Below are 72,089 nucleotides of genomic sequence, written 5' to 3' on the forward strand. Positions count from 1 at the left end.
TCGCATAATCACTACAATTATTGTATAGAACATCTTTTACCAATAAAAAATTAAAACTGACGATTTCGTTGCTTAGTATTCCATCATTAGTTTTAGATTCTGTACAATACTGAACTGAATTCTTTTGAAATACTCAAGATTTGAGCCGAGATTACTATGGTAATAATTATGAATTTCAGTTTTCCTCAGTGAACCTTTGACCTTTGTTACACCCTTTGCTATCAATTTAGTTCTGGCTTTGTTGTAGAAGTAGACAGTAATATATTTCCACGAGTACTATGTTTGGTGTAATATAACACCGAAAACATTATAAACTCCAACGCAATACATGTAGAATAATATTGTTGAATAGTGTTCTAAGAGTGCACCCGTTTCAGCCCGAGTGTACGCCAACTTCAACACAGTACGTTCTAAAAGAGCTTTTAGGTGAATCAATCATTTTTACAATTTTTCTTATTAAATATTAGAACATCTGTTAAGTCCTGATTAGCCTACTTGTATACGAAATAGTTTTAAGGGAATTTCTATCTTTAACTAAACTTCTGATATTCTACATTTAAGTTCCCATACTTTAAGTATATTTTTTTACCTACCTTTGTGAAAATTTCATTAGTACAGCCTACTGGAGGTGGCCTTTGGTAAGCTGTCCAATCCTCATCTTCCACTAAATTTGATGAGTTTTCATTTTCTTTTACAATTATAGTTGCTCATTCACTTATATTAAATATTCGTTACAAAACTTATGCCGCCGCTCGCTAGAAATTAAAGAAGCAAATAGTTTATTGTATGTTTTTCAATTGCCTTAGATACAATTCCACTGCAAATCTTTTTGAAGTCTTTGGCCTGTCATTGCAAACCAAAGCAAAAATACTAAACCATTCTTCATCATTCTTGTATTTCTTCGAAACAAAAGATAGTTCCTCAATACAGTCACATACTTCAGAGCTGATGACACACTTTCATAAAATATCCAACTACCTTGCTAGTCCAAGTAGACTACATGTGTTTCCGGACATTCACTTATAAACCCTTTTCCTAATAAAGTAATTTTACTGCACTCCAGTCGACACTTGCTACTTTAGGTAGCAAAATTTGACCGACATCGATACTGACACTAACAACAATAACAACAACAACAGCAACTCATCTAAGCGGATTTACACTGCTGAGACCTTTAGTTTCCTTCTTGTCTCGCCCCTAATGCAACCACACACGTTGCAGTTGTGTCGTTAGATGACTTCGAGAATGAGTTTCAGTTTTGTGAATATGCAACATTACGTCACCAGAGCGTCGTCATCAATTGATGTGAGGGAGTCGAAGAAATGAAGGAGGAAGGAATAAAAATCCTACGGGCATTACGAAGAGGCGTCAAAATACACAACAAAACCGAAGTGAGAAACAAGAATTCCAAAATCGAATATTCTTAAAAGGATATTAGGGACCACCAAATGCGACGATCACTTAGACAGAATGCATGTACGTCAGTCTGTGCCCGCCGCTGACACATTCACGTCGATTATTTCACAGTTTGCAACACTTTCACACAATTTTTTCCTAAAAGGGGGGCTTAACCGAATTTTGCATGCTTGTTTGCGTAAATATGAAACCGAATCACTTAAAGACACCCAAAGCAGGAAAAACTTAAATATCTTTAAATGCTGAAATACGAAACCTGGGTTAGCACCTCGCATTTGCAGAATGCGAGTCGAACTGAATGTGTGTGGAAGTTGAGAAGGAAACTGTTGTGTTTAGCTACTTTACTGCATTTCAGATAAAAGATTCGGAACAATAAACTTGGAATTAAATGTGAAGAAAGCAGCACTCATTAAATTACTTAGACTAATTAAAACCCCGAAAGGGTATGGAGTGCAATTGAGAAAACATGTATCGCATAGTATGGAGATCGGGACGTAATTTCGCTTATTCAATTTCTTGATCTAAAAAGCTGGACTCAATGATATTGTATCTAAAATTAGATTGTCTTCTATTTGCAAAAAAACATAGAATTTCTAATTAAGATCATACAGTATTACATAGACAAAAGCGTGCATAGTAAAATTGGTCTCAAAAACTGTTTCTAAAAAAATTAATAAAAAAAACAGTTTTCGTTGTTTTTGGTATATAAACTGACTCTCTATAATTTACATACATAGTGTAAATATACAAATATGATGTAAAGATACCTCCATTGACTTAAAGATTTGGTCGCAAAAATTACATATAAATTACTATTTGGATTGATAAAATATTCTCTATATAAATAAGGAGATATAGACTATATATATAAACTGCATAAATACCTGTTTATCTGAACGTCGATAAACTAGTGTCCCAGAATTTAAACAAAGTATATGAAATTTTGCATAGATAAATTATCTGAACCAAGAGAGATTTAATCAATAAATGGATCGATATGCTCCACTACTATACGGACAGACAGGTTGTCTGCCTGCCTGAAATAGTTAAATACGTAGAGCGTTTTTCAAGCCGTTGCATATATAATGAAAGATTTTAAAGTCAGAGAAATTCCTTTCTTCCATGTGATTTAATGAAAAGTACTTCCTATTTTATAGATAATTACTATATTTAATGTTATACGAAGACGTTATGATTAAAAAGACGAACTCATATTTATATAGAATATTCTCTTTAAAAAACTGTATCAAATATGATCACTCTAATAAAAATTATACATGTTAACAAATGACGTAGCGACCATTCAAAAGTATTATGCGTTATGTAGCAAATAATACTCGAAAGAAATGTCACTTCAATATAACCACGCATAGAAATTCAAGTAGCCCTGGATGAAAAAATTATTTAAGAATAAAAAAATAAGAGAAGAAACCATATTCTCCAGAATCACACTTTCACATACTGCGATTGTTGCTTCAGAAACATTAACCGAAAGAAGATTCCTCTCAACTAAAATTTCCATACTCTTCGTTTTTATATGCCTTAAGTAACTTCAAAAAATTAAACAGAAATAGGCATCAGAATAAATTATGCAAAAATTGAGTAAAGTTAAAAATTCTCCAACTTCTTTCCTTTTATTTCAAGCAATCCAACTTAATATATAACCCAGTAATGATGGCTAAGGTCTAATGGGGCTAATTCTCCACAATCTTGATAAATTATATTAAAATATGTCAATTTGTTAATTGGCATTTAACTGATATATATAGTATTCTAACAACAAGAATAATAAAAAGTGCTGTTATATAACAATATTGTGCTTGTAGAAATGCTAAAAGCGCAAGCACCACTTTTAGTAGAACAAAGCAAAGCAAATTTCAACATAGAAGTAAACGTTGAATAAATGGATTTTATCAAAAAATCCGTAGTGCTCAAAATGTTGAGCAGATATAGTAGCAACGTGCTTTATTTTAGAAGAGTTCAAACAGTAATGAAGCAGCAACAACAAAAATTTTATTAATTTATTAAAATTCGGCTCATCATGTAACTCTGTTTGAAGTGTTGCCAAGTACTCATCATCAGTGACCTTAAGAACTTAATTAATTATTTAATTTATTAATTTTAATTATTTAATTAATTAATTAATTTAATTAGTTTAAAGTCTGTACATAACTTGTTGGACTGAATTTTTTTTTTATATTTCCAAATAAAATATAAAGTTTGAAATATTCCGCAAACGTGAATTTTAGTAATTTTTTCCTAAAAAATTCTTGAGTGAGAAGTTCCTGAAGATTTCGAAATGGTGACTTGTTAACCTCGCGGCATACATATCTGAAAAAACTTCATTGAACGAATTTCACACGACTTTTGCTAGACATATAGAAATACTAAAAAAAATAATAAAAATAATTAAAAGGAATTGTTTAGTCCGGAAAAGTGAGTTAAGTACACAAATGTAATCACTCTTGCAATCCTAAACATGATTGATGCCACGTACATGGATTGCATGGGTAACTCATAAAAACCAATATGAAGCAGAGAATGTGGCCATTAAAATCACATCAACATACCTAAACGTAGCAATATCCTTTTTCATATTTTATTAGAATATGAAGGATATGAATTTTTAATATTTTGTTGGCACAACACTACTCGTACGACCACGACCAAGGAAAAAAGAGAACGAGATGCATTTGTGGCTATGAAATTTAAATTGCGTGCCATTGTTGGTAGGGAATGAATGATCTATTGCCTTTTAGTAGCGCTTGTTAGCAGGGAGGTCCTTCTTGCTTCACACAAACACAGAAACACACAGGATCACAGTCGCATAAGTGTAAGAAGAGCTGATCTGCATTTTGGCAGATGCTGCGTCATCTTTCCCAAGACAATGAATAGCAAGAAATTTGAATTCAATTTAGAGCATTCTGTGCGACACATTTTGACTCCGAAATGGTTCAAGTTGAGTGGAGATTGTCAAATATAGGAAATTTATGACAAGGATATGTGTAATTGTGTGCATCCTTTATTATAGCTTTGCTATTGTATTAATTAACAAAAGTATTCAATTTATTTAGGTTTTGCTAAGAAAAACAAAAATTAACCGATTGTCAAAGGAAAAGAGATGAACGACAGACCAAGAAGTCAATTCAATGAGTGCCGTGCGGTTTCACGAGTGCAAATTTGAATTTTTAATGAATCTATATTTGTGCAGGACTTTTTTATATATTCGAAAAAGAATCAGTTACCATATGAAAATCAAAGAAATATGAAATTACTTCATGGAAAGGTTCTTATACTTGGAGAAAAACTATTGATTTCAGAACGTCTATAACGACTATATACCGGTGGTCAGTCCCATTGAGGGTTTCGATATTCACAAAGATGATGGTGCAAGAAAAGTAATGGTTCTAATACTTAAAACTATTGATTCCATGAGTGGCAAGAACTAAATCACGTTTTAACGTCTATAATGCCTATGTACCGTTTGCCACTTCCATTGAGGGTTTTGATATTCAAAGAGATGATGGTACGCAACTGATTTGTTATAGCAGAGCAAGTTTATAACAAATAATAACAAAAATATAAAAAATAAGTAAAACATTGGCTAATTGTATTCGCATGCGAGTCCATGTTCTGAATTAGGCAGGGCTTGGTACATGACACTACACTTTAGAAGTTATGTACGAAGAACTAAACTCATAAATGCTTATAAAGATCACCGATGATGGATATTTGTGGGCTATATAATTAGCTAATAAATTTTACATTCATTTTTGGATTTGAAATCTGCTCAATATCCGTCTTTCTCATAAAAAACAGATTTTTGGGCGCAGAATGTATAATTTTTTTGAAAAGATATTTGTGTAGAATAATTGACCAGTGTTTTGATCTCGCAATATGATTGTTAAAAGTATATAGCACAAAGAATATTTCCTTGAATGAACCAGTGAACATAAAATTTTTTTAAATACTGAGAAAGCGAGGACTTCAACTTTTAGTACTGTTATTATAGTTCATAAATATTATTATTACAAATTTTTAAATTTCTTCTTTTGAAATAAAAATTTCTCTTTTTTCCAATTTCATTTTTTAATCGCTTTTGCATTGCCAATTAAAACATTCAGTTTGATTGTCCGACAATTTGTTTTGTAAAACATCGCTCATAGTCCTTTTCGCAGCAGTCTGTAATTAGTGCGCACCCACAAACACTTTATCCACACCCACAAAATCCGAACGCAATTACCCATCGACACAAATAGGTTTAGGATATCTTCCCTGCAATTTTGGTGGCTCAGTTGAAAAGTGAAATTTCGTACCTGATCGTCTGCTCTGGTATGGACTCACTAGAATGAATGCAATTGTACTGGCACGCTGTTCAGGTGCGCACAGTCCTTAAAATCAACAACAAATTGATTTGTCCGAGGCTACCTCCCTGCGAGGGCTCCGACCGACTAAGACCAAATATTTAACATTTTCCTTTTTGGTGAACTGCTTCAGGTGTCAAAGGCTGGCATCTTTTGCTAGCGCCCAACCTCATTCGCAGTTGGTGGCACTTTTGATGAGTTTTTAACTTTTGCTATCTTTCTTCAAATACTGAAACCATAATTAGAGAGCGCTATACATAAGTCTGGGTCAGTAAGAGCGCTACACGTGCGCAGCAGGCAGGCAACATGGAAATTACATTTCCGCCACATTTTTTGCAAAGCAAAATTAATTAATTTCCCTTAAAAAAAATGATTAAAAAAACGTCTGCCCCTCTCGCCCTTACTTCACTTGTTTTTTAAGATCCTGAATTACATGTGAGTAGAGTTACAATTTGAAAAGTAAATGTGCCGAAATTGACACCTTCAGTTGAGGATAAACCGCACTTTTGAATGATGTCAAAAAAGGGAAACTCTATGGAAAGACTAATCAATTTTCGGCAGGATCAAAGTTTGCCTTTAGATTGCGGGTCAAGTTGAAGAGGGGCACGTGTATAAAAAGTTAGTAGAAGAGAATCATATAAACCCCTAAACACTTTAGTTGTCCAAGAAGTGGTTTATGTTACATGCGCTAGTGTATACATTTTTTCTTATGGGCATACACTGTCCATTATTACAAATTATTTAATTATTATAGTTTTGTAATATATGTACTTATAGTGCAGTTATATGTTTATATATATTGATAATTCTTGTTGGCGCCATCGTAGAATCGATGCCATCGCGAGGCGACTGACGGAAGATACCGAGCTGTGTTGTTTCTGATATACGGATACAACGGTCAATTAGTTAGTAACTTTGAGATTCCAACAAGAGTAATAATATACATAAAGTTATAATACGTCACTAACTCTGTTAGAATTGAAAAGAACTTCCACGAGCCAGTCAATAGCAAATGAGGTTCATACAGGTAGACTCCTTTTCATATGTCAATGATATTAATATTGTTGGTATGAGCATCCGCGATAATATCAAGCCTTTTGCGATCTAAAAACAAGTTGAAACTAATTGGTCTAGTGGCGAGCGACGGCAAAGCAGAAATTACCTTTCTGTCAATGAAAAAACTCCTAAAGATAAATTCAAAGAATCATGTTAGTCTAGAGAATCAATGAAGAATCCATCATGCCAATAAAGGTTTTTTTAAAAGCAATATTGAAATAAAGCTCTCTACCCATCGGTAGAAGTTATCGAAGTTTTCCCAAACGATACATTTTTTGATTATCTTTGGTTCCGTATGCATTGATAATAAATATCTAATTAAATGGACCGATGGGATGCTTGCGCTCTATCATGACATTGATATTAGCACTTTCAAATTCAGCGGCTTGGTCATACGGTGCGAATAGATGAAAATAATTCGATTGGAAGAATTTTTGATTCGGTACCTATTGGAAAAAAAACGGCAGCAAACTGTTGATTGTATTAGCTGGCAGAGATTAACTGTAAGCGGTTAATGACTATACAGTGATGTTATCTTCAAGTTTTTATGGAACTCCGAAACGTTTTGGAAAATCATAATACTTACTTAATAAGAGACCTGTGACGTTAACAAGAATTATGTTTTGCATAGCAATAAACTTTCGAGTCTCGCAATTAAATTTTGTGTCATAATTTAGGTAATTCCCCCGGTTTTGTATTCCAAGTACTTTTATGAAATCAAAACTACAAGGTATCAAATTAGAAGTTTAAAAGCATTCAATTTTCACAGCGATTACAGTGTCTGGAGATTTTGGAAACTGTGGAAGGTGTATCTTTCAATCACGTAACAGTAGGATGATATTTGGCCATTTGTTTCTTTTGCAAAGTACATAATTTTATTTATTTATAATTTAAACATTTATTATGAATTATTTCATATTTCTGTATTCAACTACAATTCAAAACCTACAAGAAAGGTTAGAAACAAAACTTACCTAACAAAATTACTGTTCGCTGTGCACCGGATCGGAAAGGGTACTATTACACCCAACAATCCTAGAACCTTAATTAGTGCGAAAACTCTCACCTGTAACTTCTGTTAAGGACTGGACTTTAAGTTTCACTTTTGGTGTTGTGTTAAATTAAGTAGTTTCCAAGGTTTGATTAAACCGCAATAAGTACTTATATTCATATTAATTTGCAATTTGAGGGGAAGAGACAACTCTATATAACTTTTCATATAAATAAATGTATTTCAGTTGATATCTGAAGATAACTGAAGCTCAAAATACTTAGTCTATATCTTTCAGTTATGGATAACTGTGGTTGCTCCAATATTATTACCAGTTCCATACATTTTTATCTTCATAGAATTTTTTTTTTAGAATCTTGGAATTGATGTACAGCGAAACATCGCCACTTTCATTTTAGTTAGAAGCGATCAATTAAAGGCTTCAATACTAATTCTTCAGAGACAACTTCCGATAACATTTTGTTTAATTTCAATTTAAGTTGATATATCTTTTCTAAATCCATGAAAGTTATCAGTACCCTTTGAGTTAATTCCAACTCTACTTCAAGTACATACATTAAGCGCGGCACTACAATTGTTTTTGCAATAATAGCTACATGTTTTTCTGGTACTTTACGAATTATGACTACTTATAAATATTTCTGTTACAATCAGAACTCATTATACTGTTTTTATGTTAATATTACCACATTTGATTGCTATCTTGAAATTTGCTTCGCTTTGTTCTACCAAAAGTGGTCCTTGCGCTTTTAGCATTTTTACAAGCACAACTCTGCTGTACAACAGCACTTTTTATTATTCTTGTTGTTAGAATACTATATATATCATTTAAATGCCAATTAAGAAATTAAGATATTTTAATGTAATTTATAGGGATTGTGGAGAATTAGTCCCATTAGACCTTAGCCATCTTTACTGGGTTATTTACTGAGTTATTTTGTGTAAAGTAAATAAAAAGGAATTTTAGAGTTAATATACTGAATTTCTTTATATATTATATCAACAATGTTTTATTTTTTTTTAGATAAAATAACTATTACACAAAACTAATTTGCTTGTTAAATTATTATCTATAAAAATGTTATAGAGACTTTAATGGAGACAGATCGTCCTAACATTTTGATCAGTTTTTACGGTTAATATTTTTTAAGCTGCAATCGTAATATAAGAAGATATAACTTTTGGCTACTTTATCCCGTCTGAGTTTCTGAGTGTTTTTCATCCAGAGCTTATAGGTTCTTTATTCAAACGTAAATATCTCCAAGTGACAAGTTACATTTTTTACTTTTTTTTGTGTATATTCTTTTACATAACGCTTAAGTTCAAGTGTTAATTTAAAACTGAAGCCAATAATTTTCCATCATTTGATCGTCTGCGTTTTATGGCAACCTAACCTTCGTGAAGTCATACTTTCAGAAATATGTTTTCAGTTTGCAGATACATTTTTTTTATAAACCTTAACGAATTGTATGGACTTTTTTTGGAATCATTATAAATGTTTAGACAAAACAAAACTTCTTCAAAAGCTACGGTATATCGCACTTGATACATTCCATTGAAAATTCCTCTTCAGTAGATTTATTGCCGATTCATAATGCGCAACTTTCTCTTCAATCTACAAAACTCTTCCGAGTCCACTTAATTTTTATTATATCCGTTTTTGTTAAAAACCATATTTAATTTATCTTTTATTATTTTTATTTGAAAGACAATTCCGTTTTCATTATTCAAAGGGGAGTATTGAGGCTAAAGCTATTTGATATCCACCTATGAACTACATTGAGATAACGCTCTATTGAAAATAGAAATTTTTAAGGGAAATTACCTTCGAAGGCGAAGCCAAGACAATTCATGGATTTATCACTTGTTTCCGGTACACGCTGCACCCGCGGAAAACTCCTAAGAGGCACAAAATTGGAAGCTGAAACGCTTAGGAAAACAATTTATCAAATCCATCAGAGAAGCAGTGAAGTACTTGTTTCAATTGAAATGTGATGTGTTTGATGTGCAGCGGAAGGAGGCACGTGTGCTCGGAACTGTTAGCAAAAAAACACTTGGAGTATCAAGTGATTTAAAGAAAAGTATCTTTTACATTAAAATCATTAAGTAATTCTCTTATCTTGGTATTACAGAGGAATATTACAGAACGAAATAACTGAACTCAATTAAATATCTTGGTCGACACTGGTGCGAACATTGTATCTGTGTATCTGTGTATCTGAGTATCTGAGTATCTGAGTACCCCACAGCGCGTTACAAATGTAAACTCTGCTTTGACAACGGGAAAGAATAATTCGAAAAAATTTATTAACCAAACAAATACGGCGAAAACATGAAGCAGAGTGACTTCGAGGAGCAACTGCATCCTTTGCAATGGCATTTATGTTGGCTCATCGCTGTGCCTCCTGCCTGCAAATGTGTTCTATGCTACTTTGTCTTGCATTGTTGGACGCCTTTTTGTCTCTGACATTGTCCTTTTGACAGCTCGGTTTGTATTTTGTATTTTCCATTTATTTGACAGTTGCCTCACCAAAAATTAATTTTGGTTTGGCAAATATTTTCAAAATATTTTCATTCTTCCTTGTTTGCACTTTTTTTTCATAAATTTTTCAATTCAACTTTTTATTTGTTTTTTTTTTTTTTGGTTTTTGATTATTTAGAAATTTTTGTGTCATATGAACGCCTTCGTATTTACACAAACAAAACAAACAAACAGACAGACTTTGTGACAAGCCCGCAGAACACATCAGAAGAGAGGAGCGTACGGAATTGTAATTTTTAATTTTATAGTAAATACATTGTTAGCTCAGTTTGGATCTGCAATCTGTGCTTAGATCTGCTGAAATACTAAAGAGGACCCTACTGATTATAAATCCGTTTTCGCAATTAAAGAAAACCATCAATCTCAACTCAATATTAAACTGAAGCACCACTTTATTCTTGTGGACCTTGCAGTTAGTAAAATCAAAACTAAAAAAGTCGTTAAAATATCCTTAATAACCGTAACAAAAGTGCATAATTCTAACGTCTAAAGAGACAACAAAGCTAGTCCGTCGCCCTTACTCTGTCAGAACGCAGCACATTCTATCTGAATCAGACAGAACTGAACAACCTTACAATATTAATAGCTTTAGTGAATGATGTGAGCTTCTTCAGAGAAAATTCTCAAGCTTCGTTTAAAGTTAGAAATAGTTTCCTAGACGATAGTCATAAAAATTGTTTAGAACCCCAGCTTGAAAGTAATTCCCAGATCCCGTAAGGTCTATAGTTAGTTTCCGATTTACCATCCTTAGTGGCTCATAAGCTCCAATTATGAAAGTTCTTAGCTTTAGTAATAGCTTGAAATGGTTTACAAACCTACGGTAGATGTGGTTCTCGTATCATTAATTGTTTCACAGATTTACTTCAGCTTTTCTGAATAAGTTCTTAAGCCTCGTACAAAGTCTGAAATGGATTTCAAACTCACAACAAACATGAAAACAATTTAGGACCTCAAGTCCTCAGCAGCTTTAGTGAAGTAAATGCGCTGCTTCTGTTAAAATATTTAAGCAATTAGATAAATATTAATACATTAGATATATTAAGAGCATGCTATTCAAAATCTCCTATTCTTAATACCTTTCGAGTTCCTTTTAATTATATTCTTAAGCTTCGTTAGAAGTTAACAATCGGGTACTGACGTACAATAGTTATTCCAACAATTTAAGATCTCAGATCATTAATAGCGTTTGTGAACTGTTGAGCGACAACTCTAGTTAAAACTCTAATTCGATTCAGAGACTTCTTATGTGAGGCTAAAACCGGATACCGATTGTAGTGCTGATCTTTAGCTCTGCGAGGAGTTGACGGAACCAAGAAGATGAAGAGGAAGAAGCTGGTAATACTCTTGAACAGCTTTGATATATTAAATATGTCTCACGCATTATCATGTGAAGATTTTAGTGCCGATGATGATTATTAACTGCTCAAACTGCCTCTGAGGAAATAATGTATCTTCATCAAGATTTTAAAACAGTTTACAAACTTATCTTAAGTAAACGATGAGTGTAGAATTCAACATCCTTTTTAGCTTCGAGGCGTCCGCTCTGGGCAAGTTTCGTTATTTGAGAATTTTTCCCAGCCGATGACAGATTTAAATAGTTTAGATTTTAATATTAGTAATGGATTTAGTAAATTATATAAAATCCCTTTGTCCAATATTTAAGGTTCGTTAATAACTTGAAATGGTTTCTCAATTCACGGATGTTAAAGGATTTCGTATGCCTCATAACATTCTCGAATTACATTAATTTTGTTGGAGGAAGTTGTTGAGTTTCTTCAAAAGTTCGTAATTGTAGACAATCCTTCTGTAGTTCTTGTCATAAGCCTTAGAGCAGATGTGATTAACCGTCCTAATCCTATCTAATATATATTTTGTAATATAATAAAAATTAAAACGCTTTAAATTGTCAACTCTTTTTAATATAGAAAAGACTCTTCTTTTAAGTGTTCTGTGCATCAGAACTGAAACAAGAGAAATTTAGATGAACTCTTCATAACGCCTTTATCTTAACACCTCTTAGCTCTTCAGCTGACAATTTTCCAACTCTAATCGATTCATTTTATTGCGCATCTTTCATGATCTCATAACACTCATTATTAGAATATTTTGGAAAATATATAAACATTTCGCTGCCTCGAATTTCAAGAGCCTTCCCGTTTCTTGACTCTCAGTTCGGTAATTTGACTCATAAACAATCTTCTAGCGCCTCAACATTATTAGGCGTTCTATGTGTAAAGCGTGGTTTTGTTGTGTAAGCATAAATCACGGCTTAAACGATGCGTTAATTGAAAAAGGGAAAACCACACGCGAATCCGAGCAGGCCATAAATTTCAACTGACACAACATTCTCGAGTTGTCACACAATGGGAAACCCTCGAAGCAGCAGCCACGCCGATTCGTATTCAAACCGAATCACGCCTCTTCGAGTGCATCGCTTACGTAACTGAAACCATGTATCTGCAATTTATCAAAAACCAAACCAAAAAAAAAAGAAACACATAACAACAGCTATTTCAAGTCCTGCAAATGGATGTGTACTTTTGTAATCGCTGGAAATTAGTCGAAAATTGAGTTCGGATTCGATATTTGACATTTTAATTGCTGAGCCTGCCCCGCAAGCGCGTAGTTGGCCGCTTAATTTCCACTTAAAACCGCCACAGAGCCAAAGATTCGGTGCGTTTATCCGTAGCTACTCCGTAACTCTATAATCTGCATTAAGACGTCTCCACCCTTTTTATGCACCTTAACACTAAATTTACATTTCCAGCTGCTCCATGCTTGGCTCATAATTTGAGAGCCCAGCTCACGTTTGCTACTGTTCCAGTCGCTATGGAGATATTTTTTTCATATTTTTTTTGTTGGCTCCGCCACTGCAAGCTGAACTTACAAGCGCCAAAAGGCCGCGCTGGATTGTTTTGCATTTTAGAAGCGCATCCGAAGCGTTCAATTAGCCGGTAATTGTGTTAATAGTCACGCCGTAATTTCCTTTGTTAATTTATGGTTTGTTATGCAGAAATGAAAGGGTTTCGATGTCGATGTTGGCTTCGGTTTTGGATTGCAGCTTCCACAGTAGTATTAGATGACGTTTTAAAACACATATATCTAAAGCCGCTCTTCTAACAAATACACGAAAGGCTAACTGCAGAAGCAGATACAGATATCCAACATGATTGGGACATATGATAACAAAGGACTTCTGGTAAATAATGTGGATAATTCAAAGCCTTAGCTGATGAAGGCTCATCCACAATCCTAAAAAACCTCTTAAATACTTTAACAAGCAACATTGTCTTTATGTTGATAATAATGGTGGTCATTTTTTGATTTTCTAATGAAGAAAAATGAAACGTATATGGGATACACTCCTTCCATTCTACTATACTGTATACAATAGAACTTTGTACTTTGACAATTAAAAAGTGCATATCATTGTTGAGAATTTAAGTGCACAAATTTGGATCTGTGCCACCCAATTCAATGTCAACATAAGCCAACGGCTTCAATTCTCCGAACTATTGTCAATGGTACCTTCGTAATATTGATATTCACAAATACTTAAACATCTCAACAGTTGCTAGAATGACGGAAGGTCATTCTAATTTTCAACAGAGGTATGTAAACGATGAATCCAGCAGGCTTCTCAATGCCACAGGCCTACTCCGATGACTTCATCAATAAAAAGAGAAACAAAATCCATGTAATCTAAAGAAAATCTTTGGAAATCGTTATCCCTCTGGCTTTCATATTTTTTTTCTGATATGGTAAAAAATCTCCTAGTTAAAATATATGATGATATGAAAGGCATACTCTATGCCAAAGACAAATATTCTCCAAGACTACTGCTGATAGATATTTGGCAATACCTGTAGCAGTTTTATGGTCAGGCGTAAAATTCTATCGATTAGGTATTAAATTTGTGAAATCAAACTTTTCTGACTGTCACCCCCTATGCTATAAGAAATTAATTTCTTGTCATACGATCTTAATAGAGATTGAATTAGCAAAGGATGTAATGTAGCGATTATAAATTCAGCTACGAGGCACCATACTTATTTTGATGGACTGCCCTGCCGAAAAACATATATTAATATAATAACAATTTTATATAGCATGATAGATCTTCTTGTCGCACTGCGACATTGGTTCGAGTACTTTGCTTCAGCATAAAAGGTATTTGAAGTGACAGTCAAAGAACAAAGATATGGAACAATTAACGAAACTAAAAAAATATATGAGAATAGGAAGCCCGTGAAGACGCGATTTAAATAAGGCCGAAATCTGGTAACGAATTAATGGATCTATTTAAGTTGATCATCGTCATTTAAGTTAGAAAAAATATTTTATATATAAAGAAACGGAATACCAAGGAATATATACAGATATCTTAATATTGCCGATATTTCAAAGCGCTTTTATTATCAAATTTTTCTCCGAAGAAAATAGAATGGAAAATTTTGGGATATAATTTTAGTCCGAAAAAATAAAAAGTTTGGGCTGTCCAAGTTCAAGTAGACGGGAGAAACAACAACTACTTAAACGCTGGAGAGCCCAAACAGGCATGCGACAGTCAAAAAGATTCATTGATCCTGTTCACATCAAAGTTGATGCTATCCTTGATCTTAGCAGAAACGATATCAAAATCTTCTTACAGGACACTGAAGACTTAATTACCACATGAAGATTATAGATGTGGTAGAAAGTGACTCCTGTCGACTCTGTCATGAGGAGAAGGAAACATCAGAACATGTTCTATGCAACTGCCCAGCGGTGACAAGACGTCCCAAATCAAAAAAGTTAAATTAAACCCACAACAATTACAAAATTTATAAATAGTCTAAAATTGTCCTAGTTGGGCCTTTAGGCGCACAATAGATCTTTTAGGCCGGGGTGCTTCAATAGCCTATTACTTAAATAAAAATAGTCCGAAACTAATTTCAGTTCAGTGTGTAATAAGTATGTTATTTTTCATTAAGAATTATTAGACCTTTTCAGAAAAATTAATTTTTCTATTGATTTCAACGTCCAAAGCAATTAATTTCCCTCTTAAAAAAAATTGACGAACTTGAGAGACGAATTTTGATTAACAGCATCAACATGATGATGTTCATCTAATTGCTTAAGAAGGATAGGGTCTTCAAACCTATTTCATTTACTTAAAATGTCTGCTCCCAATTAATTTTTAACTTTTTAATAATACTAAAAATTCATAAACAATTTCTTATACAAAATCCCGAAACTCGGTTTTTTCTCAGTAATTCTCAAACCATTAGAATAAAAATATTCCATTGACCTTTTTTAGGCCAAATTAAAACCATTGACATTCGTTGATGCTGTTTCTCAAGACATTGAATAGTCAAATTTCTGCACAATTGCCTTTCAATTGCGATAAGCAAATTCAGAGGATACGGGCAATTCAAATTACAACCTTTGTCACTTGCAATTAACCTGAAAAAAGGAAACAAAACCCATGTAATCCAAAGAAAATACCAGAAAATCATTTGACTTTCTGGCTTTCATAATTTTTTTTGACAGTTCGTCAAATTCATTAAAAATTAGCAGAATCCATCAAAGAAACTTTGATTTTTTTTAACAAGGGCAAGCTTACAACAATCGCCGCCCTAAAGTATGCCAATTTGTGAAATGCCGTAGTCTTCTGTACCCACCCCATAAGCAGCCTCTTCATTGAGGGTTCACATACGTGTGATTTCTGTAATTTGACACTTTTCGCAATGCCAGAGCCTCGACGCAGTGACATTTCAAGTGTACAGCTTAAGTCGCTGTTGGGCCTATAAGAGAAAGGATCTCGTCTTCTATGCAGCAAGTCAACACTGCCATCCGCACTCTGCTTTCAAGTATGTGTCCCACTGTGACTTCGTAAACAACACTGTCAATGTCACTGCGACACTTCAACGTGTGTGTTCGGGAGTTGCTCTGCTGCAACGCTCCTGTCCATGTTTGACAGTAGTTGGCGCGTATGTCACCGTATGTCAGCAATAAACAAGCTCTGGTTTGCGAAGTGAATCCGCTTGGCTTCCTAGTGTTAATTTAATTTATTATTGTTTTTCCAGCTCTCTGATTTATACATTTGCTAGTCAAGTGGTTCCCAACTGTTCGAGGGAAACATTCAACATTCAACATTTATCGTTCAGTATTCAGCGCTTAACTTCCAATTGGGACTGCTAAGCGGAACTCTATTGTTTATGGATGCGCACAATAAGAAGATTTTGAAAGAAGAAAAAAACAAATAAACACTTTCTTCCACTAATTGGAGGATGTCAATAGTTAATTGCACACTTGAGATACTTGCACATCTGACAGTTCATAGTTTGCCGCAATTCAGCACTTGATTTGTGTTATTGAAGTCATTAGAGACGATTCTCTTAACAATGTGCCATCATCGCTGCAATTCTCGTCTTCGTCCTATCCTTATTATCGTAAATCACATAAATAAATAATGAAAAATGTTTAAATCACTTTAAAGTAATTCAATATCTGCGAAGTACTTAAAGCCGAGAAGAATGGAGGAAGTATAGGATGACTTCTAGCGAACTTCATTTATTGGCTTATAAGTAACAAAAAAATCAAGTAATTAAAGGTTGCATAGGAAGCAGCACTTCTAAAGAAAGAAATACACAGAATATCAGAGTAAAGTATATTATCCTTCACATTATGGGTTAATATATTTTAAAGATAATTTTTATTTATTTTTAATTTTATAACGTTTTATTGAATAAAATTTACTTAATGTCAATATTCATCGTGTCTTTAACACCTCAACTGTTACTAAGAAAATTGAAGGAGAAGCGGACGTTGATTATACGCGGCTTTAGAGGCATGTAAATGTAGAAACTAGTATTCTTCTCAATGCCACAGGCCTACTCCGACGACTTCATCGATAAAAAGGAAACAAAATCCATATAATTCAATAATCCATGGCTTTCATTATTCTTTACACATAATCTAATTCTCTTTAAACTCAAGGCAAGAATTTTAAAAATCTCTTAGTTTAAATTTATAATGGCATCACAGACAAACTATTCGTTAGTTCCCTTGTGGCTAGTTTTAGTATTAAGTTAATACTATTAACGAACAACATTCGTTAATGTTGATCTTTTTTTAAACACAAAAAAAAAAAATTGCGAGATTTAAATTAGTTTGGTTTCCTTTATTAAGGAAAGTATCTCTCTATCATGTATTAGGCTTGATAAGTATTGAGTATTGCTTGTGAATATACCAATATTTTGTAGGTAGGTAGGTCAGTATTCCACAATTCCTCTTAAAAAGCATGGAAAGACTATTACTTAAATTATTGGTAAACGACTTGAATTGAAGATAATGTGAAATAGGGGAATAGTACGAGCATACAAACAGTTAAATAAGAAGTTCCTCAACTCAATATAGTAATAAAATCATTGTATTAAGATAACTTGGAGTTTGCAACAAATCCTGTCGTCCACCTATCCATAAAATATGTATTACCATATCCCAAAGGTCGTTAAAGAGTGTAAGTGTGTATTGGAGGTAAATATAATACTGCTGCGAAGCTTGACTTCAAGTAGGAGGAATGTGTGAGAGTGGTGACTTGAGTTTTAGAAGTGTGAATTCAGTCTAGTTAAATATATATATATTCAGTCTAGTTTTCAGAATAATTGTAATAACTAAAGTATAGTGTAAATATATTGAAGAAGCATACAATACTATGTAACAGGCTGTTTCCACTATATGACGGGGACTAAGACATGCGGAGAAGTATTTCTTTAATCAGTTGAAGTAATTTTATCATTATAAGACCATATATCTATATATATTCACACAAATATATATCCAGACCACATATATAAATTATTATATAACGATAGTACGCTATAATCTATGGGATATAATAAGCTAATCTTCGAGAAAAAAAACATTAATTAAAGAAAAATAAGTTACACATTTAGTAAATAATAATAAAAAATTATGAAATATATAAAAAACGTGAAATTCTTAAAAAGAAGCCAAAAAAGACTCTCCAAGAGTGTTGAAATATAGAACATGTATATATGTATGTATAAATGGAAAAAGAACAGTTTTTTTTAACTTGATCTGTGGATTAAAGAAAATAAAACAATAAGAATAATAAAAATCCAATATTATATATATTTCGGTTTTCTGCAATAGGCCTACAAGTGGTCAATGTGGGTCTGTCGCATATTTGCTCTTCAATATAAAATTTAATAAAGAGGTTTTGCGAACGGCAGTGAACTACAAAAACTAAAATTCATTGTATATTATTGCCAAGTACCTATCATCAGTGGTCTTGAAAATAATTCTTGTATTTAATTATTCGTGATTAATTTTTTGAGACTGCAAGTACCAGAAATCGAACTCGTGTCCTGCCAAATTTGAAACTCAGAGTCAGCGCACCTTAACCAAATGACCCAAAGCCGTACTTGACTTTTATGTTCGCACATTTTTTCTGGAGTTTTGTTACTTAGCTGTAAAATTTAATTATATATTTTTTCTGCAACAGTCCCACGGGCGGCACACGTGGGTCTGTCTCAGATTTGCTCCTCGTCTTTAAACTAATTATTCTTTTTTTTCTGCAAAGATTTATAAGTGGTTTACGTGGGTTTAACTCAGACTAGATCTTCAATTTAAATCTAATCGTTATTTCTTATTTTTTCATTTATATTTTAGAAAAATTTTATTTTTAATTACATACGAAAATTTCGCAATACTAACAAGATACTATGAGCTATACAATAATTTATGAATATAAATAAGATTAATTATATTAAGTTAAAAAAAGAATCAATCACATCAAAAAATTTCGCTAACTGTTGTTTATTCGTTTATTAATGTAAAATTATATCCACTGTTAACAACATTTAAAAAAAAAACAAAAACATTAAACAAAAAGCAATTGAGAAACATAGTTATGGGCTTTCGGAAGGATATTGACAATATTGACTTGGCTGTGTACTTTAACAAGAAAGCGAGGACATTTGATTTGCCACTGAAATATTAACACCAAATTACTAAAGTCAAGTTAACACTACTCAACAACAAAAACGACAACAACAACGATGATGACAACGGCCATAAAACAACAACAACAACGATGACGACGGCGAAAAGTACTTAGCAAAGTTAAAAAGAAGAAGCATATTTAACAAACATTTCAACATTACATGCGAAAAGCAGAAAAGAAAAAAACAACAAAAATTCATGTCCAGAAGGACAAAAAAGTAATGCGCCTAACACACCACAAACGAACAATAACGAACAACTCAAATGCAGTTCACTCTACACACTAATATAGGAACGTGTTGGGAACTTAGAGAAACACTCAAATTGTGAAAAAAATTGATTACCAGAAAAATGTAAAACATAAAATTTCAAACTCACTGTGAACAAAAAAGAAAAAACAACAACAAGAAACATGAAAAAACCGCAGTCAAAACGTTTGCACTTCATAAACGAGCATATATACAAAATTTTCTACAAATGAAAAAATTCCCAGAAAAAAAACAACTTCAATTGCACATTTACACTATACGCCACACACAAAAATGAGACATAAAATGTTTGCACGAATGAGAGAGAATAGTGCCGACATTTTTAATTGTAAATGAATTATGACAACTCAGTGAAGAAAAAAATTCCTCACCAAAAAAAAAACTACAAACAATACAAATTCAAAGTGAATGAAGCCAATTCACAGTCTAGAAATCAACAGCAAGTGCTGAGTGAAAACGCTCAACATATAACTCAACCCACTTTTCATAAAACATACTAAACCGTACAACGCCGCATATTGTTGTCTCATTCTAATGAGCACACGAAGAAATAAATCATTTTTGTTTTTTTTGTTGGTTGCCTTATTTAAGCAGTTCTTATCAGAAAAAGCACACAAATTCATATAGGAATTTTTGAGCAATTGAGTTTGCTAATACAACAATGAATGCAACACTCTCAACTGACAAACAGTGCTGTTTGAAACAATTGTTGTTAAGTTTGTTGTTGTTGTTTTTGTTGTTTTTGTTCGCACAATTGTATTGTTAACAGTAAGCAGAGCAACGCACTTTTTCACCCCATGAATTGCCATAAGTTAGCACTGCTCACGCCTATGCCCATATCTAAAGAGTCTCTACTTCTCCTACTCACGCAAACGCCCTTTTTCAATATTTTTTATCTTTTCGCTCTGCTGGTATAGCTCGCATTTGCTAGCTGGCTGGCTGTCTTTACACTCAATGTATTTGCTTGCAAATAAATGTGTTGTGTGCGCGTGTGTGTGCATGTATTTTTCGCCTGTGTTTGCTCAATTACAACAAACAAAAACGTGACAGAACAACAAGTTATACGGCCGATAACAAATGAGACTGGTTTTTCTTGTAGCTGCTGCTGTTGCTGCTGCTTCTGCTTCTGCTACTTACACTACTGCTTCATGCATGCTTCACGCTGTGTGTGCACTGTTTTGCTTTTGTTTTTGTTTTTGTTTTTGTTTTTGCTTGTATTATTGCTGCCGTGTGTTTCATGTGTTTCGTGTGTTTTGTGTTTGCAGTGTTGACTTCTAAGCTCTACAACTTTCTTGACAGAATTCAGTTCGTCGTCGTTTGCCTTTCGTTGCGCACACAATTGACTCGCAGTTGTGTTCATACTTTTTGGTTAGCAAAGAACTAAGCCACAATATTTTCACATATAAAATACATTCAGAAAACAACGAAAAAAAAACAGAAACGAAACAAATCTGAAGGAAAATAGTTTTAAGTACGTTTTGAGTGATTTTCGTTGATGTTTGTTAAGAAGCGTGGAAAAAACAAAAAATAGCATAAATGATATTTTCATTTCGAACCAATACGAGTATTAAAGATAACGTGTATCCGCTGGATAAGCAGACGCAAACTTAACGTCGGCAAAATACATTCAACAACGCAAACAAAATTAATTCAATTCCACAAACAAATAAATGAAATAAATGAATAAATCATAAACAAGTTAATTTAATTAAGAAAAGTACAAAGTGAATTTTTAATAATAATTAAAAACAAATTTATTTTTAATTAAAAACAAAAACAAACCTTATGCTGACATTTGCAAAATTATTAAAACAAAAAACATATCAAACAATAACGACGAAATGTGCAAATTTTAATAGAAAATCAAAATTCAATTAAAAACGATTTTTCCCAATCAACATTAACAACAACAACAAAGCCACGAATTTGTGTTTATCAAAGTTGAGCGAAGAGCAAAAAGCGTAGAGCGAAGACTTGAAGGAAGTAACATTTTTGTGAATCGAAAAGTTTTAATTAAAAATTATCAAAATTAGTTTTCCTCGCCCCTCTAACGTACGCAATCCATACGATAGCAGAATGTTGGTTGGCTCGCATCCGTACATTTGCAATGGCGGCGTTTTACCGCCAGTGCCCGCCGCCACAAATCCAACAACAACAACGGCAAGCAGCAAAACTGCCGCCGGCTCAGCTACAGATTTTTCCATAGCGGCGATAATGGCACGTGAAGATGCCTCAAGTCGAGAATCGTCGGTCCGCAGTGCAAGTGAGTTTTTTCTTTTGCTATTTGCTACCAAAAAAATACACCTAATTTTTATGTTGTTTTTTCTTTGTACAAAAACAAAAAGAAATTGAAAAAAAACGTATGAAAAATCCAAAAAAAAGCTTAAAATTCCAAATAAAAAAAGCAGTTGCACTTTTGTCCGTTTTCTATATGAAATTTCCCAATCAAAAGCTGAAAATTGGCAATGCCAAAAGGAGAAATGAGAAAGAAATTTAAAAAGAAAAAAAATTATGTATGGACAGTCTTTGTAGAGGGGAAGAAACTGTTAGGCAAGGCAATTCTAATTGAAGTGCAGTTCTAATTGAGACATAAATGCAGCCGCAGCCGCAGCTTCAGACGCAGCAGCAGCAGCCGCAACAGTCGTAAGCCAAACATTTCGAAAAGTTCTGTAAAAGTCAAGTCTCAGCTTCGAGCAGAGCACCGCGACGCAGACGTTCATTGAAAATCCCTAGAAGAATGTAAGTCTGCACTTAAACCTAAAATTTTCTAAGCTTAAGCTTATGTGAACGGCCACTGCCGCACATCTCATAAGAAACTCTATTTTATTAGAAGATTTCATAAGAGAACAATCCACATTGGGATCTCTCGATAGCTCTGATAGATGGCTATATCGATTGATTGAGTTATTAAAGAAGCTCTTTGCTTTGCTTAAGACTGATTATTAAATTTTTAACTGAAATAAGTTGAAATCTTCAAATTGTGGGCTTAATAAAGCCTGTGATAACAATATCTTTAATTTACGAGTGATAATTTGAAGTCTTCAGATTGTATTCTTCTTAAGAGGATCCATTTCGCTTAATAAAGCCCGTGTTAACATAATCTTTTACTTTTATATACTAATACCCTAACATTATATTATTTTTCAGTCTTTAAAGAATTACAAAACGCTTCATTGATACCTATAAGCCGTTAATATGTCTTCAGAGTTCATTTCATAGTGTTTGAAACTTACAATATTCTCGCTTCCCAAAAACTTTAAAGCGATTATAGAGTATTCTATTAACTAAATTCAAGATATTCAACAAATTTTTTGGGCACTTAAGAAATCCATCATTAGTACAAGATGTTTTGATAGTTTTGAAGTCCTTCACTTCATAAAGATGTAGAAGTAACTCTTAACTATAAAAATCTAATCATGTATTCTTCCTATATTCTATTCTCTTCTTTTTTATTTTTTTGAAAATATTAAACATATAACTTGTGAATTCTTGTGAATATCTTACTTTTTATAGATTTTGAAGCTACCCTTAAAGTCCTACATTTATCTGTCTATATTTTCTTCATATATCCTAATGTTTCTTTTTTTAACTGTTACAGGGTATGATTTGCTAATTTTTTCTTATTCTTACACTTCTTAAAGACAACAAAGCTACATTAACAATTTAGATCTTCCCAAGTTTTCTTTTTCTTTTTTTACAGTCTTTGAAACGATTATAGAGTATTCAATAGACTCAATTCAAGATTTTTGTGAACTTTGCTTTTTAAAGATATTAAAATCCACCTTAACTTTTTATATCATTATAAAGCTTTGCATTTCTTTCCTAAGAGCATATAATCTATCTTTCAGATATTTTTATACATAATTTTTTTTGATATATTTTAAAATATATATAATATATAAAAATTATAATTTTTGGTTGTTGAATATTTAAACTTAATATATTCTCTCTTCAAACTTCGAAAACTAAATTAGAGCTAAATTATTATATTTTCTCCCTTCAAGATCTTAAACAACCCAAAGCGGAGTACTGTTTAAAATTCCTTAGACCTTTATTATTTTTAAAGAAAATGGTTTATATGGTTTGATTTTAATAATCTTCCAATCTTTTTTTTATGCTGTCATTGAATATCTAATTAATGTCATTTAAAGCAATTGAACCTTCTAATCCTCTAAGCAACTGAAATCCATGCTATTCTTTACATAAGTAAAACCATTTTGAATCCTTGAAGACCGACCGTTAATTCTTCGTCTGATGTTCTAATCACATCAATGATGTTATTAGAAAACTATCAATCATTCATATCTTATTATAACTTTTAAATATTATTTAACTTATTAAACTTTATTTTATTTAATTTTGTTTTAGTTTTTTATATATTATTTTATTATATTGAACATACCATACCATTCGCAAAAGACATATCCATCATTCTTAACTCAATTTATAATTTTCTTTATTTTATTTAATTTTATTTTTAAAAGATACTAAATATAATATAAATTAAGATTATTTATATTCTTTTTATTTTATTTTATTTTATTTTATTTTATTTTATTTTATTTTATTTTATTTAAAAAATGTATTTTATTTAATTTTCCCGAATTTAATTTAACTCAGATTATATATCTTATGAATTGTATTTCTACTTCTAAAACCTAAGGATCTGAAAATCACACAAATTATATTAACTCATCTTAAATGAATTGAACTTAATTAAATTAAATTAATCTGAGTTAAGTTTCACATTGATTCTCTGTTTCCATAAATCCGTATACCATCTAAGAATCCAAGAATCTAAGTCTTTGGGGATGTTATCTTCATATGTCCGCGCTTATGATTTAGTATTTTATACGGGTTTCTGTGATACATGAAATACTGATTCAGAAACTACACACATTACTATAACCAAGTTAAAACCAAGTGGGTTCTAGGAAATTCCTTAAGAAATTTAATCTAATTCTTTATTAAGACTGATCATCTGCAGTATAAATGAGAGCATGAAAGTTCTTTTTCCATTTTTTTTCCTTAGTTAGAAATCAAGTATCTTTATGTCGCTGCCTATTATTTAATTAGATTTAAAATAATGTTTGTGAATAGACTCCTGATTTAAAGAGATATGTACGATACATCAAGTATATAAAACTATTCTAACCATTTCTGACTCATTTAAGGAATGATTTTTTATGGGATAAAATAGGGTTCTTTGAGTGAACCTTTTTTTGGCACTCTGTATCTTGACATATATTAAAACTGTGTCCATCTTCGCATACTATTTTTTTCATATCTTACATTAAATAATCACTTTTCGAAGTTAATGCTAAAGGACTTCGAAATTTGATTTTATTTCTAACCGCATCCTACTTCGGAATGGCTATTCTTCTGCGGTATCTCTGAGCTGCATGATTTTTTTTAATATATACGCAATTTTATTTACTACTTTATATAAACATTTAAACAAATATAAAGAACATATTAAATTTTAATTATATTAAAACATATAAAATATTCTCATATCTTAACATTTATTATTTAATACCAATGTATTGTATATATATAATGATATGATATGATCATGATCTTATTAATTATATGATTAACCCATGCCAGATACAAGACATAAAATGTTCTCTCAAAAGTAAAAACGCGCTTTATTCGAAGAAAACTAATTTTCATTACAAAGAAAGGTTAATCGGTTAATCGAACTATCTTAATCTGTTATCATATATTATATTTATAATCACACAAAGGGGTATATTATTAGTTTTAACCCCAATTATAAAACAATCAGCGTTCATATCACTTTTAATCAGTTTAATTGATTTTTTTTATATATTGATATGATTTATTTCATTCTAGCACATCTACGACTTAAATATTTGCAAATTTATTTCAATCAATTTGTCATCAGTAGATCTACTATTAAGCTTTAACTAAATTAACAGTTTTTTCCAATTATATCTGCCCTTCTCGATTTATTACTAATCAGTTAGCACCACTGCATCGATTAAGTTGTAACTTCTTTAATGGCTTTTTTTGGATATATCGGGCTCTCACGATTTGTCATCAATCATCAGTTGAAATTTTTGCTCCGATTAATTTTTAACTAAAGTCATCTGCAGATTCGCCCTTAAACCTAACCTGAGCTCTACCTACTTTTATAGTTCTAGAGATTTCTAGAGAATTTCTAGAGATAATCACTTGTGATTTATCAATTAGGAAGCCTCTTAAATTCTGACATATTTTCCATAAGCTTATAACATCAATTAATTCTTCTTATTATCCTTTCTAAGAATTTATTTGTAGAACGTAAGTTCATCATAATCTCTTCACTGATTAACTGTTACAATTATTTATCCAGGCTTCTTATCTATCTTAACTGTTGATATCTGCTATATATTTCTACTCGGTTTTCCATTATTAAGCATTAATTACTGCTTCTACTACTACCACTAATATAGTCCTCTTCTCCTTGTGGAGCATAGAGGCTCTAAGCATCGATATGCTAACAGTATTTAACATAATATTAATCAATTTCATGTCTCTGAGTTCTAAATTTCTTATGCTCTAGTTATTTCTATTAAAACATATGACATATTATTTCTCCAAACATTGAAACATTAAATTTTCTTCAGTTACTTTTAAGATAGCTTTACATGTTATCAATAGTACACATTTTTCGAAGTCTGCTTATGAGACCAATGAACATCATTCGTCGCGATATACAATTGTATCCTTTTAGAGTAGTAGTGAATATCATTGAAAGCATCAAAAATTCATTATCTTCTCCTCCTTTTCTTTATTGAGTTTTGGTTTTCCACTAACACTACTCTTTTGTCTTACAAAATTAAAAAAAGAATAGCCATTCGGTTTGTTCTATTATTTTCGTTCATATCTATTTTAAAGAAACGATCACCTAATTAACGAACCGTGGAGTTTCTTGTATTAGCACAATAGTATTATGTATATATTTATCAATCTATTACCTATTTATGTATGTGCACATCTATCTACTCATTAATCTACCTCTATCGTAAGATGGATTCCTATTTATAGACGAAGTCTACCTGTACACCTAACATTATAAATGAATAAGTTTTTATCTCATATTTATCTCATAATTATCTTAATATTATACCTTTACACATTTTTCTAATTAATAAAATATAAATGAATACATGCATGTCTATAACTTGAGGAGTTTCTCTAGTAACACATTGTATTCTAACGTATTCTTCTGATTGAACTTTTTCATGAATCAGTCCTCTTTGCCATCTAATCCTTGGTATTTTCATCTTGGAAAGTTTATTAGAGTCAACGAAAAACTCTTTAAATACTTAATCTGTAATTTCGCAGAGATTTTACAAGCGATCCAATATATCTTCCCAAAGTCAGACATCACCGATGAAAAAGGCATGTCACTAATTCCGTCGGTTTTTCACCTTTCACAAGGACGTTGTAGATCAGCGCTTTGAATTTTTTTTAAATCGAGTCATATGTGAGATATGTAACTTGATTTGGTCTTAAAATAATACATGAATCCGTTTTTTAAAAAGCTGTCATATTTTAATCATTTTTAATTCATAGCTCGTAAGTGATTGTTATTGAATGTCACCGTTTAAGTATTAATTAAAGAGGCGAGACGTGCTTGATATGTTGATTACAATAAATTAAATGTAACATATAATGTACGGACAGACAGACTATTGGACCACTTAATGCCATACTAAACAATTGAATTTATTAGTATTGATCAATATATGTATCTTATTCAAGCGAACACTATTTAAAATTGTGGGCAAAATGTTGGGTAATACGTTGGGATCCCAACGGAGTGAGTAAATAACCTTTCCCATTATTTGGAATTTTTAGATGACTTAAAACATATCTTACAAAAAATAACGGTTCTGCGTTTCTATAAGAACCAAACGAATTAATGAAGCTGAATAGATAGTCCTACTCAGTTTCTAATTTTACTCTAACGCATAATATTGAATCTTCACTGCACTGTAATATATAATATATAATTAACTATAAGTACTTTCTACAATAGTTTTACATTTCATTGCAGCCCGAACTGAGAGTTATGTTGGCTTAAACATAACTTAGATCAGTATTAAAACTTAACTTAAGTTACTACTAAAAAATCTGCCATACAAGTAGTAAGGTTACCATGTCATACTTATAAGTGTTATTCATCAATTTAAGACGGTATTGAGACTTAACATAAGTTACGACTATGAAATCAGCTCTTAAAATTGTAAGATTGTCGCATTGCTAACTTACATACTTTCTTAGATGCCCATAACAAACCGATACCAGGTTTCGGGGTAGCGCAAAGCAACGTGTCTGATTACATATAACTTGGAAAATGATAGCATAATCCTTGTGGTGCTCAATCCAAGTTGTCACATAGCCTTTACGTGGCATGCCTGGATAATTACTTGGCAACGAATTCTATTCTCAGAACTTTAAATTTGGATAGTGCACAGTCAGCCGCCAGTGAAAGACGCATTGCTAAGGCTAACAAAAAAACTGTTAACTCTATCTAGCGGCCACTTTTATATTAAATGATCTTATTGATCAAGCCAACGTAAATCTGATCATCTGACGGGTATAGTTTTCATTGCCATTTTGTAACTTTAAAAGTTGATATCTCGAGAATGATGCTATATTGGAATATAGAGTTGTTTGAAAAAATTGAAAAAATATTGAAATTCAACAAATTTTTTCATCACAACTCGGATTCCGATTCCAAATAAATCGGAATCGTGCCCGGATCAGTGCCATTTCGAATACAATCACTTCTAAGCATTTACCAAATGCCATGAGCAGCTGAACAGTGCTGCGGGCACTATTCGTTTTTATTGATACTAACTTTTATAGAATATTAATAACCGTTTAATTTTAATATTTTTAATATTTTCAAGCACAGCTTTTAACACCTTTTTCATATGCTAATTTCAGTCTCAATTTATTCTCTTGTCTTTCTCCTCGAAGTTTTTTCTAAGACTTAACTGCTTCGATCGAAGCTTGATCGAAGCTTGATCGAGTTTGCGATTCAAGTAAAAATTTATTAATATAATTAAATAGTGAAAAAAAATACATATTAAAATAATATTAAGAAAAGAAAAGAAAAAAACTCAAATGCTTTTATGTGAACTTGATCGTCTGGTGCAACTGCGAACAATTAAAATCCATAAAAAAAATCCATTAAAAATCTTTAAAAAAGCATTGAGCCAAGCTACTACCGCAAATTACGTCCGTCCACTGCACTCCGCAGCCGCTGTAGACGTAGTTTTTTAGTGGTCCCGTCTGGGTCTGCGCATGCCTAAGCAAATATTGCACAAATTATCAGCTGCTAAAGCAAACAAACGTTGGCGCAGTGCAATTTAACGGCGCTCGACAGCTAAGAACCACCAATGGAAATGAAGTCATCTCTCAGGTCGGGAGACCTGTGCAATTGCCATTAAGTCCAATGGATGCATGACTGCATAGATGCATGGATGCATTAAGTAGTCTGTAAGTGCAGCTCTTTTGCACTTTTAAGCGCAATCTCTCGCTAATGAAATGCCTGCTTCCGCCGCTGAATGATGCCAATTTGCAAACAGCCTTTTAAGCTATTAACATTTTTGTGAAATTGATTATTTACTTAGCGTTTTCCATGCGATTTTTCTCACCTTTTTCCGTGCTCCAATTTCTGTTTTCTGTTTTATTAGCGCGTGAGTATCTGCAATACATATTTGCATATCAGAGCAAAAAAGTCCACGCCGTCGATTGTCAGTCGGTAGCACTTTGTTCACCGGACGACAACAACAACAACACCAACAACACCAACAGCAACAACAGCGACAACAGATTTTTTAATTGCAATTATTGCCACTGCATTAGCCGCAATTATCGTCGGTTTTGAAATATTTCATTTATGGGCACACAACAAAGTATCTAATTGCGAATCGAAACAAAAAACCACAAAACGAGCGTGTAATTTGCATATAAAAAATGGTGTGTTCAGATACTTACACGGCCGATAAAGTCTGACATTAGAATACGTTGACATTGTCAAGCAAAGTCAATGCAATGATATTGCAGACTCTAAAGCGAGAGATGGAGTGAAAGCAGAATTCTCTTATACCTGTCGAGGGGAGTAACTTCATAGCCAATTTAAAAACAAGAAACATTATATCAAATAGTCTTTAAGTGTTGTGTGTATCTACTGTAACCTACTGCTCTATCTCTAGACCGAACTGTGTTCCTCTCATTTAGAACGACTAGCAACTATATATTGTATATTAAAAAGACGCTCTACGAAAGACCCCCTATGTCATGACTTTAAACCAAACTATGCCACAGTTGAGCGCATATCTTGAATCGGTTGGGTTTATACGGGGGGAAATACACATGGGCTAATCCTTTAGTTTAGTTTAATCATTCCTTTGAACTAAATTGTATGACAGCCATTCTACTAGTTCGACCCCATCAATACATTGGTATGTCATCATCTTAATGTCATTACTTTATATCAATTTATACTATAGTTTAGTGCTTTCTTTACTGCTATGGACTCTATGTATCGGAAAGACCCAGTGTTACTCCTTTGGGTGTAGGAGTAACTTTGGGTGTAGATCAATGCACCAGTTAACAGCTGTGTTCATTACATCGAGTAGTAAATAAAATATCCTTGCTCCTTAAAATTTTTTCCAGGTCTTAATCTTTAATAGACTATTAATGATAATATATAGTAAATATGCTATAAAAAAGTGTATGCTTCATTTACAAGTGCAACTGTTTTTGAACTTTAATTTTTAAATAAAATACCTGCGTGTTGAGAAAAACATTTTAAATTTTTTCCCTAGGAGATATGACCACATAGGGTTTGGAGAATTTGAATTTTAGAACAATTTTTAAACGGCCATTTCTCAGGCTCTGTAAATGATAACACATAAAATTACTTATACTATTTTTGTATTATATAAATGGTTCTATATAATTTATTAATAATCAATTATAATTAAAAAAAAATAATTAATATACACAGTAATAACTTTATTACTTTTTGTAAGAATAATAAACATATCATATACATATATAATATTGTGTTTATAATTTCAAAATTCATAAATCTTAAGATTTATATCTTATAATATATATTAGACATAATATATCTAATAACATATTCTTAATATATCTAATAACATATAATCTTAATAACATATTTTGTTTGATATCCAAATATCAAATCATGTGAATCTATGGATTAAAATATTTGATTTTCATTACAGGTCCCATTTCCATTGAAGATGAAGTCGATGTTGATGTTGTGGACTGCAGTGACTCCGAAGAGCCACCCACAAAAGCTCGACGCCTCAATAACAACGTCACTAATAATCACCAATACAACAACAATAACAACAATAATAGCAGTAACAACAACAACGCATCCTTACAGCTTAACAGCAGCACCACAAGCAGTCAAGGTCGTTCAACACCACCACAATCGCCAGGTACCGATAATGAGGAGCGTCTCACTCCCGAACCTGTACAAAAAACCCCAAAAATTGTGGGTTCTTGCAATTGTGATGACCTAAAGCCTGTGCAATGCCATCTCGAGACCAAAGAGCTATGGGATCGCTTTCACGAATTGGGAACAGAAATGATAATCACAAAAACCGGCAGGTAAGCATAAACAAAAACAAAAAATAATAGTTAAAAATATATACATCGATACATGTAAACTAAAATAGGAGCATAATAAAAAAAAAAAAATTTGTGGCGCGCAAAAACAAGTAAGAAAGATAGTACAAAGGAGATAAGCCTTAAATGTAGAACGAAGGAAGGGGTTTTGAGAAATGTAAAAATAAAAAATTAATAAAAAGAAATGTTGCTAAACATGCAAATGTTGCATTAGCCAAAGGGTCGAACACATGCAGCGTATCCACAATAAACACTTAACTAGTCAGGTTGACTTGTATCTGTATCTGTATCTGTCTCTGTCCTTGTCCCTGTCCCTGTCCTTGCCCCTGTATCCGTATCCGTAATTTTTATCTGCGCTAATAAAGTGAATTTGGCTATAATTTTCAATGTACTTTTATTGTAAATTAGCTTGTAATGTGAGTAGATTAACGAAGGCATTTGCATGTGACAACATGTTTTAATCCTTACCATTTGCCCGCATGCAAACCGACCAGTACCATGGGTCGGTCACTCGGACAGGATATGCCGCTGTGAATTAAATGGTGCGATAAAAATGCATATATATTTTGTGTTATTCTGTGTTAACCCCTAAAGCTTGTATTTAAAAAGCGAGTATGAATAAAATTTATTGTTTTATTCATAACAAATAAGAAAGTTTAAACTAATTTAAGGGAACACTAGTTTTTTATGAACTAGAAATAGTTTTTTTTTTTGTTCTGGGAAATTCGATTTTGCGTGTGGTCCTACGCACAGCAGCATCCTCATTAAACGCCGCAGAAGTTGTCAAAATATGGCAACTCTTTGTCTACGACAGACAACTGCTGCGTTTCATACACGCAGGCAGGCTCCTGCATGTCTAAAAATCAAGTCCAAAGATTTGCAGTCACAGAATCCTTTCTCTGCAGAGATCCTTTATTGACATGTAGGTAAGCGTAAATAAACACCACACACACATACACACGTAAACGTCAGCAAAACAAAAAAAGGAAAAAAGGTGGGCGTAGTACTTGTCAACAATTAAAATATCTGGTTACTCTTTTCGGGTTACTCTGGTTAGTCTTCGCTTTAAGTGTCAAAGGTGTCAACTCCACTAAAAATTCAAATTTCCACAAAAAATAGAACCATTTTTGAATATTATATTCTTTCTTCTTACTTAAAGATTTTTCTTCAGTGTCAATGCAAGACACAGCAGTGCAGAAATTGTGTAATGTGTATTTTTCATTGACCACACACACACCTCAAAATCAAAACCTGCTGAAGGAAGCCAGCAACAAACACACAACACACACAATAAAAATGTATTACCAAAATAAGAACAACAAACCAACCCCCTAATGCCAGGCCAACCTATTTGTAAGGGTATTCGTGTATCAAATTTGCTTATGTGTATGAGTGCGTGTGTGTTTTGTGTGTTTTTATATAAGAATGCTTCCTGCGTTTATGTGTAATGACACTGTAAAAATCACACCTAACAATCAGGGCGGTCGCCGTAACAAATTCTCGTGTTGTTATTATGTCATCTGCATTTTGTATTTATTATTTTTGGTTTGTTTGTTGTTGCTTTTGCTGTTGTTGTTTTGATTATTATTGTAAATTCAATTACTGGCTTCACTGTCGTTGCTTCACTGCTTCGCTGCTCTTATTGTGCAGTGCTTGCTTGTCTTGTTGACTTTTAGCTCACTGCTGTGCTAAGTACGTGGTATACATAATACAAAAACAACATAACAACATAACAACATGACAACAACAAAAGCAGAATATAAAGAAGGAAGAGTATAAAAGGCAAGAAGCAGCATAAATAACAGGTTTAAACACATTAAAACCACAGGACACATCAACCATTGAGAGCCCAAAATGTAGGTTTAATTTTTGTTTATTATATTTTTTTTTATTTTCTTTTTTTTTATATACGAAATGAAAGTCAGTCATACAAAAACCCTACACAAAACATTACACAAAAAACTATAAAAGCAAAGCAGCTAATACACAAAAGAGGGGCAATAAAAGCAAAGATTTGGGAAAATTTTTATACTTTTTATACTTTATTTTTTTTTATACTTTTATTAATTTAATAGTTAAATGTGTAAAACCACCCAAGTTAAAAATATTTTGAAATAAAAAAAAGGAAAAAATAACATTTTATTAAAGGATAGTGGTAACTTTTTTTTTTAAACACAAAATCTTCTCACTTAGATTAGTGAAAACTGCAAGAAATGCTACACACATCGTTAAATGTCTTAGTTCAGACAAGTAGTCAAGGAGGGTCTTGAGGAGCTGTATCTTTCTTCACCCAAAATGAATCGGAAGGCCACATTTATACATTTATATACATAAAAATAATACTAAATGATTATTTTACTGAAAATATCTAAAAGCTCTGTCTGAAGTATATATCTGGCTATGGACTTGTGTTAGCTAATACTTGTGACGTGACACTAGTTATTAGACTCTAGAATTTTAGTTAACACTAGAATTTCATTTATTATTAATGTATAATGACTATTTTTTATTAAGTTTCCAATATTATCTAAAAGTCTCTCCTTTCTGAAGGAAATTTCTGGCTACAGACCTGTACTAGGCAATACTTCTGACTCCACCTAATGATATTTTAAAAAAAAAATGTTTGAAAACCTCTTAACTTCATTATTTAATATTATATTGTATTTAAAAATTGCTTCAATTGATCGCAAGACTTTTCCATGGGATTCATTCAGTTGAACATGGAGTGGAAGAAAAGCTTATATGCACAGAAATGATTGATGCGCTATGAACGTTAGCCCAAATAAAAGGCTTAGACCCACTTCAGTTTAGGGCTGGCGGTTGTGCTTGATGTGGCTTGTATATTGAGCAGTGGTTTACTGTTCACTATCAAAATTTTATGTCATAAATTTATGTCCTGGTACATCAAATAAAATCACTACGTTTAATACATTATGTCCAACCACTAAACAATATTCGTCTGGCAGGCCTACTTTGGATGCTAAAGGCAAATATATTTTAGTTGCATTGACAATTCAAAGTTTTCCTCAAAACTTTGAATACAATATACAATATTTAAAATTAGTTTGTAAAGAATTTTTTTTTATAAGAAAATGCCTATCTCAAAAAATATAATCTAATAATAATAATAATATAATAAAAAAATATGATTTAAACTGCACTTTAAAATACACTTTAAAACTAATTCTAATAATATTAAAAATCTGTAGTACTTTCTAATTAATTTTCTATTATATTTTTTCTCTTTGCAGACGCATGTTTCCTACCGTACGCGTTAGTTTCTCTGGTCCATTGCGTCAAATACAGCCTGCTGACCGGTATGCAGTATTACTCGATATTGTACCCATGGACTCGAAGCGTTATCGGTATGCATACCATAGATCAGCCTGGTTGGTTGCCGGCAAAGCAGATCCTGCACCACCGGCACGATTATATGCACACCCCGACAGTCCATTTAGCTGTGAAGCATTACGAAAACAGGTTATTTCCTTCGAGAAAGTAAAGCTAACCAATAATGAAATGGATAAAAATGGACAGGTGAGTTCACGACTTCTATTAACATTATACTTTATAGATCAGAAATATCAGGAAGAATCTTATCTCTTATCTGTTTCGATAAATATTTTAGAATGTAAGATAGACAGAGAATAATATGTAGTATCACTGATATCAGTTTTAGCAATAGACTTTATTTTAACTTCAATCACAGCTTCAGATTTTTTCAACTTTTCACATTTACTAGACAGCAGCACGTCATTTAATCATTTCGGAAATTTATGTCTTAGTTTAAGGCTGTTTCTTCCCAGACACAATAATCCTTAGTGCCTTTAATTTCACACAACGTCTTAAACTAACAACAACAACAACAACGACGACGACAACACCGCCGCAAAGTGGCGCACTAAAAAATCTAATAAAGTGGCTTGGCTGCAATGCCCGCAGACAGTTCGTCTCAGCGTTTGCCACCGCTGCACAGTGTAGCCCGTAAGCGCCGCATTCGCTGCTACTTGCCAATGTGTTTATTTTATGTTCCTTTCGAGCGCTTGAAGTACTTTTTCCGCCGAGGCTCCACTTCTTCTCCTTCCGCGCTACTTGACAAGCTGAACGAGTGGCATTTCGAGTTGCACTGCATTTGACAGACATTTGTGCAGACATGTGGACAAACAGACGGACGGACAAACTTTCATTCATGAACACAACACGCACACAGTAAATGTTGCGTGTTTTGGCTGTGCATGAATTTTCTCCATGTTTTTGTTGTTGTTTTTCTTTGGTTTTTGGCATTTCCATATCTATAACATATTATTCTTTGGTTTATTGCATATTTTTTTTTAATTTTTGGTACATACTCTATGCGCATGCTGCCGGCGAAAAGAGAGTACTTTGTGTATCTGTTTAAGTGGTTTCTCTCAGCAGCAAACCCCCTTCCCCAATATCCAAAGGCACATGATAAACAAAAACAGTAAAACCGCAAATTTATTTTTTCTTTTATTTTTGTTGTTTCAGATTGTTTTGAACTCCATGCATCGCTATCAGCCACGCATACATTTGGTACGACTCAGCCATGGTCAGAGCATACCAACTACACCCAAAGAACTGCAAGAATTGGACCACAAAACCTACGTTTTTCCTGAAACCGTTTTCACTGCTGTCACAGCCTATCAAAATCAGCTGATAACGAAGCTGAAAATCGACTCAAATCCATTTGCCAAAGGATTTCGCGATTCATCGCGACTCACTGACTTCGATCGTGATCCAATGGAAGCGCTATTACTCGAACAGCAGCTACGTTCACCATTGCGCTTGTTTCCAGATCCACTAATGCAGCAGTTCGCAGCACAACAAGCCGCCGATCCAGCTTCGATGGCAATTTTCGAGAAGGCTCGTCAGCATTTGCAAATGTTCGGTGGTAATTCCCCATATGCTCAGCTAATGATGCCACAAATGTATGCACAACAAGCGCCTCCACCTCCCGGCTTAGGAGCATTTCACATGTTCCAGCAGCAGTGGCCGCAACTAACTGCCGGTTTCCTCGCCAGCGCCAATCAACAGGCAGCACAAGTCGCTGCCCAGGCACAAGCACAAGCAGCTGCCGCCGCTGCTGCCGCGGCTTCAGCAGCTGCTGCCTCGGCCAATCGCACACCACCACCACCCGCTGCGTCCACACCCTCTTCTACTTCATCCGGTTCACCGTCACCCGATATGCGACCGCGGCAATATCATCGCTTTAGCCCATATCAAATGAATCAACATCCGCCAGCCTCGCGCAGCCCAAACAACTAACGTTGCTGGGAATAGCAGTGAAAGGGGTTGGAAAGGGCCTGGAATGACATGTATTTGTTTTTATTTTTATAAATTCCTTTTTTACGAAAGTTAATTATTTTATTTAATTTGTTGTGCGTGAAGTAGGCCTTGCCAAAAATTAACATATTTACTATAACTAAAACAAATACAAAAACAAAAACAGTATTAAATTGAAAAGAAAGAGCTAAATTAAATTAAAAAAATTATAAAAACAACAATAAAAAAAAAAATTTGTTATCCTATTTTAAAGCAAATTTGTTAAAAGAATTTAAGGAATTTTGCATTATGTATTTAGTAATGTTGTACAAAGATATTTATTATTTATTGATTTTATATATATCACATTTGTTTATTTTAATTTTTTTTTTATTTCATATTTGCTTAATATGTACAGTTTTGCATCCTAACCTCAAATTATTGTAAATTATTTATATTTTAAAATTTAGTGAATTTTTTTTAGTTTTAATTTTAAGTTTTATCAATTCTATCGAATGTGTATTATTATATTAAAATTAATATGAAATTTATTAATTTTAAAACAACATTAATAAATTTTATTTGCAAGCTTAGAATTTAAAATTAAAATGCTTAACTACTTAAATAATATTTAAAATAAATTTATAAATTAATTCTAAAATAATTAAAAGAAAAATAAATAAAAAATATGTTGTATCTGTTCGGAAAAAGCGTATCTCAGTGTGAATTTAGATAAATACGAGGAAGCAAAAAACAAAACTAAATAAAATTAAAAAAAAAACAAAATATATGTGCTCGTCTATAAAAAAAAAAATTATAAAAAAATATTAAATAAAATATTTAAAAAAAAAACATATACGGATTTTTAGCCTTTTAAAGTTTGTGTGCTGAGTTACATGCAAACGCGAACCTCTTCGGACTCGCCTAGTGGGTTCCTCTCCAGTAGTTGCTTAACCAAATTTGTCTAGGATTAATTAAAAATAAGTGTGCGATACAAATAAAAATAAAATAAATAAAATCAAATATAAAAAAATTAATAAAACAAATTCATGTGAATAAAAATATTCAATAAAAAATATAAAATATCAATTAAATGTTTTCTTTTAAACGATGACAAATTTCTACTAACAGGAACTAAGCCAAATAATAATAGGTCTCTACTTATTGAAGTATTTGCAAATTAAATTACAAGAAAATAATTATTTCATAGTTCCTAAAAGTTCACGAAATTATGTTGAAGAATAATGTTATATCCAAACAAATAATAAGGTAATCTATGTACTTCCTTCTCCAATAAGCGATAGAGAGAATAAGAGAAATATTTTTTATATATGTTTTGTTGTAAGTCCAAATTTGATATACAATTAGATTATCTATCAAAGTTATTCCACCCAAATTTTTTTTATTATATTTCTACTGCCTTCCTTAACTTTTGTCAAAGTACAGGGCCTCCTCAAATGACTGAGACTGAGATTGAACTTTTTCTAGTGAATTTTTCCACCTATTTGGCATCAGTCAATTCTCAATCTTTAGTTCTATGCAATGTTTATGCTGATCTGCGACTTTCCTATAATTTCTAATCTAATGCATATTTACAACTCTTTGCATATTCTTATTTCGACAACTATTTGCGACAGATTTGTTTAACTTTACTCTCTGATAGGATGAATATATTGTGGTGACAAAAGGAGAAAACAATAAAGTATGAATTGTCTGGAGAAAATTTACAAATGTAAAAGCGAATATTCCACCCATTATAATTACTACAAAGTAGACAAAAGGGATTAAAAGAAAGGAAGCAAACTCTGAAATTCAAGAAGAAATTTTTCCTCAATGATATCTTGTGTATTTACAAGATCCTTAAAGAAACATTTGATTTTCTAACTCATTAAGTAAACTAGAAGGTAATACCACAAGGTCGGATATAATTAGATAGAGATAAGCCAATTTTAAAGATGTTCAAAACGATTTCATAATTTGATCATAAATGTTTTTTAAAAACACTTTATAACACAAAAGAGCTTTCTCTCACATATATTAATCAACTGAGCATTCGATTTTACTGCTTTTGAGAACGAAATCTGAAATAAGAGAACATTCTCTTTCACAAAAGCTATATATAATTATATCCTCCGGAAAAGTAAAGTTTGTCAGTTTTTATCAAAAACAAAAAACGAACGCGAAAACGAAAGCACTTTACATTGACTTGGACATTTACAGAATTTAGTTGTCCTTAACTCAACTACAACAACAAAAACAATGAACAGTGGTGAATCTTCTAATACACCATTATTTACTGTAAAATAAAAAATAACTAATCCGCTTGAGCGTTTGCAGGTCTAGTAAGAGGGGTGTTATTAATACATTATTTGAATTCCAAAAAATGTTGAATACTAGTTAATCGAATTAGTTCATTATTAACTTATTGTCATTGTCATAGTCAATATTTCATAGACTGGAACACATTAAAGTAATCGGGTTATTTATTGAGGTATCTCATTTCCATATTTAAATCGATTATATATTTTCATACAATATAATTTAAAAATCTGTTGTGGTGAAAAACATACTTAAGGCTCAGTTAGACGGTTGGTAACGTAAGAAATTAATTCAAAGCGAAATTCACAACCAACCATACCTGTGTATTTGATTTGAACGAAATAAACAAAAATGGTGAACTTTGTTCTGAGCCTTAACTGAGTCTTTAGATCTCTTAAGGAAAACTTCACCACTTTTACTTTTTGTTTCCAATCGAATACCCATAAACATTTTTCGAAATATTAAATTAATATTCATTTTCAAAATATAAAATTCATGCTAACAAATCAAATTTTCCAATTAGACGTTTTAACGTAGAAATTAACTAATTTAAAAATAAATTAATTAATTTATAATGTGCCAAACTATAAAAATAATTAAACGAATTTCATTTATGTTTGCTTCTTAAATGCAACAACAAAAACTGAACACACCAAAGACGATGTTTCAAGTATTCGTGTATGGCACACAGGGAAGATGTGCGCACACAAACACACGCACACCCACACGCAGAATGCTGCGTACACTGCTTCGCTTCATGCATAGTCGCTTGCATGTAAAAACGAGTACAACTCAATTGTTTGCTCTGTCGTTAGCTCATTGCTGCTCATAGCTATGCTCTCTCGAGAAAGATTTATTAAATTGCTTCTGATATTTGAAAGCGGAACAAATAAGCAGCATGCTTGGTTGATTGGCTGATATTCTACGCCAATAGTGCGAGCGAGGGTCGATTGAAAAGTTAAGTCCACTGAAATTAAAGCGATTACGACGAATTATAATTAAGACGAATTTTACAAGCCGCAAAGGAAAATAAACGGTTAAGTAAATTGAATGTAGTAATTTATTTTAATTTATTTTAATTTATTTTAATTAAGTTTAATTAAGTTTATGAGCATGTAAGTACATGTAAATTGTAATAAGTATATTACTTTATTATTATGTTAACAAATGAAGGAAATGAGAACTAGCAACCGAATTTAATTACACGTAAATTAATTAAAAATAAATTTCGCATTCGATACACTTTTAGCAGCTACACTTGCTGTGGTTAATATCGCTTAAGTACAATTTTGACACTTCCCCTGTTCATTTCAAAATTCAAAAATATATAAACAGACTTTTTTTCTTGTCATTTTTTTTGTTTTTGTTTTTTTGTTTACTTTATTTTTTTTTTGCTACTTGCCTGGCGCAACATTTTGGGTTCTTTCTGCAACATCATCAGTGCGTGGCACTAAGGCACTTGTTAAAATGAGTTTGTTCGCCTGGCTTTATGTTTGCCTCGGTCTCTGGTCTCTCCACATGTCCACATGTCCGTCTGTCGGTTTGTATGTTTACCAGTCTGTGTTACTGCTCCGCTCTGCACTTCGCCGTACCGTGCCTGTACTCTTTGCTATGGAATTTCAATTGGCTTATTTGCATGCATTTATGCCCCTCAACATATACTTGAGGGGCATAAATTGTGTAACGAATTCATTTCATGGCTACACATTTGCTTGCTTTGGTCGTCATTGAGACAGTCAGACACTCAGACAATCGGTAACTGAATTTTCTATAAAGATTGAAAAATCATTTCGGGAGTCTGTCAGGAGCGCACATTGAGCAAAATTCTATTCTAAAATTCTATTCTGGATTTATTTATTTTATTTCATAAAACTGCTTTCGTGATTATTACTCTGTAAATAAAACAAAAATTAATTTATTACTTTGAAATAATTATTCATATATTTAGAAACCTTATACACTACATATACAGAAATTTTCAATTCGAGGATTATATATTACCGCAAATTTAAGATCCATTGTGCTCCGTTAAAGGACATAGACAGACTCTCTCAGACTCTCTATTTCCTTAATAACCACTTGGTTTTGTCTTATTTTCCTGAGTTTCAATTCATCATCAAGTGTTTTGTATTAACCCAAGTATTTCTTTTAAATACCAATGCAGTTAGATCTCCTTTTTTCGATTTATTTGGATTTCAATTATTTAGGGGCATCCAAAAGTTCTTAAATTGTAGGTCCCCATCAACAATTTGGAATGGAATAAGCCCGTTCCACTGTAATGCTCCATTATATTCCTCTTTCCTTTTTCTATATTTGTCTAATAAGTAGAAAAATATTCTAGACCCCAATGTTAGAGTGAGGACATAAACTACAATTATTTAGAGTTTCCATCATAATTATTAAGCTGTTGTTCGTTTCGTTTGAACAGTCTTTAGAATACTGAATACAGGTCCCCACAAGAAACGAGATAGATTGTTTTATCATAGTCTTGTCTACTTTTCTTCACATGTCCTAATAAAAAAGAAGTATTGTGGAACCAAAATTCAGTTCCTATGAACATATGCAAGTGCGGACGCAAATTAAAGTCAATTAGAATTCATTACAATCTATTTATGAGATTGGGAGAAATCCTAATTAATCTATATAACACTAATATTAATAAATATTAGTATTTAATCACTATTCGAGTCAAGCAGTATATGTGTTACTATGTGTTATTATGTAATATATACATATATTCTACATAATCTAAATAATGGACTATACAAATTAGGCCAGTAAAGATCGAAAAGTCGGTTATTAGATTAGATGGTCAAAGTTTATCGGAATGTACGGCATACATTCCGTGAAGAAAAATAATTGATGTGATTTAATGATGATTTCTTGAAAAACTAACAGCATTTTATGGATTAAAAGTGATCTTCCATCAAAAGGGAATACATGCATGGTCGCCTTTAAGAAATTTCAAGAGTTTATTTCCGAAATTTTAATTTAGCCACTCTTAAATTGTTTTCCTTCTTTAGATAAGGAAGCTAATTATTCTCTTTATTTTATTCTTTATCTTTATTCTCAGTTGGTAGTACTGAATGCCTTCATATCGTGGGTTACCTGTTTCGTCCACCGAAATTGCGGACGTCCTCTATCGCGTTTTCCACCACTTGGAGCTTAATATGGACTATATATATGCAAAAAATAAATAAAGCCAAGAAATATATTATTTTGAAAGGCATGTGCTTAAGGTTTAGTTAATTAGTGCATATAAGCTTCAGTCTCCAAAAAATATAATTTAAAAAATTATGCAAATATTTAAAATATAATTTCTAATTTCTAAAAAACCAAAAAATTCTTTTTATTTATATTAATTTTTATTTCAAATATTTTAGCACACGTTTCTGAAAGACAATCAAAGTGGAATGATTTAAATCTCTTCGAAATAAAATCTCCACGTCCAAGCGCTTTTAACGACTTTTTGCCCAATCTCTACTGTGAGCATCTCAATCGAATCTCATTCGAATCTCAAGCGAAGCCAAGTTCAGAACGAGACATTGTATCTGGAAGGCGGAATGGTTATGTTTTTATTTTTCGATATTTCGATAACTTAATTAAATTTTATGTTTCGGTAATTTAAAATTTATTCAAATGCTGCGAGATAAGTTTTACGACCGTAGAATATAATGTGTCATAAAACCGATCGATCGTTGGTGTCGCAGATCACTAATCCGGCACTTAAAATGCCGAAGATACTCAAGTTACGTTTTTATTTCTATATTTATGAGATATTGAAAGTATAATCCGTAAACTCATTTTGGGCAACAGAAACCGTTTCCATAACAATTTTATTTTCTCCACATTTCATTATAATTTTAATTATAGTTGCTATGAGTTGATAAATTGAATGTTTATTAACACATTAAAATTATGTATTCACGTTTCTTATGTTTAGTTTTTTATGATTCCAAATTTTGAACTCATAAAAAAATTTAGCAAAAATATTTAAAAAATTAATTCTGTAGAATAATCAACTTTAGATTAATTGATTTGAAGCGAAATACAAATAAAAACTACTACTGAAGCTACTGTCTTCAAACGGGAGCGGATAGTGTAACCATATTGGGATTGTTATGTTAGCTATTGAACCAAAGCGAAGGGACTTACTTAAACCTCATCTTATTAAAGATATAATAATATAAGACAAGTATAGAAACCCTCGATCTAATATTTTCCCCCTGGTCCAACGTCAAAGCTGGATAGTCACAAAGAACGTAATTAGAGATGTCAGCTCCTTCCAAACAGATCCGATCTTCAATATTCTCGCACAAATCCATTTTGATGAAGTTGTAACATAGATCATGGTGACCCGTCAAATAACCTGTCAACAGATTCTGCAATATTCTATTGTTAACGTATGCCTTACCGTACACTCCAGGAGTGTCTATGGATTGGGGTGTCACGCTAATAGCTACTGTTTTTGTTTCTTATCCATTTTTCTATCAAAGACTTTGTTGTAGATTGGTTTGGATACTTAAAAAAAAACACTCAAATGGAAATAGTTAGAAAAATCATGTATTTGTAAATATGATGTAGAAGTATAACTCTGCTTTCTAGAACTTGCACTCATTACTTTAGCTAATAACTTTTAGTGTCTAATTTAATTCACACTTTAATTACTTTAGCTTTGAATAAGAACAAGAACAAATAATAAATAAGTCTGGATACCTGATTTTCTATGTACCCAATAGTTAGTTCCAGTTAATTTGGTGTGTACTCTGTTCACAGTATTTCTCTAAAAAACGAAAAAATGTTTGATGATTGATATGTATGAGGTTAGTGCTCTCAGCGAGGACTTCTGCAGAAATGATCAAGCTGAGAGTATAATAGAATATATTGAATCGTACGTTTAATGTCACTATTCCGTCGTCTTGAAGCAACCAACTAAAGGCTTATGTGAAAGTGTGATGAGTAATAATAGTAATAGTAAAATATTACATATTTGGGTTCTCCTATACAGTCTCCTATACTCCTATACAGTTCATGAGTTCTCTGATACTTTTTATTTACGTGAATTAGTTGGCTTAAAATACTTGAGGTAAATATAAAATTTATAAAATGATTTTGTTGTATTTTTTTTAGTAAACTTAAAAATAAAGTGTAATTATAGATTTACTATCATTACTCGTATTTCAATTACCGATTCCGCCCTCGGTGCACTGACACTGTATCTTATCTTGATCGTCGTATAATTGTTTCTTTTTTTTGTTTTTTTTTTGTTGGTTTCAGTGGCAGGACAACAAAATGATTAGAGAAACATTACATAACACAACTAATTATTAGACAAAAATCTTCAAAATTCATAGATAAGACACCTGAGGTACTCACGAAACTAAAAAATATAGGTTTTTTCTACTTCCCTGCATTTTAGTCTTCTGTGTTTGGTTCATGAAACTTTTGTGCTCGTAATTATTAAATATGAAAATATTGTGAGCTGCGATGTTATCAGAATGTTTTGCGTATTTGTTTTACATTAAAGTTAATTTCCTTATAATTACAAAATGATGAAGTCGAGTTGGGAACGGTAGAGAGACTACGTGCGTGGTGCAGATGCTCAAAGAGCTGCTCATGTTCGCATTTAAACGGTTCACTATCTACGCAGCGCACGCACTTTTTCACGCTTCATGATTATAAATTCGGTGAAAAAGCAGTTGAAGCATTTACCAACTACTCCACCTAACCCAACTTGCCAACTTAACCAGCTATCGAACAATGGAAACAGACAGTTACATATGTTGCACGAAACGGATAGAGAAAGTTCAGATTTAATCGACTCTATGGAAATTTGACAAATACAGAGGCATTGTCAATTTGAACCCAAACTTTGTTAGCAAGCCTGAAAGGTTTTGGGGTAGTGAAGGCAAGAAAAAAGTTTGATGGAGTGTATTAAGATAGTTAAGATATATATTTTTTAGAAATGTCCCACCAATGAAGAAAATTATAGTGCACTCAAAAACTTAGTCTATATACATCTAAAGGGCTTGCAATTTCATCAGTACATCAGTGCTTGATGCACCCAACCGACGTATATAGTTATCAATAGATGATATCACTTTTCAAAAAGTTCTGCTTATTTTAAACTTCACCTTATATTTGGAAGATCTTTTTTGGTTTCACTGACAGCAGAGTTTGCTCTGTTGATCAAATTGTTCATAGATGTATTATGAACATCTGTTAGGTGTATTATAATGCACCTCGATATTTTTTTGTCTCTTTTTTTAAATCTATTTATTTTATTACAATCAATCGCCTGGTATTATGTTACGGGGCCGAAACTTGGAGTTTAACGAAAGCAGATGAAAACCATATCAGAGCTTTCGAAAGAAAGGTGTTGAGAAGGACTTATAGTCCCATCCGCCTGAACCACAAAGAACTTCGTCGGCACACGAACGCAGAGCTACTACAACTTTGTAACGGTGAAGATGCTGTAAAATTCGCAAAGTTACAGCGCTTGAGATGGATCGGGCACATCGTGAGAATGTTGGAAGATAAACCACAAAAGTGAATACTCCATTTCACGCCGAACAATGACCACAGCAGAGGTAGACCACGTATTAGATGGCTCGACAACGTGATCGACGACAACAGAAAAATGAGTATTCAAAATTTGAGGTCTAAGCTCACCCCGAGCTGTAACACTGATGATGATGATGATTTATTGAACTGAATTGAGTTCTGTACTATTTACCTTTGATTTAGTACTATGATTAAACATAGTACAGTGAGAACAGTAGCTCTACTGTCAAAGATAATTACAATCTGTTGATTGCTATATATTGTAGGTTTTCTCTGAAATTAATTTACTAATCTTCTCTGAAATCAGTTTATCTGCATTTTTAATAGTTAAAATTTCAACTTGAAAGAGACAGGGGAGCTGGTTAAGTAAGTAAGCTGGTCACTTCTTGTTGAGTTACGAAAATTTCTGCGCCACCTACGTATTCCAAGTTTGATTTATCCATTAAGAAGTGGTGATATTATATGGTCACTTCAAATCATTATTTCCAGTTACGTCTTGATAGAAGAATTGCTGAAGAAGAGTTTTGGAAGAGTTGTTATCAATAGGTGGCCTCACAACAAGTAACAACTTTCCAAAAGATTAGCTTACTTTAGACCTCATCGTATATTCGAAAAATATTGTTTACAATGTCTTTCTGCTGTCTAAATAATTTTTTATTAAAAATTTAAACGATTACTGCATTATGTTCTCTTCAATCTAAGTTCGTCATATGTTAATCGACTCTTCAAAGCCGTACGTAACCCGCATAAATGCATTAAAATGATGAAAATCTTAAAAAATAAAATAAAAAAATTTAACATCTTCACTTCATTAAATGTTTTTGTATGTTTTCGAGTTGATTGCACTTTTATTGAAATAAATTTCTCCAAATCATGGAGTGGCCAGCAATTACGTTCGCCTGAGTTTGAATTGAAAAAAATTCAAATAAAAACCTCAGCAATTATTGCTGTGATGTTGCAGCTTACGCAGTTAACAGTTTGCGTATGCAACATTTACCGCAACATTAAATAGGAAAAACGAATTCCCTCAGCGTTAATTACTGCTGCCTCAATCCAAAACCATACCCATCAACCCAGCAACCCATCAACCCATCCAATCAAAGCCCATTTCATTGTTTCGCAAATGCAGAGGCGGACTAAGCAACAAACTGCATAGCTCGGTTTTTTTGGCTCATTTTTTCGCTTTCTGGATTATTCATATCATGGAAGCCATTAACACCGCACGTGTTGATCACACTTTGGCGACAGTAGCAAGTGAATTGCAGAAAAGTGCAACGGTCCTGCAACTACCGCATCATCGACCGACCTGCAGAAAAACTTCCAGCCGGAGAGACACGTGATCATAACGTTCCGTCAAATGGCAACAGTTTGATTGCCACATTACGCAGCAAATTCGTACTTAACCGAAATGTGCGTCTGCCTGTCTGTCCGGGAATCCACAATCGACTGACCAGCCGCCCATTGCTGATATACGGCAGCAGCATAAGCGCATCAAATGCGCTCCTTTGGGTACTGAAATAATTTCACAACACAACAGCGTCAACGTGAAAATTTGCACAAATTAACATTGCTTTTTCTAACAATTTTTTTCCTGACACTTCACTTTGTTCTCTGATTTTAAAGTTTTTTTTGCTTTTATTGGGAAAAATACTGCAATGGAATTAAAATTAATACATTTAATTTTTATTTAATTAATTCTGCAATGACCAACGAGAATGACGTAGCGAGAAGATTGCGGATAGAGTTCGTATCAGAGAGAAAAAAAAAAAGAAAAAACGTAGGTCAGTTTCCGTTATAACTCTATGAACTTCAATATGTTTGGTCTCAGTATTGATTAGTAAAATTATACCTAAATATTGCAAAAAATCATCAAATAGAAAAAACTGTTGAACAGTTCACAGCTCGAAGTCCACAGTTTTTGGTCGTTATTTGCGATTTAGGTGAACAGAAATGAGTTCACGATGACTTTTCACTTCATATTTCACACATCTTTATATGCTACAAGTTCCTTTAAAGATGCAGCTCTATTATTTTCTAAATTCTTAACACTTTAGTAGTTGTGGGCTTCGAACTAGTGGGCAAATGATGTTACGGATAAATTCATATCTAGAATAAAAAAACGTGTTTTTCTCTTTGCATCTTTCTCTCTACTGTTCAGAGGTCTAGACACAAGTAATAAATGTATGTGTTTTCTAATAAATGTTGGAATTACTGAAACTTTATTAGTCCTAGAAGTGTTAGTATCCCAGAACTACTGCCATCGAAGTCTAAATTATGTTGCTTCCATTCTAGCGGAGATAAAATTGCTATTAAGAAAGGCGCACCAACAGTTAGGTGAATTTTAATAAAACAATAATTGATCAAAATAAGTAATTTATAATAGCATTACTTGATATTCGAAATTTTTCGTCTACCGTACTTAACAGCATATACTTAATTTTCACGGATACTATTGAAGGATTCTATTGCATTGATGCTTTATTTTCTACATATATATTAAAGTGACAGATAGTCATTGCTGTTAAAACATTAGTTATTAACTATGTCTATCGTTTCAATATATACTAACAATATATACAATTTATGAAAAAAGTGCTGTAAAATATCATTAAGTGTTATGTTATGTAGAGTGTCATGGGATCGTCATAAGCAAAATTGTTGTTGTTTTCAATGCAAATTATAAAATTGAGACTGAGAGTGAGAGTGATAGCCGAGGCTATCTGTGTCTCGTCACTTAGGCAAAGCCATGTTATTCAGTAATGTCAACATTTGTATCATTTAGAAGTATATTATTACAATTTCTGTGAGAGTCTACATAACATGCATTTTCGTCAAAACCCAGAAAAGACAATTTTGACGAGCCCAATAGAGACCCTTTTTTGTAATTAAGTATAATAATAAATATAAAGACGAGATTTCAGTTACATGTTCAATACAAGACATTATTAATACAGAATCCAAAAATACGGATTCTATAACAATACCTACTATATATAATATAAAATAAAAATAAATAATAAAAAAATCTATTTTTATTTATTATATTTTTCATAAGATTTTTTCACATGCAATCTATAGCATTTCGTCTTGAAGTGCGTTATTTTTTGATTCAAGGTTTTGTAATGAAGATGCTATGTTCCTCTGCAGACACAGCCCACTCATCCTCTTAAACTTCATCATCATCATCATCATCATAAGTTCCTATAGCTCCCACTGGAGCATACGTCCTCAACTTGAACTGAACTTGATGAAGCGTATAAAAGCTCTTTTTTATTTATATTCTGTAAGACTTAAGTGAGTAACTGAAAGCATGTGTATTAATAGGTATACAAGAACTAAAAACTTGAAAGAATTATTTAATATATTTTTTAAGTTAACATCAAAGAGATTGCGTAGCTTTTTTGACCTCTTCACCCGGTACTTTATTGTAGTAGGAGAAACTAACCACTTAACGATAGTTACTTAGAGTTTGAAGTGTTTGTTATATATCTAGAATTTCTTTTCCGGTCTTTACTATATATGATATTATTATAAATTCTGTAACCAAGAATTCTTTGCTGCCATATATATGATATGAAAATTTTGTGGACTTGTATTACATTCAATGGCTATCACTTATATTTTTAGCTTTGAACTTGAAAGCCTGTGTTTTTTGACATGCAGTATTGGGCGAGTGTGTACTATTAGTTTTTAGAAGAATTACCTTTATTGTTGATATATTCACAACTTTAAAATTAACTAAAGCCTTACGTCTGGCACATAACATTAGTTATCACATTAGGAAGCAAATGCTTTCGTTCAAAGAACATACACTCAAGCTCATATGAGTGTGAAGGGACACTCGATATTATTTCTTTGGATGGAATGGAGATATTTCTTTAAAATTTTTCTATTTCAATCCAAAGCAAAAATGTAAAATGGTCAGAATATTTCAGTTTCCTATAGTTTCTTTTACTGTTTTCAAATAGTGTTAGTCTTTTGATACCTCGATCGAAATGAGGATCGCAGCTTTTATTTATTCAATGGATTATCTAATCTTCTCATTCAAATCTCATATTTTTTTTTTTTTTCAAGGAAAAACTTTATTTTGATTTGCGTCTTTTCGGGTCATAATTATTTTAATCAATTTGTGCCCAACTATCGAATTAAAGACTCATTTATCATTACTGAACACCATGTCAAGTGTAACACGAATACATTTAAATTATGAAGTACGAATTCCCAAAATGCTATCATTTCAAATCAAATTCAATCAAAGAGCATACACCATACGAACCGAAAATGCGTCAATGATTGCTCCACTCGGTCTGAGTTGGGTGGGTCATCATAAGCAGTACTGTAAACCCTGTGAAAACACACTGCCAAAGCAGTGGTGGAAAGTGAGACTCCACATGCATACCTGCAAGTTGGTAGCCGGTAACAAATTGGTCAGGTCGTAAATAAATAATAAATTTTACACACATAAAAATTCCGAACAGAAAGACCACAGAATGATACTTTGTGCTGAATATTTCATTAAGTGCCGCCCAGTAAATAATAGTTTATAATTTTCATGCTATACAATTTGGTAAAGTGGACGGATGTGTTGGGTATGTCATGGCGGAAAGCTTCAAATTGTTAACAAAACTTTGACAGTTGATAAACTGTGAAGGCGGAAAAATATTAACAAAATTTTTGTTCGCAATTTGAAAGAAACTTACAAGAAAAATTCATCAAGAACTTTTCCATTTCCTTACTGAATATATGAAGGATTCAAGTCAGAATAAGAATCCATCAGGCATATTTTTTTTAAGAAAACTTTTTAAGAAGACTTTGTACGTAGAATGCTTACTGTTGGGAATAAAATCAATAACCTTAACTTCAAGTCAAGTTTCATCGGATCGTCATTTTTCAAATTCCTTAACGAATATTTTCAGAGAGGAAATAAATATTTACTCAATATACAAAAAGTTTCGAAACAAGTTTCAATTTATTTTTTAGAAAGAAAAAAATTACCCATTTTTTTTTTTGAAACCTCTACCGAGTGACATCTTAGAAGGTGTATGAGTACATAGGCGTTAGCGTAGTTATATATTCGGATAGCTAGGCAGTTACACAGTATCGTCGATCCGGGATCACTTAATTCAAACTAGTCAGAGACTCCAGAAATTTCATAGCTGAGTTAATTATTAGAAATGAAAAAACTTTCGTCTGGATATTTGACAGTCAAATTATTCGATTATTACAAAACACCTTAAAAACTTAGGAAGAAGAGGGTGCCACAATTGACTTAATAGCTCTAGAACCCTTTTGCAACATATTCATTTGTAAGACTACATCAGTTCTTCGAATATTTTGGCAGGGCTAGTTAAATTCCAAAAGTCAAGAGCAGTGCAAATAGGAATTAATACTGGAGTTAATAACAAATTAACAGGATACTCAGTCTAAATAGATTTTCATTTAGACTAATCACTGATTAGAAGTACCACCTTTCCAATATTGTTAAAAGGTCACCGACGCGTATAATCTCTACAAAATGTAGACTGAAACATACTCTGCTGTTTCGATGAAGCCATCCAGTACCACCATTTGATTTTCATTGAACTGAATGAGATCTAACTTTTTCAATCAGGAGATATTGTTCAGATAATCAATAACCCAAAATTGACAGTGTTAACTTGAAAAACTCTTATTACCTGCAGTTCTTGTAGAGCACAGTAAACCGTTGTCGGTTCTAATAAGAGTGATAACACCAAACAGTTTACGTAATATTAACTTGAGAGTATATTTCAGCTGTTATCTGCTGATAAGACAGAGTCGCTTCTCTTCAAATTTTTCAAAAATAAAAAATTTTAAAACATTTATTTCTAGTCTATCTTGTTAATGGCAGTATTAAAATTTCATTTTAGTTGGAAATTCTCATAAATAACTGAAAGAAATGTTGAATTATTCATTAAGCACATTAAGTTTCTCCTTCCATGTGTAATCTAAGTCACTTGCACTCGTGTTCACCCACCACCCTTCTGAGACAGAAAAGGAAATTAGGCACATTATAAAGAAATTACATATCAGTAAAATATTTATTTACCTACAATACCCCTTCAATAAAGGCATGTAGAAGGGTAACAATGATTGTTGGGTTCAGTAAAGATTAACCATAATTTGTGGACAAGGAACATACTTATTAGTGCCCAATTCTTCAATATGCTACATTGCGGTCAAAGGCAGTTACTTATGTTTTGCTTCTCAGACATCGAACATAAATTTTCCAAAACTTAAGAATATGATAACCCCTTTGACACTTGACACTACTGACATGATTACAAGCTCCAATCCACTAAACACGCTTGTGGTTAGTGGACAATTGTAGTCATTACTATTATTGGAGTTGGCCACTGAGGAGAGTTAATTGAGATAATTGAAAACAGCACAAATAAGACAGAAAAACCACAAAATAGTCAGCACTTTGAAGTTTATTTAATTAAATATTGAAGCAATAAATTATTGAAAACAAGTATATACAATAGCACTGAGGTCAAATCTTGATGTCTTTAAAGAAGGTTTACCTTATTATTTTCACCGAGTATTGAAGAACACTTAACAAAAGGTAGTTCCACAGATAGTATCAATGGTATGTCAATAAATTCTGAGGGAATTATTCAAAGGATTATTGTGCTGAATTATTGCTTTATCTTATTTTTCAACTTTTTACTCTCGAATTTGATAGAACTTTATGAAAGAGATAGTTTCATTTTTTTGGACCCACATTAATATAGTACCGAGTAACATTAAATTATTTGTCAGCTAGTTTTTCATCGAAAATGCGGACATTACCTACTGCATATTCTACCTGTTGTTGTCGAATCAAACACTCTTCTATTCGGAACATCTTCCTCCAATATGGCAACATGGATGATAAACCATTACAACAGCTTTGTAGAAAAATGAAAAATATACAAACAAGTGATGTGTTTCTATTTCATTTATTGCGTATTTTTCACAGTGTTGGAGAACATCGTGCGAAATGTTCAATTAAGATGGATGTACCTGTTCATGAAGTGACAGTTCGAACACAGGTACATCATAGAAGTTATAGACGTTTAACCTCGTGCGATAAATGACAGTTCCAGAGCATTTTTGAGATCATATATCATATAGCAGAGGGCTTCCAACTTTGAAAAATAAATTATGTTTAAATCACAGAAAGAACTACTCAAATCAAGTTGGATGTTGAGCCAGTTGTCTGAGACGTGACTCTACATTCAGCAACATATGAGTTTAACCTTAAGTACACAAAGCCTTCCAAAATATATATGCAAACATCAAATACTCGAAGCAGCTGCAGAGTCGGCTAATAATTCGATTAATTAAAAAATTAATTTTTTTGTTCCCTAATTCTTTTCTGATGAAACCTCAAGACAATGTCCATAGTAAATATAGTGTAATATGTACTATATATAGTATGTCGGAGAGTATGAGAATTTCTTATACCAACAACATCATCATGCCGTCAACATACGTTCATACGTCCTATTCTACTTCTCTAAAGTACAATCATATCAAAGTATCTAAAAAATATTTTAGAACAAATTAATTATAAACCAAGATAATTAATCTTAAAATAAAAACTAACCTCCATTCGAGCCACCATCATTCTCGGTAAATAAAATGATTTTATTTATTTATGTTTCTTTTTTTTTTTTGTTTGGTTTGGTTTGTGTAGAATATTTATTAACTCAATTAATTAATTGCTAATTATGTATTTGCACACGCATTCAAAAAAATTATCAATTATGTTCGATTTCTCATTTAAATTGTTTTTTAATTTATTAATCAATTAATTAACTTTTTCATATTCGACGCTGCCGAACCAGAAAGCCAAGTTTCGATTCGAGCGAAATAGAGAGACTCTGTAGATGTGATAAATGTACGACCAAATTAAAATATGCGTTGACAATTCATTTAAAATTATAATTTAAATATAAAATATAATATATAACTAATTTTTTTAAATTCTTCCAAAATGTACAAGTATCTTGTAGTTCCATTTGTGGCTCATGTTTATGCAAATCGCGTTAGATATGCTAATTTCAGAATTCTGGCCACATTCGCAGCGCGGTGCAGATACTTTGGACGTCTTTGGATTGAATGGCTTGGCCGTTTTGAATGGTTTGAACGGTTTGCTGGAATAGCTTCAATCGCTTGAATCGTTTGAATCTTTTGAATTGGATGCTTTAGCTGATTATGCTCATATTCCAATTCATCTTCTACGGTTGTGGCTAAGATGAGGTCAATAATTTCGATGATTAATTTATATCGAATCTTGGCTCTTTACGGTCATAAATTTATGTTAATTTTATTGGTTTTTGACATTTTGATGAAATACGAATTGCCGAATACATTCCAAAAATAAAGACATTCATAAAAATCCATAAAAACCCATAAAAAATAAATGACATACGAAATGTGAAGACTACAAAGCGAGGCTTGGATTAGTTTCGATTTCGTTTCTGATTTCTTTTTCTGAGCTGAGCCAAGTTTTTTTGATAATAAAATGAAAACATAACGAAATTTTTATGACCGATTTGTTTTTTTTCTTTCTCTATTTTACTCGTGAGCGAACCTATAAAAAGTACAAATGATTTTTATATATAGAGATGTATATATAATAAATATATATACATCTAGTTTCATATGCATATCAGATGTATTGTATATATATATATGTTGTCTTTGGGAAAACGTACACAGTAAATGATGGAAACAGAATATTATATTAATATGTGATCAAATATATCTCATCGTACATGTTGAATACAAGCATTACTCTCCGTATGCGGACATGGTTTTCATAGATAATTAGAAATATCTGCAGTTTTTTGATTTATCTGCTGAAGAAACAAATTTCTTACATCAATCATATAGTTAGCATATTAGTTTTTGATGACTACTTAAGGAGATTTGACACTACATAATCGCTCATCAAATGACACTTTATGAGATCGTTAATAAAACTGAAGGTTTTGTGAGGTTCAATAAACTAATTATCGATTATAAAAATATTTGCAATACTTATTCTAATCAACTTCCTGCAAAGAGTAAACTTATTATTATTCCTAAAAAAAAGTCAGATGAGAAAACAATTCAATTTTTATTAGCGCAATACTTTTTAATACTTTCTTATTGAATAGAAGATAATAGTGCCAAACCTAAAATAATTTCTCTTACGATTTGCTGTCCTTCAACAAGTCTTTAAATGATATCATCCTTTCAAGCAGTCTGATCACTTCTATACTTTAAGTGTAGCCACGACCTGCATTGCTGCTTCATCATGCATTTTGTCACAAAAGTTTCTTCAACAAGATACTGTTTCAGCTGCTTCAGTAGCCTATCAACCGAAGTACACTAGACATTTGTATCTTAACAAAAAAAGATGTGGAAATATTTGTTTATATATAATCTTTCTTTTCACCCCCATATGTCTTCAAGACATTCGATCAGTTTTGTCATGGACATGTATGAGGTATTTTAAGCATACTAGAGACTTACTGTCTAGAAGATCTTAGTACACTTCTGAAAGAGCACCTATAGCTTTATGAAAAATTGGAAATGCTTCTGAGACTTTTAAGTTTTGAACTGAATATTATAAACTAATAGTACTGAGTCAAACTCTTGGATTACTGCAATAAAGCATCCATAATCTTTATCCTTTAGATAAGACTAGATAAGACAATTCCACTTACTACATGCAGTCTACATCATAACATTAGCAATACAATTAAAGCGGAAATATTACTCTGTTAGTGAAGATGATCGAGCCAATTTCCTGAAATATCCTTCACCCTCCCTCACCCATTACTTACTTGAGACCCTTTGCTCCACTTAGGAAAGAAGGACAGTAGTAAATAAGTAAGAAACCATTAACTATCCACATACTAACCCATGTATTCTTCGTGTGATTTCTTCATGTAATCTGCTTTTCAGATCCTCATGGGCTACAACAACAACATGAGAAGGATAAGACGAGTAGAAAATGAAAAGAAAAAGTAAGTAAACTTCAAAAAGAAGTAAAGTGAGTATACAAAAAGAAAAGAATAATAACTGAAAGAAGAAGAAGTAGATACAGAAATGATTTTTGCATAATCAGGAGATATACTGATAAATATATACTTTCTAATATATATATATAAAAAATATATACTTTTTTCGCAATACAATCGCCAATATAACAAATAATGAAAATCACAGTCTGATTGCAAAAATCGATTATCTATCTGAAGTTTATGTGAGTTCAATCTATTTTCTCAATGAGTTACGCAAATTTAATGGGAGTCAATGACGGAACTTCATGCACTACCGGCGCTGTCATTACTGCGATTACTTCTGTATTTTAAAAATTACGTCAACTGCTCTCCTTAATTTTGCATATTTAATCGTATGTCTCTAATCTATGTACTACGAAACACACCTATTATGTTGCGTTGTGCAGGAACTCAAAAAACGTATTGTCAACTCATTTTTATGCAGTTTTTCTGGTTATTTGGACTAGAAAAGAAAAAATTGCGTAAACACGCAACGGTTATTCTCTTCGTATTATGCGTTTTATTGCGTAACTAACATATAAAATGCAAAAAAAAAACTTAAAAGCATTTTTTTACAAATTATAATAAATTACACAAAATTATGTTTTTCGCTGTAAAACAAACTGGGTTTTCAACAAACCCAGTCGGAAAATGATTTTAACTTTTCAAAAAATGCGGGTTCCCTAACAAAATCCCAGATTTAAAGTAAATTTAATAATGATTTCTTACAGAATAATTACTTAAATAAATCTGAAAGAGCAGGGAAATCTAATTTGCAAATCCAAGCACCTTTATAGGAACTGTAAAGGTATAGTGCTCCGCTAAGATAATGTGAGACCTCACACAAGTTTAAAAAATCACCTAATATTTACACAGTTTTAATAGGATGAATTACTAAAGCATTGAGACCTGATACCTTCAACAACAAAATTTCTTGGACGGTACAATTTTACACTTCAAGTAAGGTCTTTAAAACGATGAGCTATGAGATGTATGAGCTATACCGCGGCATGGAAATAGTTAAGAGCATAAGAGCATAAAAAGTGCTCCGGTTAAAAGGGGTTGGATTCGGTATCCGCAGGTAGAAAACGCGGTAGAGGACGTCCGTCTCTTTGATGGAAGGATCAGGTGACTAACTATTTGGGGGCGTTTGGTACGATATTGGCAACTGACGACAACAACCAACTGATCGAGCTGGCTGGCGGAGGTTACTCGAAGCGACCGAGGACGACTCACGTCTGTATTGGCTAACTAAATAAAAAAACCAATTCTGAACGTTTTTCTGCCAGTTTTTTTGAACTAAAAAAATTATATATAATATAATATGGCATTTATACTAGTGCACCGCATAAAAAGTCTTTTATTTTACCAAATAAAAACAAAAGTACTTTTCATAAAATTCAATACTGCATTTCGTTGATTATTTTGTATAAGATTAAAACCATCTTGGGAAGAGTAGCTTAATTTGTCTTTCTCAAAATTCAGTTGTTGGTTATGTGATACTTTCCTAGAACTCCAATATAATCGTTTCGATAATATGCATATACCTTTTATCTTTTACCCTTTCCTTTTACATTTCAAATCTTTACATTTTCAAGTACATGTATAAATATTTTACCGGACTCCAAAATACCAAATTTAGTCAATAAATTTTATACCATGCAGATCTCAAAATACCAATGCCTTGTCATTGTCAGCCTGCTATCTACTACTACGAGTACACTACTATATACTACTACCTAATCTACTATACTAGGGTAGCAATAGTACCTTCTACTAGTATTATTTTGTCTGTTTTTCTTCTTCTTTCTGTATAAACAAGATCCTTCTTCTCAAGGACCACTATTGCTAGATGATGGGTGATAGCTACATCGTTATGAGCAAAGCAAACCTAGACTTCATTTGTGGTGTTTTAAATGCAATGCAAGTAATATTCCTTTTTCATACACAATTACTTCAGACCAATTCACTTTTCTGTTGGGATTTATTGAGGAATAAGTAGATGGATAACAATAGATGCGTAATACGTATATATACAAAATTGCAATCAAATGTAAAATTTTAACAAAAGAAGTATTTTGCTTGGAATTAGAAAACCAATATGGTGAATGGATTCAAAATAATTGGTTTAGAATTTGTCTGTAGCCTTAATTGCATAATCAAATGCATCGAAAGAGAGATGGGTCGGTACCGGTGTTCAAAATATAAAAATTGCAATTCCTATATATCAATGGGTACGTTTCATGTGTTTCCTATGAATTTGTATAGAGTCGTATCCACATATTCGTTGGTGATGAGAATACCTTAGATCCGACCACATCAGAGAGTAGCCACATGAAGCGGCATTCGCCAGCCTTTGGTAAATCGTAAACCATTGAAGAAGTAGTAAAATACTATATGTGAAGAAAATATAAAAGAAAGTTCTTAAAAAAAAAATTTTTATGAAAAATAATTTATTTTTTTTATTATTTTTATTTTATACTATCAAAATACATATTTTTGTTTTTGTGAAATGTGAACATTTTCGAATTGCCTGTGAAATGAACATGCGTCAGACTGCGTGGCACATTCCTAATCATGCACTGATGTGGTTGGTGTGGTCGGTGTGGTAAAGTGAAGGCAACTCGGCAGTGACGCTTGCAACATTTTCACAGCAATAAAAAAATAATGTTGAAATTTATTATTTGAGAAATAAAAAAATGAGTCAAGCAAAAAATATCGCATTTCAATGGAGAAGAAAATTTTGCAAATTATTTTGAATTTTTCTTTTTCCCGCAATAAAAACTTGACACGAAAATGACAAGTGCTGCTAAGTGTTTTTCAGCAACCATCGAAGGTGCACTATGCCGACATTATTGGTCTGGTGCCGTTGGTACCGTTGGTGGTGAACTGGTAATATTGCCGAAGAGTCACGTTCGAAGCATTTTAAGTCAAATGTTGCTGCTTCAGTTTGCATGTCTCATCAAAGCAATTTAATTTTTTCCTCATATGGGAAAATGTTGAACACAAGGAACCGTGTTGAACCGTGCCTCATAGTACGACCAAAGCTACGCGTTTCCGAAATATCAAATGACAAATTTTGTAATGAATTTAAAAAATTATAGATGCAACCATTTATTTTGTTCGTAAATATTTTATAGCAAAATTAGTCCAGAAATTTTATCGAAATTATTTAAACATTAACAGAAACGATTTTTCATTTTGATAAAAAAGCAGTCAAGGATAACATTCTAATAAGATACTAATAAGAATCAGAATATGTTCTAGAGATGACTGAGTTCACGTGCCTGAACCATTCGTCAATACATAAGACCAAGTGACAATTTCTAAATTGACAGAAACCATGCAAATGCATCTATTGTACTGGATGAAACAACAACAACATACAGTTGCTTCAAAGATGACAACAGATGAGTAAGACATATATCACTCTTCTGAGTCTAAAAGTCTTTTAGGTTATAATTGACCGGGGATTAGGGGATAATTGACCGTATCGCTCTTATAATCCAATTCTCAAAATTCTACAATAATGATATAGTAGTTCTTCCTAAAAATTGGAGAAGTAATTAATAATTATTATAAGTGTTTCCCCGACTATTATAATCGCTTATCATAAGATGTTAAACTGTCAAAATTATTTTCAAAGAAAAGCTATAGTCGATTTTTATTAGACCTTATACTTTTTCGACTTATTTATTATGTTTATTATGTTTAAACGATTAAGTCGTTTAAACTTTACTATATAAAAGTATCGAAATCAACTGGGAACTGGATTCTTTGATATCTCCGGCTATGTAATAAACTGCATTTGTGATTTGGGATAAGAGTAATAAACGAGTTAGTCAATATTAAATATAAAAAACATTAGATAGAAAATGTTCACTTTTATAGAGTGTATTGGGCAGATCGAGTTTCGAATGATTTCAGTTTTAATTTAGTTTGAATAATAAAAAATATTAAAACTAATGTCATGTTTCCGCTTTATATAAAAACTATTATTGAATCAAATAAAGCCTTTTTGATGTTCATCAACAATCGTAACCCCTCCCCAGTAATAAGAATAAAGGAATAGGTTTTCTGAATTCATAAATTGAAAAATGTTAATAATTGCAATAGAAGTCTGTTTGAGAAGGGCTTCCTGTATTACCATTTACCAATTCTAATACATCCATAGTAAGTTAAAATGATTGATTTTCGCTAATATATCAGCAAATCTCTCGAATCACAGGTTAAAGGCTTTAAGTAGCTAACATCAATAAATTCTTACACGAGTCATCGTGATAAATGCGTACGAGGTGGGCATCAATATTGTCGGCAAAAAGTCATCATAATTCGTTAATCAACAAATAAATATTAATTTAAATGTGTTTTTTAGTCACTCTCAATGTTTATAAATCAATTTCCGATAACTTCATTCAAAACCTTTTTAATCATTTTGTTCACAGTATTTAAATAATCCAAATCCGCTCACAAAGGCGAGACGAGGCGTTGGCGTTACATTTTTTATGTAAATTTCATTTCGTATGTCTATTAAATCCAATAAATTAAGAAAATTTCTGAAAATATTCATAAATGTCAGATTTATTGATGTTTTTATTAATTTTGTATTTTAACAATATGAAGACATTATTGAGATAAATAATAAATAAGTAAGATAAATGAGTTTTTGAATGTCGGATAAATTGTCAACCACCTTAGCACTAAGGGCGTACGAGATGTGCTGGCTAACTCTACTGGAATGGTTTGCCGCATTGTATGGATTATATGTATTATTATGCAAAATAGTAGTAGTAGCAGTTATAGAGTATTGTCTAATAAATATCCATAATTTCATATTCAATAAAAGTATATTCGCAACCTCTTAGTAAATTCATATGAACGTTCTAGCCGCCGTAATGTCTATCTGGTGAATTCTACCACTTGCTTTTTGATTTACTTTGGATTATTTCAATAACATATTTTAATTTTTGTGTTTATACACACAAAACTTACTCAATTTTAATTTATACTTCAAAATAATATTGTACACCCCGGTCAATGTCTATGAAGAAGACTAGGAAGTTCGCAATTTCTATAAAAAATAAGCACTTACTTACTTACTTGGTTGGCCATTACAGACGTGAGTCACCTTTGCCTTCTTCAGCTAGCTCGATCGGTGACTTATTGTCACCAGTTGGTAGTACTGAGTGCCACTATATCAATGATAAAGCTCAAAATAAGCATTTATATTTAAATAAAAACACAAGAAAAAAGAATTAAGGTTTCTTGCAGTCTTCTTGCAGAAGTTAAATGAGATTTAAAACAATGCTATTTCAAAGCCTAATTTAACCTTACCTAAACTGACAATCGAAAAATCTGAAAAATATGAAAGAAGACGGGATACATCGCATAATATATAACCATGAGCTAGAACGGCTAGCTGAAGGTGGTACAATCAGCAAATTTATGAAAAAGCAGCGATTAAGATGGGTTGGACATGTGATAAGAATGCCGAATATGAAAGTTTCGTTTAAGAATTATGAGAACGAAGTAGGAAGCAGCAGAAGAAGAGTGCGACTAAAAAAATGATGGAAAGACAGTGTGCAGGTGGACTTAGAAGAGATGAACATATAAAATTGAAAACAAAAGCAAAAAACAAAGAAGAATGGAAAACTGTTGTTAAAAAGGCTTAGTTCCTACATGGATTATATAGTCACGAATGATGATGATGGATAATTATATATAAGCTCTGGATTCACAACAATATTTCAAATATACAAGTATAACCTTTTTTAAATTGGAATAGAAGTTTAGAACTAATTGGTTTAGTCTTTCAGAATGTACATAATCAATAAACAAATATTATTGTATAAAAGAATTATCCTTACATAGAAATGTGTATGTATATAACAAATGACACTAGCTACTGCAATACCTTTGTGTATTATATCTTTTGCTTAATTTCTTAATTATGCATAAATAATTTCTAGTAGGTAGAATAATGTGTATTGAGTTATCCTTGAAATTACTGAAGGATTGTAGGCAAATTAAATCAATAAAGAAACATAATGCCCCTGTCGCGTGTCCTTATCTGAACAGCACGACTAAGACTTTTTTATAGATTTCTCAATGCACTGCAGATTCAGTTCAGGATACTTAAATGAGTTGTTAAGTTCAACTAACTGCCAGGATTATAGTGTATCAGGCTATTATTATCCTTGTTAGTTTAAAGCATAAAAATCAATAAAGAAATAATATCAATTTGACAATCCTAACAATCCTAACAATAGCCACGAATATTGCACTTTTATTGCATTGCCTTTGTACTTGCTTCTCGCAATGTCCTCTCCTTTGTTTGCAGGACAACGATTTTCCTAAGGCAGTTACTCTGTGAACACGCGTACAAATGAGATTAAAAATTTAACAAAAATAGAATTCATTATTAATTTCTGTAATGCGCGTGTTAATATGACTCGGAGTCCAAAGTCAGCTTCTTTCGACACAATAATGGGCGTGAAATTTGTACCAAAAATCAAGGTAACAGTCGTGCTCAAGAAGACAAACGGTCATATGGACGGACGAAAGATATCACAATTTTGCACACTGTGCCGGCAAACACTTCACTTCAGTGATGCGTTAGGGATTAGGCGAAAAGTAATTATGAATCTTCAAGGCAGTTTCCGCCTTTTGAGTAGACACAATAAAAGTCGAATCGAAGTCGCTGTTAAGTGTGCGAATGTCCTTGGAACGGCAGCGTTGCAGGCGAATACGAAATGCGTACATCGTCTCTGTAATAAAGTAATTAAATCGAATATAATGAAGTGCCACACGCAGTTAATTACGGGTTGGTGCGGCCAAAGGTCAACCAAGGCCAAAACTAAAATTTAACTCAATAATAATTGGTATAACTTACTAATAATGTGCCTGGGCACATGTAGAGTTACGACTGCAAGACTCTAACATCTAACACGTTTCAGGATGTGTGGCTGGTACTAGCACTGGCTACACACTTTGGAAGCAAGGCAATAATGGAACTGATTGGCTCTTTATGCTTTCCTATACAAGACAACTGAGACCGCCAATGAAGTCAATAAAAAGTCTGCTCAGTTGACATTATGGTAATGGCTATCGCACAAGGACTCGCAAGGACAACTCTCTTAAATAATGAATTAGTTTCATGCAGGATATCAAAATGTGCGAGTAAGAGAAAATCTGACAGTTTTTCTTTGATATCAGCGCCACCTCTATTCGGTCTCATCTAAAATTATAGAAGTTCTAAATTCAGAATTTTACCGAATTTAATAGCTTCCAGCAGTATTTTTACGACTCATATACTCGTGTTTATTTTGGTGCTGCGTTTTGATGTGGTTTGGCGCATCTTGCGTTTATTTAGTTTACTTCGATATTTTAATTACTCCTCTGAAACGTTTACTAACGCAAATGGGCACAGATGAGTATTTGTTTGGATTGCGTATTGTGTCGCATGTGTTTATTGTGGTTTGTCGTAGACACATCAGAAGAAAAACATCGGATGCAAAGCATCGGCAACGACGATGAACAGCAGCCCACGGCAAAATCGTAAACAAATTAACTCATCAAAATGTTTGAAGACATGCGCCAAGCTGTCTAAGGCATAGCTACGCTCTAAATAGTCGGAAATGGCAACTACCGAAAAATTTACAACACCATGAGGCAGCTATATTAATATACATTTAGTATCTATGCTCAGTACTGAATTACCGAGTCTGTTAGTCTAACAGTGTACTACATTGAATTACTAAAAATTTACTATATATGTTTCTGAATAATGATATCACATGGCAGATATACGGAGGATGTCCATATAAGCCTTTGGATACCTATTTTACGTAGTAAATAGTAATAAATAGAACAACACGATTACCGAAGGCAGTTACTTTATGAAGGCGCATAGACTAAGTGCAACTAAAGCATAACTTTAGATCATTAACCTCAGGCTTTTATCTGTTTATATAAATAATAGATATATGTGTCGAAATGAGAACCTTGTTCTTATGACAATATATATATTATTTTAGAGAACCTTAAACTGTATTACCATACAGTTATATTCCATATAACCTATCCACTGAGCCATAATTGAATATAATTTATTCTTAAATGGATCTCTGAGACATAATACAGTCTGAATTTCTTAATTTGTTAAAAGCATAACATATTGTCGCAATAGCTACGTTATTATTATCATTACTAGAAAACAGTGACTTGCGAAATCTATTGTCGTATATTTGGAAAGATCCTACTAATCTAACGCGAGCATCGAATAAGATTAGTGGCAGAAGAACTGGAAGACAAAGAACTTCAGGTTCATGTTGTCACAACTTTCACTGGTCGATAAAACCAAATTACGGTATAGCGCTTATCTTTAATATGTTACTGTCACTCGCTGGACATGAGGATGATATTTTATTTTTAGTTTTACCTCTGGTATAGTGTGAAGCTTCTTCTTCTTCTATATTCTATACTCTATGCTCTGGTTAATGCAATTTATGACGATTTTGTCAAGAGTGTGCTGGATATAGTATAAAAAAAATGTTAATGCAAATAAGTAATTAGAAAATAATATAAGAGGTGGTTGAAGGAATCACTACTCTCAACACTACGCACTAAATTTGACAAAAGATTTTTATACCGAATTAGCGTTCATTGTCGTTTATCGCTTCCACACATATTTGTAACCATTATCCAAGGCTGATCTCTTTTACCATCAGACTTTAAGCAGTCCGAAAACAATCGGCTAATGGCGCCAATTGATTTCAAACAAATTATGAGGAAAATCGAACAATTATGAAAATTACAAAAGATCGTTTTTCGTGGCGAATGGACTTACATTGAAATATAATTTTCCAGTTGCCACCAATGTTTGATTAATTAACTAAACTAAATCAGCCAGAGAAATTGTTTGATTTTCCCTCGTCGTAATGTTTTCATTCGATGATTTCTTTTCGCTTGAAATAATGAACAAAGTTTGCAGCTCGGCTTGAGGTTGGCAGAGAGGTCGGCATGCGAAGGTTTGTGGCTTCATCTATGCGCATTTTGTGCGCAGTTTGTGCTACCATTTACAATTCTCCAGACAAAGAAACATCATTTCTAGCACTTGGCACTTGGCAATGTAATTAATGACCACCAAAGACTGCCAACACATTTGTAGGGTCAGTCTATTCTCTGTATTCCAAAGTTCTTACAATTTATATTCGTTTTTTTTGTTCAACTGCATTCAACTGATTTGGCTTTATTCGAATTGATTATAGATGAGGTGGAGTGAAGCGCGGTGATTTGAAGGAAGAATAAATATTTCTGTTTGATTTTTGATTTTTTGACAAGTGATGCAACTAAATTTAGGCGCCGCTGTTGATGGATCCGCACATATATGACGTGTGACACCTGCTGTGTGAGAAACGGTATGTCGGACCTCACATGCTCTGCTAGGTGCTGTAAAATTCAGCAGAAAACCCAAACTTAATTGACGAATTGATTAATTGCAATGTCGAACGCTGTTGAGTTCGAGTGTCTAACAAGTTGAAATTCGTTGATAAATTTGTTTTCTTAATTTTTGTAAATAAATTGCGCAAAACCATTTCGATATTAACGAGTACGCATAGAAGCATCTAACATTAACATCTATTAGGAACGAGTGAGTCTGCACTTGAATCCAATATTCATGCAAGAGCAGTGGCTTTGGCAGATGCAATAGGAAAATGCATGCTGGCTGGCACTAACTTTTTAAGAACGCAGCGGCTCACCGGAGCTACTAAAATAAGCCAACCAAAAAAGCGACTGAATTTAATTGAGTTTCGATAGACTGTATTTAGCCCATTAATCATAAAGTACAAACTTGATTCAATAATAATATAAACAGGGTGTTTCCAAGTTAAACACGAAATGTGTGTGGGAAATAAGTTTTTGGTCCAAGGACTGAAAAATACTTTACAAGCTCGTTTTTATAGTATTAACTAGAATACAAAATCCGGAAGAATGATCTACCAAACATTTGACATTTAGTCAAAGTTTTAATATATCAAAAAACGGTTAGGTTAATTATACTTCAGATTGATGCAATCTTCATTTTATTTAGATGGAGTGTTTGACACTGCTACCAAGAGATCTATTGTGCCTCTTTTACATATGCAGAATATTTCTCAAATTAGAATTACATCTATAAATTGTAATATTGAAATCACTTGATTGATTCTTATATCTCTATCTGATAAAAGATACCCAACCAGGTGTTTCTTTATCTTGAAAATTAGTACCGGGCTAAGTCCCAGCACGTGTTTTAAGGTTTTAATCAGAAATATTCTTTAACTTAAATCGATTGGCAAATTCTAATGGTTGAGAATTGATTTTTTGGAAAATTATCGATCTTTTTTACATTAAAACCTTTCTAAAACTTTTATGGTTGTTTTTTATATATCAATAATAAGAGTTGTAGTCTTGCGAACATTTTTGGTAAAAGTGTTTTACTGTTTACAACAAAAACGCATACATTTTTGGATTAAAGCTAATACTACTATTGTCTATCGCCACGTTTTCACTGACACACCAGGTCTTCTTTAATGAACATTAAAGTAACTGGTTCGCGAAAACGTAACCGTAAGAATCAAGACGACACAATTATTTAGATACACAGATAGCTTAATCAAGAAACAAACAGTTATAGATAGAAATATGTGGCTTACGGTCATATGGTTGGTCCAAATTCAATCCGTCAAAGTAGCTGCAGTTATTAAAATTGAAGCCACAAATATATCACAATAAACTTTAAAAGTTATGAGATTCAGGAAATTTATATTTGAAGAATAAACATTACCGTACCTCATGGTTTCTTTTAAATTATGTATTCTTGAGATGAATATTGACTGGTAAGCTACATATCAAAGAAAAGTTCTCCAAAGTAAGTAAAAGAGATTAATTTTCTTTATAGCGTTTGAAAATAGTTTTCAAAGATAAAAAAAAATGATTTCTATATAATTTATATAATGGTAACGATTATAGTTATGTATCTCAAAAAATCATTTCCTATTTATAAAGCTTTTCATGATATTATAATCTATATACACTGAAAAAGTGGATATATCATTCCGAAAACCTCAGGAGCTCCTAATAACGAATTTTTTTGTGGTGCTAACATAGTAGTGAGTGTAAAGCTGAAGTGAGTGCACCGCTTGTATTCGGGTGTAGTGCTAGCATGCTCAGCACATTTTCTACAATGGAATTGGTTAATCTAAACAAGTCTTTCCACTTTTTTTGCCTCACCTCAGCAATGTTTCGCATTTCGCTTCCATGCGAATTTCTGGTCACCGGCGACTTTAACCTTAACTTGAATTCCGTGCACTGTCAAAACTTAGTTTGTTGTTGTTGCTACATAAATCCTGTTGCCGCTATTACTGCTCTCTCCAGTGGTGGGTTTCTATTATTTTTACTGTTTGAAATAATGAAAAAATTAATTTTTGTAAAATATGTGAAACATGAACATTCTCTAAAATAAAAAACAAACAAAATTACCTGAAAAATGTGCAAATTTGTGTGGCCTGTGAGTAATTCGGGAAATTTGTGGTGTCAACGTTTCTGAGGCGATTGTTTAAAAGCACAACTTGGACCACCAATTCGAAGTGAGTGGTATTAAAATTATTGATTCAAAATTTAGTGAAAGATCATAGCAATATTCTGTGATTTCTGTTGGTTATCATATATTCATAGAAGAGTTCAAATGATCAATACATTAAAATCAATTATTACTTCGGAAAAGTTTCATATGAGAAGTAAAAATAAACATCGTTAAATACAAATGGAAATTGTGTCTAACTATATGTGATTTTAATCTCTAAACTGAAAATATTATTAGTTCATTGATTATTTGATTGTTAACTTTCAAAATCCGTCAATTTTTCTTAATTAATTTCTCTTCCTACATAGACTCTTGTATAAATTTGCGAACAAAAAAAATTATCAATATACATATATATCAAAATTATAAACTTATTTTTAAGTTAATATTCTTTTCATAACATCTGCAGTATATAAGATGGATTAACAAAGATTAAAACTAACAACCAAATAGTTAAGTCCGCAATAATTACTGATCGCTGCTGACAGAATTAATCAGACGATCGCATTTTAAAATGTATACGTAAGTATATGTCTACCATCACTTCTTAAGAAATGATGTTGCAATAATCTTCTTTGAAATTGAAGTTCTATAATCAGCCTTTTATTTAATTGGGTTTTCGGATCAGGTGTGAAACATGATCATTTAGAACTGACGATATTTAAAATCAAAGCGCAGCCAAGCTCATAAATTTCTCAGATTGTTGCCCTTCTTCTTTAAAATAGAAGACTCGACTCTACTCTCCTTCAGATGTAGTTTCACGCTATAAGTTCAGAATTCTTCAGATTTCATTCGAGTCTCACATATGTATCATTAAAATGTTTTAAAGGTATTATACTACATATATAAGACTTCTAATATGAACACTACTTGTTTTTATAATCTTCCAAAAAGCTTTATTCTTTAAGGGCTAACTAAGATTGCATAAAACTGAAAAATCAAATAAATATAAAAAAATACTGAATAATATTTTGATTAACATTTCGTCCAGTTATTACATGAACGAATACCAAAAGTGCATTCTTTCCCACTTTGAATGCCCGTTTCTCTTCTTTCCATACATTACTATGTCATGCTGATGGCTATATCACGAAACTATTACAGCCACAAAGTGAGGAATGAATTACATTTTATCAAATTTTTTATCATTTTTATTTGTTTTTTATTATTATTTTTCTTTAAATTTTTTTGTTGTAATTGAAATAGGTTTTGAAATTATATAAATGGGCATAAGTTGGTCTGTCAAATCTTCAATGATGTCTGATTCGATATTTGACGTGTGCCCCCTTTTAACAGATAAAATAATGACGAATTACATTTTGCTATTGATGAAGTTTTTGTTATTGTACTGTAAATATATCTTTCGATTTCATAAGTAGAAATCAGTTATTTTGTATTTTTTGTTTTTTTTCTATATTTTTTTTAACAAAACACAAAATTTTTGCCGCGTCATTATTGCAACATTAACATACAATGCAACATTTACTTGCTTGCAGCTAAAGCGATCGTATCGCAGTATCGCACTTTAGTGCTGTATAACACCTCGAAGAAAGACAAAAGATAAAAAATGTTTTTAATGTTTTTGGGCTAATAAAAAATCGAAAACTTAATAGACGACAATTGAACAAAAGCATGAGCTAATCACTTTGGATTTTGACTGACAGACAAACTGGCGGGAGGAGCTGCAGCAACAGTAGATATTGAATACGACCACTTTTAACTGGCGATCATCAGGATTTCTTGGTATATTTCAGTTTCCAAGTAGGGAAAATAATATCGAAAAAAATGTGTTTTTTGTATATTGAAAGGCACATAACCGAAATATAAAGAATCATCTTCATTGTAAACAAATTGAGTAAATAGTTTTTTTCGAAAACAATGCAGACTAAGCGGACTGATCGAGATATATAAATACAGGCTGCAAGAGTTAGACTTTTAATTTGTTTTTTTTTTCTAAAACAAAACCTTGATATTTATATCCTCAAGTATAGATATGAAGTCACATACATATATGCATATTTAGTTAATTAAGTCATATCCTACCATTCTAAAAATTGGATTCCTAAACTTATTATGTATGTATGAGTTTTAAATTATCAAACGTTCTCAGTAATTTTACAATGATATCACTACATCCACTTAAACAATAGAAAAGCTACAATACAGTGATATTTCCAAGCACAACTCTTCTCACTTCTCACTCACTGCACTTGTGATGAGAATTTCCGGAAAGATATTGACTTGTAAATACATGAAGATCAACAAATATTATTTACAACACAAACAGTACAAGCAGTATAACTTTTAAAATTAAAAAGATGAGTGTACACAAGAGATGTTTCAATAAACCTAAATATCAGACAGTCAAAACAAATAACTAACATAATGTGCTCTCCGATATAAACAATTTGCGAAAAGAAATAGACTATAAGCTGACCTCCCAATATTAAGGATGATTAATGCAGTGACATTTATACAGAACTTATCCAAGTCCGATAGTCTTGATAGTTACATTTTAATTTGTTGCTCTTCTGTGATCTTCAATATTCAGGCCATAGTAACTTGAAAAATATCGCGGCTTTATGTGGCTTAAAAATTTTATTCACTTTTGATGTTAAGGCAACATCAAAACCATATATTTAAGTCGCTCTTACTAAAAACATTTTGGAAGATTACAGCTATGTAAGTTCGTAGAGTTAATATCTATTTAAAAAAAATGACAACAAATGATGAGTTAAGAAAAATACAACAGCTATATCGCAATCGAGTCCTAAATTTAGATTTTAATACCTTGACGCTTACCTCGAATTCAATTAATTATATGGTCGAAAGCTTCGAAAGAAATTCATAAATAAAAATAGAATTGAATTAGATATACTCCTATGATAACAAAAATAGTCACATATTTCCAAAAGTCAGAGCGAAATACAATATGACTACCCTGGTTCTAACTTACCCTGAAACGTGATCATATTCTGGATTTTTATGGCACTGTCGTCATTTGAGGTTGTCAACTATGGGGCATAAGTCGAACAAATACTCCTGCATATGCTGCGATGAAGTGTAATCCATCATCCCAAGGGCGATTCTTATAAACCCAGTTTCAAAGTCTATATCTAAAATCTTCATCGTGATTGCTACAGTTACTATACTCATTGTAACAGTTAAAATTTTTTTCTAGCACATAGGGATAGGGACGTCGAAATTTTCAAATTTTGAGTCTATTAAAGCTCTGACCTTCACCGTCCTATGGCTGGAATCTTTATTGCTAGTTCCTAGAAAATTATTTTTGTGGTGAAAAGTCTCGCATAATAACTTTTGATATTTGATGAAAAAAGGGTTTTTGAAATTAGAAATCTTAAATGGATATTTTAATAAACTAAGAGATACTTACATAGTTCAACCATGAACTATGAACCGTAAACTAATTTTGAAAATATTCAAATAATATCATTTTTTATTTGTTTACCATTGTTTTTTTATGATATATTTTTGTATTTTTATTTACTAATTTTGTTATTTGCTTATCATATCTTAGTGATATGAATGAAGCGTTTCTTCATTATTTTCAGCTTTATAGAAAATATTTTATTCGAATATCTACTCAAAACTTCTTTCCTCCATGAAAATCGTTAATCTCCATTGGTTTCTATCTTTCAATTAATGAATGAAATATTACAAAATTCGGAAAGATACTGGGGACCACCCAAAACAGGAAACCTCATTGGAGAATATTTACATAACAAAGCCCAACAAGTTAAATGGTTGCCAATGGTGTCAACAAAAACTTATGAACGATTGTTCAACTTTTGAATAATCACCGCAATTCGTTATCAACACTCAGAGAAGGAAGACACAAAACATACACAAATCACACACAAAAGCGAAAAAAAGATATTTTTATTAAAAAATCTCAAAATAAAAATAAAATTAATATTCAGTGATTTATTAAAATTTTTTTTAATTCGCTTATGAATGAATGAATGAATTTATTAACATCGAACCTCAAATCTCAAGTTAATGAAAGACTTGTTAATCTACGGCACAGTTTGAGGTTAGAAAAATACTATCGAAACTTTGTCTACCAGAAAATTAAAGAAGTGCCATAAACTGAATTCAAATGCTACTAAAATAATTCTTAAAAAATTTTTGTATTCCTCAAAACTCATGACTAATCAAGTTAATAAGAGAAATTTATCTTTATTGGCAAAGTAGCTGAAAATATTCAACATTAAATAATCAAAGAGGATGCTTATCTTTTTAGTTGAATGATTTAATATTATTTCTTAAATATTTTAAAAAATTAATGATAATAGTAATTAATCATATAAACAAGAAATCACTTAAAGTGATCTCTAATGATTCAGTATAATTCTCACTCACTTCCGTTCAGTGATTATTCTGGAATGTGACCAGGAACTGTCAAGGCAAGTATGGCAGATTTGCGATAAAGAATCATTTGTTTAAGCTGCTTTTTTTCAACTTGTTTAATTTTTTTGTTCCTTACAGTTCCAATACTTCTTAATGTTCTTAATAGATATAATATATATGCAGAATATAGTAAACCTCACTATGGCAAACATTGGTAAAACACTTGACACTAGGCAGAATTTATTGAATTAGTGAGTTCAATCTAACTCTATGCTTTTCCCGTATTGATAATACCATACTGAAGACCACACTCAAAGATATATATATATACATCTAGCATAAGATCAATTTATCTTATGAGTGCACAATTGTTGCCAAGCACCAATCGAATTATGTCAGATATTACCAATTATCAGAAATCCCCGTTTATGAATTGTAATGAAAGTGCAGCAATCATGAAATCATACCGAAGTTGGAAGAAATAATGTGTAGTATACCACAGT

General features: G+C 32.2%; 1 protein-coding gene across 1 annotated transcript; it reads left to right on the forward strand.

The window, feature by feature from the left end:
* The first annotated feature begins 21,522 nt into the window (after nt 1-21,522).
* Nucleotides 21,523-36,769, forward strand: LOC119689136 (T-box protein H15). Its single transcript, XM_038103886.1, has 4 exons — nt 21,523-21,934; nt 30,954-31,347; nt 34,617-34,902; nt 35,872-36,769. Exons 1-4 carry the CDS (start codon nt 21,748-21,750, stop codon nt 36,646-36,648), a joined length of 1,644 nt encoding a protein of 547 aa, XP_037959814.1. The 5' UTR covers nt 21,523-21,747; the 3' UTR covers nt 36,649-36,769.
* The last annotated feature ends 35,320 nt before the right edge of the window (nt 36,770-72,089 follow it).

This window comes from Teleopsis dalmanni, chromosome X (genome assembly GCF_002237135.1).
Source record: "Teleopsis dalmanni isolate 2A chromosome X, ASM223713v2, whole genome shotgun sequence".
NCBI lineage: Eukaryota > Metazoa > Arthropoda > Insecta > Diptera > Diopsidae > Teleopsis > Teleopsis dalmanni.

Bases quoted from the DNA above. Each gene is read 5' to 3' on its own strand.
- LOC119689136 (XM_038103886.1), top strand. From the start codon at position 21,748: ATGTTGGTTGGCTCGCATCCGTACATTTGCAATGGCGGCGTTTTACCG. The intron at 31,348-34,616 runs GTAAGCATAAAC...TTCTCTTTGCAG, and splicing joins ATAATCACAAAAACCGGCAG to ACGCATGTTTCCTACCGTAC. The intron at 34,903-35,871 runs GTGAGTTCACGA...TTGTTGTTTCAG, and splicing joins AAATGGATAAAAATGGACAG to ATTGTTTTGAACTCCATGCA.